Below are 72,089 nucleotides of genomic sequence, written 5' to 3'. Positions count from 1 at the left end.
CTCACTTAATCCTCACAAACTAGAGGGCAGCCGAAGGGAGACGGTTCACAAAGAGATAGCAAAGGATGCTGGAAGAGCCTGGGGACGCTAAAAGACTGAGCAGTGCCCTAGCAGTGAGGGGAAGAGGGGACTTCAGGAAGGAGGAGGTGGTGAATGCCAGGAGGCGGCAGGAAGGCAGCAAAGGAGCCACTGTGGACCTGGAGAAGGTTGTTCACGAGAGCAGAGGAGACAGAAGCGGGAGTACCAAAGCAAAAGGGAGCCAGTATTTTCTCCCATTCTGAGGGTGACAAAGCGAGAGAGAGGCATGGACATATGTACACTACCAGACGTAAAACAGATAGCTAGTGGGAAGCAGCCGCATAGCACAGGGAGATCAGCTCGGTGCTTTGTGACCACCTAGAGGGGTGGGATAGGGAGGGTGGGAGGGAGGGAGACGCAAGAGGGAAGAGATATGGGGACGTATGTATATGTATAACTGATTCACTTTGTTATAAAGCAGAAACTAAAACACCATTGTAAAGCAATTATACTCCAATAAAGATGTAAGAAAAAAAAATATGTTAATTAAAAAAAAAAAGGGAGCCAGTAAACGCAGGTTGTGGATCTTACTCATTTTTCTATGGAGAAGGTAGAACATGAGGCAATATTTCACTTCGTGTGTGTGTGTGTGTGTGTGTGTGTGTGTGTGTGTGTGTGTGTGTGTGTGTGTGTGTGTGTGTGTGTGTGTGTGTGTGTTGCGGGGAGGCTTAGTGAAAGTTCCACTTATGACCTCGAGTTCTAATAACATTTACATTCTGATGTTTTGAGGAGTGAGATGCAAACGCTTCCTCTCTCTCTTTCCACCTCTCTCTGCCTCTTCCATAGCCTCAGAGGGGTTGGGACACCATGCGTTTGACCCACCTGGGCGCCATGTTTTTGTCTTCTCCTTTTGACTTTTTAGACGTTTTCCATACAAAGAGAATCGATCAGCACAACAGAACCTTCTATTAACAAAGGAATTCAAATCTTAATACCATAAACTGGTTTTGATAACAGCTATTTAATTCTTTCAAGGTTTTGGGCTTTTCAGTTTTCTCTGTCAGTGGCTCCCACCACCTGGACACAGATCTTACCCAAGAATCTGCTCTCCAGAGAGTCATTCTAACCAGCGCTACCATCGGCAGTGAAAAATAAGTTTACATCGAAAAGAGGGTATTAAATGGCCTCAAGTTTTCCTTTTTTAAAGGGGGCCCGAGGCCCTGGGGGTCAGGCAGTCTTCACACTGGCAGGATGGGGACCTGAATGGCTCTGGGAGCCTGCAAGTCCTTGTGGATGTAGAGGCCTTGCCCAGCTGCTGAGGACGCCCAGCTTGGCTTCATCTACTCACCAGGTTCCAGGCTGTTCTGCTGGGGCTGAATCACCTCACTTCAAATAGATGGATGTCCTGCTAGAGCGACATTATTTCACTGGAATCTAGGGCACTTTTCTTTTTTGCTTTAGGCAGGCAGGTAAGGTTCCTATTCTTACTGAGTAATTCTTTCCAGACAGACCAATGAATTGGCCCCTGTTCATTGCTTGGGAAATAAAATCGCTGCCATACAGGGGCTCCTTTTACATGACCTCGAGTATAAAATCTTCCCCAAACTGTGTCAGAAGTTTGCCTGCCACACTCCGCTTGCTAAGACATTTTTAAAGCAGCTTCATCCTCATTTTTCACAAAAGACCAAACATGACTGAATCAGTCAGTTATTGACTAACAGAGGCCTCTGGGAAATAAATCCTACACCTGCCCCCTGGTATTATCTGGCATCCATCAGATTTCGTCAGCCTCACCAAGTATGACCCACCGTGTTAGTCTCTAACACACCTTGTCAGCCGTTGTCTTAAAAGGGGGACCCACAGGCTCTTGGACACAGGAGAGGGGGGTGGGGGCCAGTGCTCCTGAATTTTTTTTTTTAATTTTTATTTTATATTGGAGTATAATTTACAATGTGGTGTTAATTTCAGGGGCACAGCAAAGTGATTCAGTTCTACATATACATATATCTATTCTTTTTCCGATTCTTTTCCCATATAGTTCATTACAGAATATTGAGTAGAGTTCCCAGTGCTATACACTAGGTCCTTGTTGATTATCTATTTTATATATAATAGTGTGTATACGTTAATCCCAAACTCCTAATTTATCCCTCCCCCCAACCTTTCCCCTTTGGTAACCATGAGTTTGTGTTCCATGTCTGTGAGGCTGTTTCGTTTATACATATATATAAATTTATTTTATTTATTTATTTATTTTTGGCAGTGTTGGGTCTTCATTACTGCGTGCAGGCTTTCTCTAGTTGGGGCGAGCGGGGGCTACTCTTCGTTGTGGTGCGCGGGCTTCTCATTGTGGTGGCCTCTCTTGCTGCGGAGAACGGGCTCTAGGCGCGCGGGCTTCAATAGTTGCAGCGTGCGGGCTCAGTAGCTGTGGCTCATGGGCTTAGTTGCTCCACAGCATGTGGGATCTTCCCGGACCAGGGCTCAAACCCATGCCCCTATGTTGGCAGGCAGATTCTCAACCACTGTGCCACCAGGGAAACCCTCTATTTCGGTTTTAAAGTCCGTTTGTATCATTTTTTTAGATTCCACACGTAGGTGATATCATGTGATATTCGTCTCTGTCTGACTTACTTACTTCCCTTAGTACGATCATATGTAGGCCCATCCATGTTGCTGCAAATGGCAGTATTCCATTCTTACTATTCATGGCTGAGTAATATTCCGTTGCATATACGTACCACATCTTCTTTGTCCAGTCATGTGTCGATGGGCATCTAGGTTGCTTTCACGTTTTGTCTAATGGAAATAGTGCTGCTGTGATCACTGGGATGCATGTATATTTTCGAATTGTTTTTCTCCAGATGTGTGACCAGGAGTGGGATTGGAGGATCATGTGGTGGCTCTATTTCTAGAGCTCCCTCAGAGATCAACCTCCTATGACTCTCTAGAGCCTATTTTCTGCATCACTGATTTACACCTGCAGGAATCCACTCCAAATGGCACCCTTTTCACTGAAACCTTGCCCCATTGTACAAATGCTACCACTTAGCATTTTCATGGCTTTCTATCATTGCCATTCTCATGTTCTGCTTCCCCAGAATATGTTTCTGCTTATAAACACCGTGAGGATGGAGACCGCCTCCTACGTGTCCAACACAGGGGCTGCCCAGGGCAGTTCTTCCACAAACGTGGTGCCAGGGCCACCTTGGTCAGAACCTGTCCTCGTCTGTTTTCTGCTCTTCCATTTCCTACGCATAGGTGCGTTAGGTCTCTCACCAAATCATAGATTTTTCTGAGGACAGGACCACTGGGTTATACTCACAACCCTTAAGACCACTTGATGTGATCCATTAAAACTTACTCTGGACAGATTGGCTCGTTATTCCAGCCACCTTCATCCTTCCTGCAATTTCAGTTGTCCTAAGGATGTCCTGGTCCACAGCAGATCTGGGTTTGGGTGCACTCCACCCCATCTAGTCTCTTCTTTGGACCAGTGATCTAAGACGAGTAAAACACTCTCCCCACAAAGCCGGTTGGCCAGCTCTGATGCGGAGCCTTGAGGACACAAGAAGAACTGTGAGCTCCCGCACTGGAAACCAGCACCCTGACCGTCACATCACAAACAGCCTCAGTGTGTGCCTTGTGGATGTCAGTTACCATTTTAAGCCGATGAGAAAAGCATAAACATACTACTTCTCACCAGTAATGGGGGGAAAAAAGAAGGTGCAAATATTTGAAGTGAATAATATTAGACTTCAACTACGGATACTGTGAAGTCAATTCCCTAATTACATATATAATAAATCATTTTCCCCTCAGTAAGAAAACTGATTAATGAGCAAAACACAGGCAGACTATCACTGTCCCTTAACAGATGCTTATTTCTGTCAGGAAACCAGCAAAGGTCGTGTTGGGAAGGAAGAAATGCCAGTTCCTACCATCCCCATTTTCCTGCTCTGGGTAACCATTGTTGTAGCAAAAGCCAGAACTCCCCCAAAGGAGGAGAGTCAGTGCCCCGGCAGCTCAGAAGCCCGGGTACCACTGAATAACTCAAGAGCAGTAAGCTCTCAAGTTGTTCTCCTGTGCTTTCCCCACAGAAATTTCTTTGGGGGCAAAAGACCTCTTGGAAAAGTTTCCTTCTTTCCACCAGGGAGCGGACCAGTCCAGGAGGAAATGCCAAACCCAGACCCATGGGGTGAATTTGAAGGCGCATAGCAGACCTCGCAAAACCGGGGCCATATTTTCAAGGATTTGTCTTCTCTTTTATTGACTACCCAGCCTCCAAAAGACATCTTGTTTCCCCTCTTGAATACATTCTTTAATTTGAAGGATAAATACTTCTTGCACCTGCCCAGGCTCTTCAATGTTTCCAAGAGACTTAAGGTGACTAACAGATTCCTTAAAGCCTTCCAGGCCTCCCTGCCTGAGGGTCCTCACTTCCCTGTGACCCACTTTCCCCACCGCCCACTGCAGCTCAGCCCAGCTCATCCAGGGCCCTCAGCGCCTTGCTAGCACTCTTCTCGGCTCGTCCTGTTGAGCTCTGCGGTGTCACTTAGCCAGCTCTGCGTTTTACGCCTTGGCTCCTGGGCTGAACTGAAGATTCCCAGCGGGCAAGCATTATCTGAGAGGATGTCTTGGTCAGTAGGTGTGTCTTCAGACTAGTTTCTAAGAAATTAAGCCCTATTTTTCAATGGCCAGACTCTAGCCTCTCCATCTTAATTCACAGTGAAAGGATTCCGTGCAAGTAACAAGCGTGTGGAGATGCATGTGGGTTATTCTAGAGATGGAGAGGAACTGGGATCCCAGTAATGTAAAGGGAACTTGACCTCCAAGGATAAGAATTGTGAGATTCAAATCCCCAAGAGCTCCCTGCCCAGTGCTGTGTTCCAGTCAACATTCTCAGACCACTGGGTTAATACGAAACAGAAATGGCCCTCAATCTACTTGTTAAAAAAAATCATAAAATAGCTAACATTTACTGCACACCACCACGTGCTCAGCACTGTTCTAAGTGCCTCCCAGGTAGCATCTCATGTAGTTCTCAGTAGCCCTATGAATGGATACTACCATCACCCCTGTATCACAGAGCAGATGTGATACACAGGTACCATGGTACCTAGTTCTCAGTAGCCCTATGAATGGATACTACCATCACCCCTGTATCACAGAGCAGATGCTTGTGCCTTGAACCCTCCCATAAGCTCAAAAATCTTTGAAGAATAAATTATAAAGCTTTCGTTTTGCCTCTAAGCTTTCCTTTTGCCATTTAAAAAATCACCTCTATCATTGCTAAAACTCATGAATTCCAGACACGTGTTTGATAAATCCAGTAAAAACGCACAACATCTGAGTGAGATGTAAAAATATCAATCAGGCATCCAGAGGACCTGTCTCTTCTACGACTAATGACTACGTGTGGAAACCTCCACAGGATCAGGGCCGTGGAGCCGGAACATAAATTCAATCAAACTTGCTTCCTCTCCTTGGCCTATAAACTTCTTCACATCTTTCATTTTCCTGAGGTTTCATTTTCCATACCAGTTACAATCTTACCATGTAGCACTTTAACTTTGAGTTTAACTCCGTATGTCTATTTTCTAGAGCGTCCCTTTCAATATTTGTAAATGAAGAAGATTTGGGGTAGACCATAACCTAGGACTGTCTGGGGTTTTTTTTCTTATCTTCTTGAAATAGTCAAGCTGGTAGTGTTCATCTTTTATAATCATCCCCAGGCATGTGCATATCGGGTTGCTTTGTTCTACAGTCAAAAGAAAATGCGAGATTTCCCATTGACCTACAGTTGAGCGCTCTGCTGACATTTCAAATGGCAGCCCAAATGTAGGAGCCTTCAGGAAGGTAACACACTGCTCTGGGACACCTAGAAATTCAAGGTTTTCTTACTGATTTAGCCAATGGGATGTCATGACACCCACCATTATTGCCAGTATGGAATCTGAGGAGGAGTAAACTGGTGCCAATGAGAACAGTTTTATTATGTGAGTTTTATCATAGCATTAAACTTCTTTTTAAAATACTCATTGGTGTGTGCTGCTTCAAGTCCAAATGCCCCAAAAAGGAAACTTGTTCTCACAACTTTTTCAGCTCAATTTTCACAATCGCTGAAGCCCTTATACAGCATATCCTATGTTACAATGCCATTACAACTCGTTGTCTCCTTGACGCCTGACATTTGAGGCTGCCTTGTACCTATTTCCTCTACTCCTATTTAAAACATGCAAGTGTAGATCCTTTCCTAAGACTATGAAGTTTTCAATCTTTGAAGTAATCAAAATCTAACAGTGAAATAAAACTGAGAGTTTTCCTAGTACATTACTGTCACCAAAACCTATCCGTTCTCACTCCTAGTCATTATTTGAATTTACTTCTACTTCTTTTTGGTTTTGTTGTTTGGAGGTTTTTTTGAAGGGGGGGTTGTTTTGTGCTTCTAATTCTTAACCATAATTGCCACTGTCCTAATTAAGAACTATTTCTCTCTTAGATTCCTTCATCAGTAGCTAATCTACCTGTCCCACAGTCTCACCATCTACAATCCATCCTCCTTACCATCTGTTGGAAAAAACTCTTCAATACCTTTGAAAAGAGTTTTTGAAAAACTCTTTTCAAAGGTTTTGAAGCAACAGTGAGGAAAACTATAGGGTCAAATCTTATGGCTCACAAGGTGAGGAGGGTAAGAGCTGGGGGGAAGCCTAGAGATAGAGGAATCTGAACACCAAGCAGAGATGAACTTAAGTCTCTAAGGAGTGGGGAGTCATTCAAAGATTACCAGGAGGATGAGGGGAACGAAAGTGATGGGATCTCTTGGCTAGCTGGAAGAGTGGCAGGAGGACTAGGGCTTCAGCAGTGACCTTGGCAAGAGAGAGCAAAGCCAGAGCTTGGGACAGTGAAGATGGGCACAGAAATTACAGGGGATGGACTCCGGAGAGAGAAACTCCTCTTCCAAGGTCCAACGAAGTCCTTGCTTCCCAAAGGGCCAATTTGTCAATTTGGATCAATATCATAACCTGACAGGGTCTTTCTTTTCCTAGGATGTAAATGAAGTAATACCACTCGAATTTCTTCCTCTGGTGTAGAGAATCCTCCCAGCCTAGATCTGCACATCTTGCCAACGTTAGGAAACATCACTTGCTTTGCACAAACCCCACACAGTATGACTGAATACAGATATCTTACCTGAAAGTCATCAATTACACAATTCAAGTACAAGACTACAAACCCCATTCTCCAAAGTTCAAACATGGAGTTCGAACATAAACTCCTAGGTTTCTGAAGGCAGAGAGCGGCAGGCAAAAACCCCTCAGAGCTCATATTTCTGATAAATTTAAAAAGCTAATGAGTGTTGAAGCCCTTTCCCTCCGTTTCCTCGGGTCAGCTTTCTATATTCCCGGCATGCAGAAAGTGCTGGGGGACTTCCCAACTTTGTCATAAATGTGCTCATGGCAGGAACGATAATGCAATTTAATTATAATTCAGACCTGCCAGTGTGCAAACTTTATTTAAAGAGCTTTATCAAAAGATCTCACAGAACATTGAGTATCTCTGGATCACTTTCCAATGTTAAGTTTTTACAATTCTTTCTGTGGATCACTCTCATGGTGACTTGGTTGAAAAGGATAGGTAACAACTCTTTTCCCATCTCACAAATAAGAACTAGTCTCATATAACAAGGCAGATCAGCAGCGACTATGCCGAGATATTTGAGTACAGTGGTGACTCTCTTCAACAAACACAAAGTTGATATCTATTTGTTGTTATGGGCTGAATTGTGCCCCCCCGATTCATATGTTGAAGTCCAAACCCCCAGTACCTCAGAATGGGACTGCATTTGGATATAAGATCTTTAAAGGGGTGATTAAGTTAAAATGAGGTCATTACAGTGGACCTGAATCCAATGCGACTGATGCCCTCATAAGAAGAAGAAATTTGGACACAGGAACAGAGGGAAGACCAGTTGAAGACACAGGAAGAAGACGAACATCTACAAGCCAAAGAGAAATGCTTCAGAAGAAACTATCGCAGGCCTGGCACACTTATAGATCATTTTATCATCCGTTTCAATGGGCCATACAGGTATAGCTTGATGAAATTTATTTATTTATTTTTAAAAAGACTAATAATACATGGTTTCATTGTTTTTCTACTCTGGGAAGAGCACTGAATTGGAAGACCTTGATCGGTCCCCAGCCAGCTGTGAGACTCTAGGAAAATTATTTAATCTCTCTAACCTTCCATTTTCTTATAGGCTGACTGAGGAACTCTTAACCTAGGTGAATATTTCTCAAACGGTGTCAAGCAGAACCCTAGGGTTTCAGAAATGTGCCCCAGGAACTGCCTGGAAACACAAGAGCAGCTCCATCTCTCCGTCTCTTTGGAGTCTGACATAAAATCATAAGAATTCATCTTCAATGGGGAAGGTTACAAAAGAAAACCACCACTAGATGATCTTCAAAGTTCCTTCCAGCCCTATGCTCTTGATAATGCTATTAGCCTACAGAAGTGTCTCCACTTGTTAGTTCTGTGTTTCTAGACTATCCAAGTGTTCAAAACAAAAGTGCAAGTTAGTTAACTGGTAAACCTTAGGAATACTTATCATATTGTTGCCCAGGGTTTCTCATCACTATGGAGATTCTAGCCTGGCTGACTCTTGGCTGGGAAGGCTGTCCCGCATCATAGAATACTTAGCAACATCCCTTATAGTCTCCATTCACTATATGCCATTAGCAAACCTCGCCCCCAGTGGTGACAACCAAAAACGTCTCCAGACATTGTCAATGTCCTCTGAGGAGTCAGAACTGCCCCAGATTGAGAACCTCTGTTATAGTAATTCATACCTCCTCACAACCCAACAAGAGGGGCCAGGAGGATACGATCTCAACCCACGATTATCAAATCTATTCATTGTACACTTGGGCGCAATGAGCCTCTTCCACAAATCGAAGAAAAATAGAAAAAGAAACAGTCATAGAAGAATGTTTCTATGCTGTGTTTTTCCTTTGATCGGGAGAGGTTAACAGACTGTGAATGATTGCCATACTGGTCGCTTAAACCCAGGGAGGGTCGTAAGGAAATTGTGTTGCCCCTTTGGGGTGGCTTCACCACTCTCATGGCGCTCTGTCTGTTCAGAAGGGCCCTGAGGTCCGGGCTTAATGCTCTGAGGGCTCCATCTTGAAGTTCTTTACAAGTACATCTTTGGGTTTGTGTTTTGTAAGTGAAGTCCCAAGGGACTTCATGGTCTCCCTCTTGCTGCCTCCCATCCCTGAGACTAGCTCTCGGTAACCCCCGCTACCATCCCACATCAGGGATGTCCCCACGGCATCTTAGGGCTGGGGACCAGGCAGCAGCTGCTCCCACCGCAGGCCGCCAGAGCCAGGGGCACCTTACAGAACTCCCAATCCAGGTGCGAGGGCGTCCCCACACAGAGGATGTCGTCCCTTTTGGTACATCTGTCTGCTGTGGTTGTGGCTGCAGCCATGGGAAGGGGAGACTGACTTCCCTGTCCCCAGGAAGAACTGGGTTTTTTCACTTTGCAGATTCTATAGCCCTCCTTGAAGCTGTCATCAGAAAATTGGAGTTTCTCTGTACCAGCCCGCGGTGACTTGGAACTGCCCTGCAACCTCTCAGGAGGTGAGATTGAGTGCTAATCCGGGTCAGAGCTATGCAGTGGGCGCTGGGGCTGGCTTTACCCTCCACCCCCGTGCACATCAGGCCTGCAGGAAGCACAGAGGGGTTAGCCACCTGGGCGTGGGGACACAGGGTACCTGTCAGGGCCAGCTTGGCCCAGAGGGAACCACCGGAAGTACTGGGCCTGTTGCTGATTGACCGCTCGGAACATGTAATGGAGAGCCTGGTGGTCTGCTCTTTGCCAAACTCTTGGTCTTGTTTTCCTTGACCTCTTGGTGGGTTTGAGCTCCTGCCCTGGAGATTCTGCTGCCTGGTTTCCATACCGCCTCACTCTCCTGACTCTCCCGTCCTCCAGCCCTGCCCTTGGCCTCCTTCGGGGGCTTCTGCTTCTCTGCTTGCCCTTGAAGAGTTGGGTTTAAGGCCCTCTTCTCTCCTTACACTGTGCTCTACCCGTGCAATCTCCTCGGCGTCAAGGTGTCAAATGACACCTCCTCCATGCTGGACGCAGAAACCCTTGTTCCAGCTGCAGGACACGCAGGGCGCAGAGCAAAACGAAGATGTGGGTCCCTGGTCCAAAAAGCGGGATAGCGTGCTGAAAATAGTTCTAGAGGAAAAAGCTTGTCCTATCTTTCACACTCTCCCTCTTGACTTAATATGATGGGTTTCGTCTATTTACTATTTATGTCATGCTAAATGAAGAAAAATTAAAACTTTGAATTATTACACGACTTTTACCATCATCTTTATATTGTGCAAAGTCGGACTTAAATATAAATACAGGAGCACTAACTCATATGCAGTCTCACCCAAACTGCATAATTCATAGTTCATAGCTTATCTATGCAACTATATATGTATGGCCAGAACGGCAGAAACACCAAACAAAACTAATTCCTACTTCACTTTTTGATAGTCGAAGTTGTACCAACATTCTCTACTTTTCTCTTACCAGTGAGTAAGGACTCAAAGGAAAAGGAGCTACGGTTGCCCATCTTCCCTTTCCCTTCTGTGCCTCCTTCACATTGTGAATGTTTGGTTAATTACAGGAATTAACACGAGTAAGGATAGTAAAGGGCTTCTTGGTCATTCCTGTTTCTTAGAATGCCATTGCCTCCTTTCTGTATTCGAAGCAAGTTCTGGTTTGAGTGGACTCAGGACAGTCAGCTCCTGTGCTCGGGGAGTATTCAGAACAGGATATGGAAATGGGGTGAGGAGGAACCGCGGTGGACATGAGGTTGCCGGGATCTCCTGTCCTCACACGCACGCTCCACTGTCCCATCAGACGTCACTTACACCACACAAATACAGATAAATTAGTAAGGATTTCAAGGCAGTGAGAGCAGAGTTCAACCAAATGCAAGGTCCTTCTCTGCAGTGCGTAGCTCCAGCCCAGACCACCTTTATTTAGTTCCTCATACCTCCTGTAAATGTGTATAACTGAGTCCTCACCCCGCTGCCGCCTGTCTCCTAACCTGGTGGAGTCTCTGCCCTTCTCCATCCCCACCTCCCATCCTCATTAACCAGGACGCCTGGACCCTCTCTGGTCTCCTCCTTATATTCACATCTAGTCCGCCACCTCTGTCGCTGTTGTCAGTGCCTGGACCCCTGACCTCATCTGTCCCAATTATCCCTTGCATGTTTCCTCGCCTCCAATCCCATCCATCAATCTTCTCTCCATTTCAGAGACATGCTTTTCCAAAGGCGATTGGATCTCTTTGCCACGTAAAACCCTTCCTTGCTTCTCCATCCCATTTGGAGGAACCACTCCTAGCTCCTTTCATTACCTATAAGCCCTTTTGTGATCTGGCCCTGGCTACATTTCTAACCCCAACTTTCACCACTTTTCGACACACACCTTCCTTTACTAATATCCTTACTACAAAGTTCTGGAAGTTCCCCCAAACGTGTCGTACTTTGTCTTGTCTCTCCGTGCCATGCTCATGCTATTTCCTCTGCCTGGAGGACCTTTCCCCCAGCTAAGACCTACTCATCTGCAACATTGAGTTTAAACATTCTTTTCTCCAAAAAATCTCATACCACCTGAGACTGAGTCAGCTGGCCCACGTTTACAAATCTCTTCCTACTTGCATTGAATGTAGCTCTCATCATAAAGCATTTTCATCACAGGTTGACTTGTCTGTTTATTGTGCAAACTGTGACTGTCCCTAGGGCAAGGGCTGGGTCTTCTGCGTCTCTGTACCCCCAGGAGAGAACACGGTGCCTGGCGCATGCCAGTGGCTCAATCGTGTTTGTCCACTGAGTGATGTAATGAAACTAGCTGCATCACAAGTTATCTGGTTGACACCAGCCAAACTATCCCACTCACAACTGGATTGCTTCGTAATCTTTTTTCCTAGGATATAGCTAGCTAATCAATTTCTCTGTTTTTCTGGGAACCATAGTTAATTAGGCCGATATTTTCAGAGACATTCTTTTCCTTGTTATTATCAACTAAGTATCCCACGGGCCCATGCTTGCTTTTCCTCACCTCTGTGTCTCCTGAAACTGAGCAGAGCATCCAGAATATAACAGGTCCTCAATATTTATTGAATGAATGATTGAATGAATTCCCCCCCTACTGCACTGCCCGATTTTATAAGTAAAACTAAAACAAAGAATTATTCTTCTATTTGGCCCAAGAAAAGCGTCCATGGCAAAGCCAAAAAATAGAGGCATTTATTTAATTCCCACACACTGAAGGGGGGGGGATGCCTATAAAAATAAATCCTGTGAACGCTTTAATTTTCTGGCAAAGTCAGAAGACACACGAGTGAGCTGGAACACCACAGGATGAAGAACGCCCGCATCTCCAAGGTCACAGCAACATCTGCATCGTGTTAGAACTGTGTCTTGGTGGGGTAGTGATGAACTAAACTGAAGTGTTGCAACTGAGATTAATTGACCATTTTCTCAAACAAAGTGCTCTAAGTATTACAAAAGCCCATGCAGGACGACCACATGGTTGGAGTTCCACAAGGAAACTCTTACCACAGAAGGCAGGATTGTAATCAAGTTCTGAACTGGAATAAACTTCATCGTAACGGTCTGCACAATTTCTAAATGGTAAAAGGGTCATTTTAGAGGTTAATAATAATAAGCACTGGATTTCTTGACTCTGGGAACTTTCCAGAGAACTGCGAATGAACCCAAAGCATTTCTCCATTATCACAAAATTGACGTATGTGGGTCATGCAGCAGTAAGTCGATGCTGAATTAATTTTGAAAGCAAACGTCTCACTGGGGAGTTAGGGAGACCAGGCAACCACTGCTCACCTTATGTCCTTTTCTAAAGAAACACGACAAAATGGAGCTTCCTACTGTCCGAGTCCACCAAGAATGAGACCAAGGAGACTGCACATAGGGTCAGGTCAGTTTGTGTGCTGGAATTCCCACAGTCAATGTCTGCTTCTAGAATAGGCTCAGGCTCAAAAGGCACCGTAAATGCCCATCGCTGGCCCTGACACATGGGCTCCTAGCATAGAAAGGAAGGAGAAAACAATGGAATTGGACCAAATTTTCCTACAAATTTATTCCTTTACAGGAAAGAAAAAGTGAATGCAGACTCCCTCTTGCGAGAGCACCAGAATCACAACTAACTGCTGAACAATCATTGACAGGAAGACACTGGAACTCACCAAAAAAGATACCCCACATCCAAAGACAAAGGAGAAGCCACAATGAGATGGTAGGAGGGGCGCAATCACAATACAATCAAATCCCACAACCACTGGGTGGGTGACTTACAGACTGGAGAACACTTATACCACAGAAGTCCACCCTCTGGAGTGAAGGTTCTCAGCCCCATGTCAGGCTTCCCAATCTGGGGGTCCAGCAATGGGAGGAGGAATTCCTAGAGAATCAGACTTTGAAAGCTAGTGGGATTTGATTTCAGGACTTTGACAAGACTGGGAGAAATAGTCTCCACTCTTGGAGGGCACAAATAAAGTAGTAGTGTGTGCATCGGGACCCAGGGGAAGGAGCAGTGACCCCATAGGAGACTGAACCAGACCTACCTGCTAGTGTTGGAGGGTCTCCTGCAGAGGCAGGGGGTGGCTGTGGTTCACCGTGAGGACAGGGACACTAGCAGCAGAAGTTCTGGGAAATACTCCTTGGTGTGAGCCCTCCCAGAGTCCACCATTAGCCCCACCAAAGAGTCAGGTAGCTCCAGTGTTGGGTCACCTCAGGCCAAACAACCAACAGGCAGGGAAGCCAGACCCACCCATCATCAGACAAGTGGATTAAAGTTTTACGGAGCTCTGCCCACCAGAGCAACACCGAGCTCTACCCACCACCAGTCCTTCCCATCAGGAAACCTGCACAAGCCTCACAGATAGCCTCATCCACCAGAGGGCAGACAGCAGAAACAAGAAGAACTACAATCTTGCAGCCTGCGGAAAAAAACCACATTCACAGAAAGACAGACAAGATGAAAAGGCAGAGGACTATGTGCCAGATGAAGGAACAAGATAAAACCCCAGAGAAACAACTAAATGAAGTGGAGCTAGGCAACCTTCCAGAAAAAGAACTCAGAATAATGTTAGTGAAGATGATCCAGGCCCTCGGAAAAAGAACGGAAGCAAAGATCGAGAAGATGCAAGAAATGTTTAACAAAGACCTAGAAGAATTAAAGAACAAACACCTAGAAGAATTAAAGAACAAGCAAACAGAGATGAAGAATACAGTAACTGAAATGAAAAATACACTAGAAGGAATCAAGAGCAGAATAACTGAGGCAGAAGAACGGACAAGTGACCTGGAAGACAGAATGGTGGAATTCACTGCTGTGGAACAGAATAAAGAAAAAAGAATGAAAAGACAGCCTAAGAGACCTCTAGGGCAACATTAATCGCAAAAAACGTTCACATGATAGGGCTCCCAGAAGGAGAAGAGAGAGAGAAAGGACCCAAGAAAATATCTGAAGAGATTATAGTTAAACGTCCTAACATGGGAAAGGAAATAGCCACCCAAGCCCAGGAAGCAGAGAGAACCCCAGGCAGGATAAACCCAAGGAGAAACAGGCCGAGACACATAGTAGTCAAATTGACAAAAATTAAAGACAAAGAAAAATTATTGAAAGCAGCAAGGGAGAAACAACAAATAGCATACAAGGGAACTGCCATAAGGTTAACAGCTGATTTCTCAGTAGAAACTCTACAAGCTGGAAGAAAGTGGCACAATATATCTAAAGTGATGAAAGGGAAGAAGCTACAACCAAGATTACTCTACCTGGCAAGGATCTCATTCAGATTTGATGGAGAAATCAAAAGCTTTACAGACAAGCAAAAGCTAAGAGAATTCAGCACCACCAAACCAGCTCTACAACAAATGCTAAAGGAGCTTCCCTAAGTGGGAAACACAAGAGAAGAAAAGGACCTACAAAAACAAACCCAAAACAATTAAGAAAATGGTCATAGGAACATACATATAGATAATTACCTTAAATGTGACTGGATTAAATGCTCCAACCAAAAGACACAGGCTCGCTGAATGGATACAAAAACAAGACCCATATATATGCTATCTACAAGAGACCCACTTCAGACCTAGGGACACGTACAGACTGAAAGTGAGGGGATGGTAAAAGATATTCCATGCAAATGGAAATCAAAAGAAAGCTGGAGTAACAATACTCATATCAGATAAAATAGACTTTAAAATAAAGAATGTTACAAGACACAAGGAAGGACACTACATAATGATCCAGGGGTCAAACCAAGAAGATATAACAATTATAAATATATATGCACCCAACATAGGAGCACCTCAATACACAAGGCAACTGCTAACAGCTATAAAAGAGGAAATTGACAGTAACACAATAATAGTGGGGGACGTTAACAACACTATGAGATTAGAAACGCTATGAGATTAGAAATGAATTACAGGGATAAAAAGGTAGAACACACAAACACATGGAGGCTAAACAATACGTTACTAAATAACCAAGAGATCACTGAAGAAATCAAAGAGAGAATCAAAAAATACCTAGAGACAAATGACAATGAAAACAAAATGATCCAAAACCTATGGGATGCAGCAAAAGCAGTTCTATGAGGGAAGTTTATAGCAATACAAGCCTACCTCAAGAAACAAGAAAAACCTCAGATAAACAATCTAACCTTACACCTAAAGGAACTAGAGAAAGAAGAACAAACAAAACCCAAAGTTAGCAGAAGGAAAGAAATCATGAAGATCAGAGCAGAAATAAATGAAATAGAAGCAAAGATCAATAAAACTAAAATCTGGTTCTTTGAGAAGATAAACAAAATTGATAAACCATTAGCCAGACTCATCAAGAAAGAAGGGGAGAGGACCCATCAATAAAATTAGAAATGAAAAAGGAGAAGTTACAACAGACACTGCAGAAATACAAAGCATCCTAAGAGACTACTACAAGCAACTCTGTGCCAATAAAATGGACAACCTGGAAGAAATGGAAAAATTCTTAGAAACGTATAACCTTCCAAGACTGAACCAGGAAGAAATAGAAAATATGAACAGACCATTCACAAGTAATGAAATTGAAACTGTGATTAAAAATCTTCCAGCAAACAAACGTCCAGGACCAAATGGCTTCACAGGTGAATTCTTTCAAACATTTAGAGAAGAGCTAACACCCATCCTTCTCAAACTCTTCCAAAAATTGCAGAGGAAGGAACACTCCCAAACTTATTCTGTGAGGCCACCATCGCCCTGATACCAAAACAAGACAAAGATACTACAAAAAAAGAAAATTACAGACCAACACCACCGATGAATATAGATGCAAAAATCCTCAACAAAACACTGGCAAACAGAATCCAACAACACATTAAAAGGATCATACACCATGATCAAGTGGGATTTATCCCAGAGATTCTTCAATATATGTAAATCAGTCAATGTGATACACCATATTAACAAATTGAAGAATAAAAACCATATGATCATCTCACTAGATGCAGAAAAAGCTTTTGACAAAATTCAACACCCATTTATGATAAAAACTCTCCAGAAAGTGTGCATAGAGGGAACCTACCTCAACATAATAAAGGCCATATATGACAAACCCACAGCAAACATCATTCTCAATGGTGAAAAACGGAAAGCATTTCCTCTAAGATCAGGAACAAGACAAGGATGTCCACTCTCACCACTATTACTCAACATAGTTTTGGAAGTCCTAGCTACGGCAATCAGAGAAGAAAAAGAAATAAAAGGAATCTAAATCGGAAAAGAAGAAGTAAAACTGTTAACTGCAGATGACATGATAATACAAACAGAGAATCCTAAAGATGCCACCAGAAAACTACTAGAGCTAATCAATGAATTTGGATAAAGTTGCAGGATACAAAATTAATGCATAGAAGTCTCTTGCATTCCTATACACTAATGACGAAAAATCTGAAAGGGAAATTAAGAAAATACTCCCATTTACCACTGCAACAGAAAGAATAAAATACCTAGGGAGACAAAAGACCTGTATACAGAAAACTATAAGACATGATGAAAGAAATTAAAGATTATGCAAACAGAGGGAGAGATATACCATGTTCTTGGATTGGAAGAATCAATACTGTGAAAATGACTATACTACCCATAGCAATCTACAGAATCAATGCAATCCCTATCAAATTACCAATGGCATTTTTCACAGAACTAGAACAAAAAGTCTTAAAATTTGTATGGAGACAAAAAAGACTCCGAATAGCCAAAGCAGACTTGAGGGAAAAAAACGGAGCTGGAGGAATCAGACTCCCTGACTTCAGACTATACTACAAAGCTACAGTAATCAAGACAATATGGTACTGGCACAAAAACAGAAATATAAATAAATGGAATAGGATAGAAAGCCCAGAGATAAACCCACGTACCTACGGTCAACTAATCTATGACAAAGGAGGCAAGGATATACAATGGAGAAAAGACAGTCTCTTCAATAAGTGGTGCTGGGCAAACTGGACAGCTATATGTAAAAGAATGAAATTAGAACACTCCCTAACACCATACACAAAAATAAACTCAAAATGGATTAGAGACCTAAATGTAAGACTGGACACTATAAAACTCTTAGAGGAAAACATAGGAAGAACACTGACATAAATCACAGCAAGATCTTTTTTGATCCGCCTCCTAGAGTAATGGAGATAAAAGCAAAAATAAACAAATGGGACCTAATGAAACTTAAAAGCTTTTGCAAAGCAAAGGAAACTTCAAACAAGATGAAAAGACAACCCTCAGAATGGGAGAAAATATTTGCAAATGAGTCAACAAGCAAAGGATTAATCTCCAAAATATATAAACAGCTCATGTAGCTCAATATTAAATAAACAAACAACCCAATCAAAAAATAGGCAGAAGACCTAAACAGACATTTCTCCAAAGAAGACATACAGATGGCCAAGAAGTACATGAAAGAATGCTCAACATCATTAATCATTAGAGAAATGCAAATCAAAACCACAATGAGGTATCACCTCACACCATTTAGAACGGGCATCATCAGAAAATCTACAAACAATGAATGCTGAAGAGGGTGTGGAGAAAAGGGAACCCTCTTGCACTGTTGGTGGGAATGTAAATTGATACAGCCACTATGGAGAACAGTATGGAGGTTCCTTAAAAAACTAAAAATAGAACTACCATATGACCCAGCAATCCCACTACTGGGCATATACCCAGGGAAAACCATAATTCAAAAATACACATGCACTCCAATGTTCATTGCAGCATTATTCACAATAGCCAGGTCATGGAAGCAACCTAAATGCCCATCGACAGACAAATGGATAAAGAAGATGTGGTACATATATACAATGGAATATTACTCAGCCATAAAAAGGAATGAAATGGGGTCACTTGTAGAGACGTGGATGGATCTAGAGACTGGCATACAGAGTGAAGTAAGTCAGAAAGAGAAAATCAAATATATATTAATGCATATATGTGGAACCTAGAAAAAATGGTACAGATGAACCGGTTTGCAGGGCAGAAATAGAGACACAGATGTAGAGAACCAACGTATGGACACCAAGGGGTGAAGTGGGGGGGGGTGGTCGCGGGATGAATTGGGAGATTGGGATTGACATGTATACACTAATACGTATAAAACAGATAACTAATAAGAACCTGCTGTAGAAAAAAATAAAATAAATAAATTTCAAAAACAAAATGAATGTCAAATAAGCTATTTCAGTTTAGCAGCTACTTCAGCAGAGAATGAAGTCACACCTTGTGCACAGTGCACTTGTAACGTGTCGTGGGTTTGTCATTAGCAAACACATTATTTTTTACATGCAGATATCAAAATATTCTTGGTAAATGATATTTTGAAAATTGACCAAAGTCCCGGGACTCATTTCACCTCCACTTCTAGAATGTCTGTTCTTATCATTGAGAATAGATGACTCTCAGTCATAAACCAAAGGGATAAATTTGAATACAAAGATCAGAACATACATAACAGCTGCTGACCGGAAATCGTCGATGCCAGAGGGCTGTGGAAAGCATGAATATTCTCAGCAACTTTGCATCCCAGATTGCTCAACTCAAATGTCCTGGAAATTCATTAACAACAAAAAATTCTGCCTTTCCTGTAATTACATCACCATTCGGAGCCCAGTGCCTTGCATGCAGTGACTGCAAACAAAAATTATTTAATCAAATTTTACTTCTGCTCATCACTACAAAAAAGAAGCTCCTTAGGAAGCTTCCTTAAATGGGAAATAATAGAAATCTTACACAAAGTAGCTACAACAATTAAGTTTTTTGCTAATTCTTACATTAAAAAAATAAAGAGGGACTTCCCTGGCAGTCCAGTGGTTAAGAATCTGTGCTTCCATAGCAAGGGGGCACATGTTGGATCCCTGGTCAGGGGAAAAGATGCTGCAGGCCGCGCAGTGCTGGGGAAAAAAACAAAACAAAACAGAAAACCCCAAACAAAAAGAAGTTCAGAAGTAAGGAGTCTGCCAGGTTGATCCAGCAGGCTGTCAATAAGGTCAACTGTCTGCTGCTTTACATTTCTCCATTTTTCCACCTTAGCATGGGCTGTATCCCTAACTGGCAGTAGCGACTGGCATCATCTCCAGGTACGACAGTCTAGAGAAAAGAAGGAAACATAACTCTCTCCTTACCCTTTCTTAAGGGAAAGAAAACCTTTCCTGGAGGTCCCTCAACAGTCTGACTTTCAGGTGTCATTTTCTATATTGGTTCAGAGGCTGCTATGGTCTGAATGTTTGTGTGCCCCCAAAATTCATGTTAAATCCTAACGCCCAACGTGATGGTATTAGGAGCTGAGGCCTTTGGGAGGCCTGCAAGAGTGGGATTAGTGGTTTTCTGCAAGAGGTCCCAGAGAGCGCCCCAGCCCCTGCCAACACGTGCAGAGAAGTCTGCTTCCGGGAAGATGGCCCTCACCCCACCAGGCTGGCACCCTGACCTCGGAGTTCCAGCCTCCAGAACCATGAGAGAGAAATTTCTGTTGTTTGGAAGGCACCCAGACTGTGGTATTTTGTTATAGAAGGTCAGATTAAGACATAGACTTTCCCTAAACTAGAAGAAGAAATCTGATGAGCTCAGAGGTATTTTCTGAGGCTGTACTGGACGATGAAGAGTCCCCCACAAAGACCAATACAGGGAAAACACTGCTTCTCCACCTGGCATGGCAGTGCAGGGAGCCTGAAACCCTAGGTCAGGCCAGACCCACAGATAGAAGGCTCTGAGTTCCTGATGACTCTGCTGGCCAGGAACACTTACGTCGGCCTGTAACCTGAGTGAGAAACTTCTAGTATGCTTTGCTACTGAAACGAGTTATTTGTTGCAGCAGCTAATGCTGGGGTGTGGTTTTTTGATTTTTGTGTGTTTTTTTGTTTTTTGGCCACACCACGTGGCTTGCGGGATCTTAGTTCCCCGACCAGGGATCAAACTTGCGGTCCCTGCAGTGGAAGCTCAGAGTCTTAACCACTGGATCATGAGGGAAGTCCCTAGGATGTTCATGAGGGACTTTTGAGGCAACACAAATTTGTTGAGAATAACTGAACTCATACTCAGGAATCGGGGTACTAGAAGATACACTCTATGTCAATCATAGCCGATGTACCCTAAAGAATCTATAGTGGGTTTGACATCTGTCTCTAGTTCTGTCAGGAAAGAGCCTGTGAGATCTCTCCACAGTGACCAAGGACTGAGGCCATGTCCTACGGTCTCTCTAAAATATCTGCTTCTTGATTCCAGGAGCCTGGTAGATGACCTTGGGCTTTGCATGTGCTCAAGCTCCACGGGTACCTGATGGCTGCATTTCACGTATGGATGTCTACGGAAGCCTCTGGTCTCCTCTGATATCCCTGCGAAATTCTGAGCCTGTGTTGCTGTAGCTGACTATCAGGAGAATGTAATGTTGATGTTTCTATGTCCCATCCATCAAATCAGATTCTATCCTCCGGTAATAATTAGCAGGGGATGGAGCAGGCAGCAGCGCTGGTGGGGACCATGACATGGGGCGGTTAATGTCATTATACAGAGAAGACTTGCTTCTGGCTTCAAGGTGGAAACTAAAACTGGTCCTCTGATTTTGGCAGCAGTGACCCATCGAAGACTCTCAAGCGTCCCTCCTGCAGCAGTCACTTGAGGTGGTTATTATTTATTCACATCCTGTCCAGTATTGCCTAGTTTATGACTGCATGGGGAAAATAAGAATCTTTTTTCCATACCCTAGTTTATATGTAGATGAAAACTGAGTAAGGCAAAAATGGGGAATTCGGGTAATTCATTTTGGAGAACACACATTTTGAAAATTGAATTAAAACATTCAAGGACATTTTCTTCAGCTTTCATGAGACTATATTCCAAGCAGAAGAGGCAGAGAAATGATTTTAAGCCTTTCAGAAGCACTGGGATGAATGAAAATTCTTCAGAGCAAAATGAGTATATTATTCCCTCTTTTATTCTATCCCTGGATCGAAACCGAGGGTCTAAGGGGAGTAGAAGGGGAGAGGGTATCGAAATGCACTGATTCATAGCCAGTTGGTTGAAAAAGGTTTTGTGAAATAAGTGAAGTTTTAGGAGTCTAGGTAATGACACAGAGAAAAAAATTGAGCACACGGAGGTTGAAGGCCGTAACCCAAGAGTAAGTTGTCCTGAGCCAGGCAAAGCTCAGAGACGAAACAGAAAGAACAAATACAAAAGTCCATTTTATTTTCCTTCATCTATTCAATCAGAAGCTTGGATTCAGAGCTAGACACAAACACCTTCTTTTCAGTCTACAAAATCTGTCTTAGGCCAAAATCCTGAGTCTCACCACATTTAGCCACAAACTGTTTATCTCTTTCGCAACAAAATGTAGTAACAAGATACATCAGCAAGTCATAGACTTTCTACTAAACTGTCATTATGCAGCTAGTTTATGCTTCTCTCGTAAGGTTGAAATAGAAAACGATAATCATACCCATTTCTGAAAAACTCAAGGATGAGGGTATTGAGAAGGAAAAAAGTAGAGAATTTAGGTTTGCTTTGGAACTTAGTTTCCAAAAGGAACTTTGACAGAGGAAGAAATTCATTTGTGGCAAAAATACAAGCTCAACGAAAGAACAAAGTTCAAAGCAAAAATATCTACAAATTTTTGGTCTAAAATTTAGACCAAAAGCTCTAAAATAATTCACCACCCTTGCAAGTTCCCCTCATTTGCCATCATCATCCCACTTAATGACTTAAAAAGTAAGTCCGAAGGGCCCGTGGAGCCACAGGAGGTCCACCAACTTTTCTAAGAATTAACTGGGGATTCCAGAGCACCAGGGCAGATCTGTGATTTGGGATCTTCCCTCCACAATGAACTTTTCATTCCTGGAAAGATGTTCCTCAGTCAAAGAAAATGTCCAGCTGTGATCTCCAGAACACTTTTTAACTAGTAGATTTTAACTGAGGGAAAAAATTAATAAGCAAGGTCATAGGAGTTTGACCAAGTTGTTTGAAAGATGCTTACTTTTTTTCTGGGTAAAGTCCCTTAGTCCATATGTTGAGAATTTGATTATTAGAACAGATTCTCAATCTATCTTTGAAAGCAAAGATAGATTCCGTCTATCTTAAGGGGATTCCGTCCCCTTAAGCAAAATAAATGCAAACGTACCCGAAGCTTCATTTTTATCTTATGAACTGAAATATATTCTTGTCTTTCACAAGAATTTGTGAAGTCTGAACCGCTTCCTTCAGAAATCATCAGGGTGTAGTAAATGGGACTAATACACTGATTCCATTGTGTTTCTAATTCCATCAGCAACTTTCTATGTATGAGAACTGTGGTCCGTGGCATAAAACTTTGCCTTTAGTTTTCTACTTCTGCGCAATTGTTAATCGGTAGCCTCAAAACGAGCAAACGTATAACACTGAATGGAGAGGGGGAAAATGTAGTTAGAACTTTTGCAAAGCTCCCGAGGAAGGAAACAAAGAAAAGGTTTATTTTAATAGATTTGCATATTGGAATTTGCTGCATCTTCAGAACAAGTATTTATGGAAACGTAATCAAGACTTTTTCAAACTTCCTGCTTCCTTTTCAACATTCTTTTCCAATGTTGTCATAATAAATGTAGCATTACATTCATTTTTCCAACTTGCCTCTTATTTTAAAACCATCTGAATGTACAGAGAGCAAAATCAGATTGATACTGTTGAATTCTGATACTTGTGAGTTCCGATAAAAGTAATCACTGGTTCAACAAAAACTGCAAAAGACAGGCATTTTATGGAATTTAAATACAGGAAATGCTGTAAAACAAGGCACAGAAACTCTGAGCAAAATCACAGGATCGTTCAGATTGCTTTAGCAGTGAGTCTAAGCACATGAAGAAAAAAATCTATAATAAGAGCACAGGCTGACAAATATAAGATTTACAAAAGATAAATATTAAGAACAGCAAGAATTCATCTTCTCTTTGTAATCCAGAAAGAATTCCCTCCATAGTAGACCAATGATTATATGGAGAGTTCAGGGTTTTATTTGTTTAAAACACTGAAATTTCTTCTTAATTTCTGTCAAAAATATATTACCTTCTCCCCATATTAACTACTCTACTCCTTGTCTTTTCCTCTGAATCCATAAAAGAATATTACTATAAAAAAAAGAGGAAAATAAATTAACGGAGGCTGAGAACAAGAGAGATAGGAAAGGAAAGCAGAAGGGGGGAAACCTTGAATCTTAGTGACTCCGTATAATTAAACTTTAATCCTCAATTTAATTTGTTCAGTTATTATGACAGTAAGTGACCCATCGAATCTGCACAGTTGACCTAAGACGACCATTTTGTGATTGATGCATTAATAGCTGATCTGACTGACCATATCTATTGGCCCTAGAGAAATAGCACCTGAGCTGAAAAGAGACCCGGGCTTAGGTATTATGAGTCCATAAGGAATACTCAGTTTCACTTGGCAATATTAAGTGGAAAAGGATTATTAAGAGGGCCAGCAAGCAAGCAAATGAACATCTAGAATTGTGACTTCTCTCGCCAACCACTTAGCTCTTTCCCTCCCTTCACAAATACAGAAATTGTATACAAAATAAGCAGTCATCTTGGCCCTTCAAGACCTTCTATTGCTCCTTAAAGAATGCTTTGGTACCAACTATAGACAAAATATTTCTTGGCCGTCAGAAGATTAACAACCTTGCCTCAGGATCCTCCTGTTTCTCTAGATTTAATGTTCTTCCTATTTAATTTGTAAATCGACCCAGTTTCTTGAGTTCTCACACCCATGCTTTCTTCCTTCTCCATGGGGATTATTTCTAGCCTTCCTCTTTCATTGTCTCTACCAGTGGTTCTCAACCAGGGTAACTGCGTACCCCAGGAGACATTAGACAATGTCTAGAAACACTTCTGATTGTCACAGCCTGGGGGAGGGAGGCGGGGTGCTGCTACTGGTATCTGTTGGGTAGAGAGAGGCCAAGGATGCTGGCAAGCATCCTACAGTGTACAAGATACCCCCATGACAGAGAAAGAGCTGGTCCCAAATCTCAGTGGTGCCAACGTTAAGAACCCTTGACCTCTACGATGTCGTTCATCCAGCCTTTGTGACCAATCAGTGTGATGGGAAGCCCGCCTTGGCTTTCCCAGGAATTGCTCAAATGCGGACCAAACCTCTCTCCTCCTCTTCATCAGCATATACATGGGATTTAAAGTCATGAGACTGAATGAGTTCTCCTGGGAAGTGAGTGCAGATAGTAATTTTTTCAATTGTTCACACAAGGTAGAAGTCGATTTCTCTTACATGTAACAGTCCAAAGAAAGAAATCAGGACTTGTTAGGAAGCTTCATGGCCCAGGGTCACTGAGGCACCCAAGCCCCATGAGTGTCCAGCCCACCACCTCCTCAGGAACCGGCCCCCTCCTGATGGTCCAGGCTGACCTTCCACTCAGAGGCCAGGAACGAGACAGCCCCACAAAGCAGCCTCATCTTGAAGAAGATGCCTTGACACGTCAAGTCTGATCCCATTCCACTGGCCTGCACTGTCACCTGGCAACGCCCAAGTAGGAGCAAGCCTGGGAAGCTTACTCTCTAGCTGGGGGGCCAGGGGTCCTGCCAAAACCGAGGGTTTCTCTTTCCTAAAGGTAGAAAGGGAGAGTGAATGCAGGTCACAATGATCAGGTTCTGCCCCACTGGGTCTGCACATTTCCCTTCAAAGTGCTCTCTAAAGTGCCAAGCTCTCTCTGGCATTGACTGTTTTAAAGGCATATCTATGAATATCCTCATGGCTTTCTTTCCTAAACACTTACAGGGTTTTTTTTCTTTGTCTTCAGTGTTTAACATTTTCGGGATGACCTATAGGAGTGGGTCTGCATAAATTGTACATTTTTCGTATATTCTTTTCCATTATGATTTATCATAGGATACTGAATCTAGTTCTCTGTGCTATACAGTAGGACCTTATTGTTTATCCATTCTATATATAACAGTTTGCATCTGCTAATCCCAGCCTCCCACTCCATCCCTCCCCCAACCCCCTCCCCCTTGACAACCACCAGTCTGTTCTCTACATCCGTGATTCTGTTTCTGTTTCATAGATAGGTTCATTTCAGTCATATTTTAGATTCCACATATAAGTGATATCAGGTCTGCATTAATTTTACCTTGATCATTTTAAGCATTTTCAGTGATGTGTTCCTTTAGATCAAGAAAACTTTCTTCAGTGTTTTCTTTTTAAATACATTTTTAAATTGAAGTATAGTTAATTTACAATGTTGTGTTAGTTTCAGGTGTACAGCAAAGTGATTCCATTGTATATATATTTCATATTCTTTATATTTCATATTCTTTTCCATTATAGGTTATTACAAGATATTGAATATAACTCCCTGTACTATACAGTAGGTCCTTGTTGTTTCTCTATTTTCTATATAGCACTGTTAATCCCAACCTCCTAATTTATCTGGTGTTTTCTTATTAGCTATATTAAATTTGGTCTCTTAGCATCTTCCATTGACGGCATCTCTGATATATGCCTTCCATAATTATTGTTTTCTCTCCTATATTTTCATTCCTTTATCTTTTTCCTTTGTGTTTTCTAATAATTCTTCAAGTTTGCTTTCTGTGACACTGATTTGATTTTCTTCACTTAGCAATCTATTCACAGAGTTCATGGAATTCCTCGTTTCTTGTAATAATTCTTTTGCAGAAAAATGCAACCACTTCAAAAATTAACCAAAAAAGTATAGCTACATGCTTTCCCCATGTTCCTTTTGTTCTTAGGGACACCTCTGCTTGCCAGTTATTGAGTACCGCCAAACAGAAGTCAAAGTTGGCAGGGACTTCCCTGGCGGTCCAGCGGTGAAGACTCTGTGCTTCCACTGCAGGGGGAGCAGGTTCGATCCGTGTTCGGGGAACGAAGATCCTGCATGCCGTGCGGTGCAGCCAGATAAATAGATACATAAATAAGGTGTGTATGCCGTCTGCCGTATTTAAAGAAAGAAGAAGACGACGAAGAAGCCAAGCTTGGCAGTGTTCCAAATTCACAAAGCAACCTCTGGTTCAAAGTAAAAGAAAAGAAAAAGGAAATTGAGTCAGAATAAACTGGTTTTATTGGGGGTGGAGTTGGGGAGGAGGTTTGGGGTTTTCTCGCTTGCCTTCTGCTGTGGTCTGAAGGTGGATACTCTGCCTTTAATCCTGGCCTCCTTGTAGAGCACAGTGGAGCGTAACCAATGCAGGAAAGCTCGTCTCCTGAAATAGCTGGATCCCCAAAGAAGGCTTCCCCATGCCCAGGTCTCCATTTCATGAGGCAGCCTTGTCAGGACCAAGCGAATGGGCCTAAAAAACTGTTGGGATCCTAAGGCTACTGGTTCATAAAGGCCAGGAGGAGCCTAAGAAGTCCCGTGAACCCTTTCCACTTACCACCTGCTCCCAGTAAGGGTGCTTTCACCTTAAAGCAGCAAGCTTTAGCCTTCAGTGTCAGTGGGCACAATTCTGGCTTACAGCCATGCCATAGTTCTCCCAGGAGTAAGGCCATTATTTTGTCATCTGGGTTTTTTTTTTTCCTTCATTCTAAGTCCATTAGCAGATATTTAGCAGAAATTTCTCTGGGTTTCTGGTATGTGTGTATATCAGATAGATTGAGAGGCAGAGCAGAGAGTTGGAGAGGACGGGAGGGAGAGGAGAGCTGGTTTTAAGGAGTACTGGGACTTCCCTGGCGGTCCATTGGTTAAGACTCTGCACTCCCACTGCAGGGGGCCCAGGTTCGATGCCTGGTCACGGAACTAAGATCCCACATGCCACAAAGCTTGGCCAAAAAAAACAAAAAACACAAAAAGATATGAGTACTTATCAGGTGGGGGTGGGGTTATATCTATGTCTCCACGCTGCCCATTTACCCAAATGTCCTGCCCTCCTACTTAAAATGTCCAAATGTCCCCAAACCACCATTTACAGTTGCATCAGGCACTATGTGTTCAATCGCAACCCCTTCCCGTATCTCCTCCCCCAGGCGCTCCCTCCCCCTCATTTTGTAGTTTCCAGTCCCCGCGCTGACATGTGCCTGGGAGAACCCACTCTGTGAAGCTTCCCCATCACTGCTCCTCAGGCCTGGGGGCCCACGACTCTCACCCCACGGGGACCAGACGTAATGAAATGCCTCGTCTGGCTCTTTGCTGAGCAGAGGTGGTGTGGTTTTCCCCCTAATGTTAAAACCAGGTTCCAAACGGTCCAAAATAAGCAATTTGCTGTCATTAGATATTTCCCTCGTACCACAGAAAGAATTCACACACCATACCTATACCATCAGGAATCCAGAAACATCTCACGTTCAACCCAAACAGCCCGTTGCTCTTCACAAGGGCTGTTCCCATGCCTTCAGGTCACTCATGAATTTCTTTAGTTATTCAGGAATTGAACCGCTTTGAGACCTTTGGGTCCCTGTTATAGTACAGAACCAAGGATTGTGTTACAAGTGCAAAAATTAATCATAGCAATTAGGCAGGAAAGGAGGTGTCAGGCCAGCTCCTAGTTCCTGCAGCAGAGTTAGGTTACCACGCAGGGTTTACACAGAACGTGGCGGTCAGCTTTCCGAAGGCCAGATTGGGAGCTCAGATGCCTACATTTTAATTTAAATACTAAGCTGCTATACTCTCCACACAACAAAAAATACTGTTTTAATCTGCATGGGGGTGACCTAGCTCCTCTTTATGTTGCATTTCTTAATAAAGATAATCTTCCATTGGTCGTCTCTAATCATGAAAAATATACACTGGGTTCAATATGCCAATCCAAAATGGTTTTTAATATCTTTACAAGGTGGACAATGCTTTTACCTAAGCACATTCTCTTCTTTCAATTCTAGAAAGGCTCTAGCTGTGCAACCAGGTGCTAAACTATTCAGGAAGTGCAACCGAAGTTCAGCGGAGAAAGAAGTCCCAGGGGTGCCATCGTGGAAATGCTTTATGAAGAATTCAGGCCTTGAGTGAGACCCGGAAAGATAAGTAGGCTACAGAGAGGCAGTCGGGAAGGCGAAGAGACTGCGGTTGGAGGGATAGCACAGACAGAGGCATGGGAATCAAGTAATTACATAAAACAGATGCAAGATGCTACTCCAGGCTCCGTGGGATAAACAAAGAGAAGAAAATATGTCCTTGAGGAGTATGAAACTGGTTGCTAAAACACAGAGCTAGCAATGCATTTCAGAAGGAGACGTGGCTGTGAAGAGCAGCTCTGCGATGGGTTTGCCAGGAGCAGAGATGTGGACAGAAGGGTGACCCAGGCCAGAGAGATGAGCACATGGGGGTCTGCAGGGAACAGGGTGCACGAAGGGGAGGAGGGCTTGAAGTCAGTCCTGAAGCCACACAAAGGAAGCCCCAGGATGGCACGTACAAGTTGACACAGTTACTTAAGTCCCAGCCTTTCTCCTGGTCAGCCACAGTGTAAGGAAGGCAGGGTGACTATTCAACCAATTCACAAGAAAATTTACTAGGAAATCAAGACTCGGGTTTATCAAGACCACCACTACTAGCTTCCTGGATTTCAACACCAGTGTTCTTTCTCCTCTCGCTTACTTCTGTGGGTTTCAGCTGTTAAGGAGGACTTCCTCTCTGTCTGAGCCGTGATCCTAGGGTTCCAATAGCACACAGGTATTACTCAGAAGTGAGGCAATGAGGGACCAAATTAAACTGATCACAATGAAGAGAAACGAAGAGGAAAGGGATAAATGCAATGAAAGAATCAATAAGACTCAAGGACTGAGTCGTCGCTGAGGGCTATAGGCACCTTTGAGGCCTATAGGCTATAGGCCTCTTCTTCCATGAAATATGTATTATATATAATACATTATACACAATATATACCTTATGTGAATATAATGACTTCATTGTTATAAAGATGAGTATGTAAGTATTATTTATTAGAGAAGATCTTTTACCTAAATTTTTTTCTTCATATTTTAAAACAAAGTAAAACATTTTCATGGGCCCCTAAAACTATCATAGGCCCTAGGCATTGTACTTACTGTGCCGAACAGATAAATCAGTCCTGGCTGGGGCACAGGAAGTAAGATAAGTCTTAAATGACTGCAAAATTTCTACCAAGAGTGAAGCAGTGAAGGAGGGAAATTAATTTGAAGGGGAAGACAAAGAATTTTGCTTTTGTACTTGTGAGACTTGCAGTGGCTAAAGACATCCAGATGAAGATGGCCAGTAAGTCATATGCAGTGTAGCATCTGGGTTCATGCATATTTGAAAGTCAATAGCTTAAAGGTGTTACTGAAAATCATGAAAGCAAATGATCTCCCTGAGGAAGTGAACTGTAGAGGGAGGTGCTGGAAACTAATACAAAAGGCTTCAGGGTGTCCCACAGTTAAGGAGATGATAGAGCAAGAGGAATCAGCAGTACCTGTAGAAATGGTGGATTCTTGTGCTCCTGAGAGAGGCTGCCGGTGCTGTGATTGGGATTGTGGCTGTATTTTGTTTTCAAAATGAGATCCTACTTAGAAGTCACATAATTATGAAACTGAAGATGAAGACAGCAACAGCCACATTTTTTTCATTCTTTCTTCCTGTCTCCTTCACTGTCCCTAAATACCCAACACACATATACACCACACACTCACACACATCACACACACACACTCCTGAACATAAGCTTCCCACATTATGAAACATTTCTAACTATCTCCATCCAAAGGCATCTTCTGAATGAAGATACGTGGACTCAACTGAAGGAAACTGGCAACTCAGCAAACTGAGGCAAGCACAGTAAACTCAGCAAAGCACAAGTTACAACAGCACATTTACAGTCAATGCCTGAGCAGATGGGAAATACAGAGCTTTTTCTTTCATCTCAAGAAAAATCTCCCTTGTTGGGTGAATACCAGCTCCACTGTGTGCAGTTGTCACCCTCATGGTCCCTGGTTCTGTTGAAGGCAGTGCAGATGACGGAAGTTGTACTTACAATTTACTATGAAAGGTTGGTTTTCTGTGTTAACATTTCCTTAAAGAAAATTACCACTGATGAGGCTTGCAACACATTTCCCCTGAGACTACAGATTCTAGGTATTCCAATGCAATTGCAGAAACCTACTCAGAAACAGATGGATCTGTGAATGATTGATGGATGAACAGGGAGGTGGTTGTTTAAGGTCAGTCATCTGAATCATGTCTTGGGAGAGTTCCCATGAAGTTACATAGGATGAAAATCTGGGCCAGTATTCACATGCCTGATTACTGAAGTCAGAACAGCTGCATTTATTTCAACATTCCCAGCCTCACACATACATACATGCCAGTGAAGCTTAAAGGTTAAACTGTAAGAGGAAAATCACAAGTGCGATAATAAGAAAATAGTCTGAAAAAATATCCTGGAAAACTAAATACATGCCTGAGCAAGGCTGGAATATAAAACTGAAGAATTACTAAGAGATGTTACAGAGGAGAAAAAGGGGGAAATGTGAGAGGTTGTGAGATGTAGAGGGAAAAAATGAGAAACTCTAAAGTGCATTAATTGGAGTCTCAGCAAAAGAGAGTAAGGGTGTAGAGAACAGGAAATACATAGGAGATAATAGCTCAAATTTTCCAGAATCAATCAAAATCATGAAATGACACAGAAAGTAAACATAAAGTATACTAAACAAGTCAACAAAACAAGAACATTAATTCTTCAAAACATAGTCAAATTTATGAACAATTTTAAGAATAGAGAGAAAAGAGAAAAGATCTTAGCATCCTAAGAGAAAACCTAGATCATGAACAAAAGGACAGTGAGACAGACAGCAGACTTCCCAGCAGCAACAGTGGGAGATAAACAAGAGTGGAATATCTTCAAAATGGTGATATTTTCTGTCAGTGTAGAACAGTGTATCAATAAAAACTTTCTTGCAAGAACAAAATAATCATCAAAACATTTTCAGATTTCAAAAAATCTGGAAAACATCTAATGGAATAACTTTCAGAAGAAAGGAAACAATTCCAGAAGAAAAATCTATGATATAAGGACCTTCAAGATAGCAAGGAGTAAGACATGGAGATCACCTTCCTCCCCACAAATACATCAAAAATATATCTACATGTGGAATAACTCCTACAGAACACCTACTGAACGCTGGCAGAAGACCTCAGACTTCCCAAAAGCCGTGTGGCTGACAGGGTCTTGGTGCTCCAGCCGGGTGTCAGGCCTGAGTATCTGAGGTGGGAGAGCCGAGATCAGGACATTGGACTACCAGAGACCTCATGACCCCACATAATATCAATCACCGGGAGCTCATCCAGAGATCTCCATCTCAATGCGAAGACCCAGTTCCACTCAACGACCAGCAAGTTCCAGTGCTGGACACCCCATGCCAAACAACTAGCAAGACAGAAACACAACCCCACCCATTAGCAGAGAGGCTGCCTAAAATCATACTAAGTTCACAGACAGCCCAAAACACACAACTGGACATGGTCCTGCCCACCAGAAAGACAAGATCCAGCCTCATCCACCATAACACAGGCACCAGTCCCCTCCACCAGGAAGTCTACACAACCCACTGAAGCAAACTTACCGACTGGGGGCAGACACCAAAAACAACAGGAACTATGAACATTCAGCCTGTGAAAAGGAGACACCAAACACAGTAAGTTAAGCAAAATGAGAAGACAGAGATATATGCTGCAGATGAATGAGCAAAGTAAAAACCCACCAGACCAAACAAATGAAGAGGAAGTATGCAGCCTACCTGAAAAAAGTATTCAGAGTAATTATAGTAAAGATGATCCAAAATCCTGGAAACAGAATGGACAAAATACAAGAAACATTTGACAAGGACCTAGAAGAGGTAAAGAGCAAACAAACAATGATAAACAACACAATAAATGAAATTTAAAATTCTCTAGAAGGAATCAAGAGCAGAATAAAAGAACAGATAAGTGACCTGGGAGATAAAATCGTGGAAATAACTACTGCAGAGCACAAAAAAGAAAAAAGAATGAAAAGAATTGAGGACAGGCTCAGAGACCTCTGGGACAACATTAAACACACCAACATTCGAATTATAGGGGTCCCAGAAGAAAAAGAGAAAAAGAAAGGAAGTGAGAAAGCATTTGAAGGGATTATAATTGAAAAATTCCTTAATATGGGAAAGAAAATAGTCAATCAAGTCCAGGAAACACAGAGAGTCCCATAAAGGATAAATCCAAGGAGAAACATGCCAAGACACATATTAATTAAACTATCAAAAATTAAATACAAAAAAACTACTAAAAGCAGCAAGGAAAAAGCAACAAATAACATACAAGGGAATCCCCATAAGGTTAACAGCTAATCTTTCAGCAGAAACTCTGCAAGCCAGAACGGAGTGGCAGGACATATTGAGAGTGATGAAAGGGAAAAACCTACAACCAAAATTACTTTACTCAGCGGGGATCTCATTCATATTTGATGGAGAAATTAAAACCTTTACAGACAAGCAAAAGCTAAGAGAATTCAGCACCACCAAACCAGCTTTACAACAAATGCTAAAGGAACTTCTCTAGGCAGGACACACAAGAGAAGGAAAAGACCTACAATAACAAACCCAGAACAGTTAAGAAAATGGGAATAGGAACATACGTATCGATAATTAACTTAAATGTAAATGGATTAAATACTCCAACCAAAAGACATAGACTGGCTGAATGGATACAAAAAGAAGACCCATATATATGTTGTCTAAAAGAGACCCACTTCAGACCTAGGGACACATACAGACTGAAAGTGAGGGGATGGAAAAAGATATTCCATGCAAATGGTTATCAAAAGAAAGCTGGAGTAACAATACTCATATCACATAAAATAGACTTTAAAATAAAGAATGTTACAAGACACAAGGAAGGACACTACATAATGATCAAGGGATCAATCCAAGAAGATATAACAATTGTAAATATTTATGCACCCAATATAGGAGCACCTCAATATATAAGGCAAATGCTAAGAGCCATAAAAGGGGAAATTGACAGTAACACAATCATAATAGGGGACTTTAACACCCCACTTTCACCAACGGACAGTCAACCCAAAAGAAAATAAATAAGGAAACACAAGCTTTAAATGATACATTAAACAAGATGGAGTTGATTGATATTTATAGGACATTCCATGCAAAAACAACAGAATACAGTTTCTTCTCAGGTGCTCATGGACCATTCTCCAAGATAGATCGTAACTTGGGTCACACAAATCAAGCCTTAGTAAGTTTAAGAAAATTGAAATCGTATCAAGTATCTTTGGGACCACAATGCTATGAGACTAGATATCAATTACAGGAAAAAAAACTGTAAAAAATACAAACACATGGAGGTTAAACAATACACTACTAAACAACCAAGAGATCACTGAAGAAATCAAAGAGGAAATCAAAAAATACCTAGAGGGCTCCCCTGGTGGCACAGTGGTTGAGAGTCCACCTGCCGATGCAGGGGACACAGGTTCGTACCCCAGTCCAGGAAGATCCCGCATGCCGCGGAGCGGCTGGGCCCGTGAGCCATGGCTGCTGAGCCTGCGTGTCCGGAGCCTGTGCTCCGCAACAGGAGAGGCCACAACAGTGAGAGGCCCACGTACTGCAAAAAAAAAAAAAAAAAAAAACATACCTAGAAACAAATGACAATGAAAACACGATGATCCAAAACCTATGGGATGCAGCAAAAGCAGTTCTAAGAGGGAAGTTTATAGCAATACAAGCCTACCTCAAAAAACAAGAAACATCTCAAATAAACAATCTAACTTTACACCTCAAGAAATTAGAGAAAGAAGAACAAAAAAACCACAACGTTAGCAAGAAGAAAGAAATCATAAAGATCAAATCAGAAATAAATGAAAAAGAAATGAAGGAAACAATAGCAAAAATCAATAAAACTAAAAGCTGATTCTTTGAGAAGATAAGCAAAGTTGATAAGCCATTAGCCAAACTCATCAAGAAAAAAAGGGAGAAGGCTCAAATCAACAGAACTAGAAACGGAAAAGGAGAAGTAACAATGACACTGCAGAAATACAAAAGATCATGAGACATTACTACAAACAACTCTATGCCAATAAAATGGACAACCTGGAAGAAATGGACAAATTCTTAGGAAAGCACAACCTTCCGAGGCTGAACCAGGAAGAAACAGAAAATATAAACAGACGAATCACAAGCACTGAAATTGAGACTGTGATTAAAAATCTTCCAACAAACAAAAGTTCAGGACCAGATGGCTTCCAAGGCAAATTCTATCAAACATTTAGAGAAGAGCTAACACCTGTTCTTCTCAAACTCTTCCAAAATATAGCAGAGGGAGGAACACTCCTAAACTCATTCTACGAGTCCACCATCACCCTGATACCAAAATCAGACAAAGATGTTATAAAAAAGGAAAACTACAGGCCAATATCACTGATGAACATAGATGCAAAAATCCTCTACAAAAACTAGCAAAGAGAATACAGAGGCACATTAAAAGGATCTTACACCTTGATCAACTGAGGTTTATCCCAGGAATGCAAGGATTCTTCAAAATATGCAAATCAATCAATGTGATACACCGTACTAAGAAACTGAAGGATAAAGATCATGTGATAATCTCAAAAGAAACAGAAAAAGCTTTTGACAAAATTTGACACCCATTTATGACAAAAACTCTCCAGAAAGCAGGCATAGAGGAAACTTACCTCAATATAATAAAGGCCATATATGACAAACCCACAGCCAACAGCATTCTCAATGTTGAAAAACTGAAAGCATTTCCACTAAGATCAGAAACAAGACAAAGTTGCCCACTCTCACCACTATTATTCAACATAGCTTTGGAAGTTTTCAGCAAAGCAATCAGAGACAAAAAAGAAATAAAAGGAATCCAAATCGGAAAAGAAGAAGTAAAACTGTCAGTCTTTGCAGATGACATGATACTGTACATAGAGAATCCTAAAGATGCTACCAGAAAACTACTAGAGCTAATCAATGATTTTGGTAAAGTAGCAGGATACAAAATTAATGCACAGAAATCTCTTGCATTCCTATACATTCATGATGAAAAATCTGAAAGAAAAATAAAGGAAACACTCTCATTTACCATTGCAACAAAAAGAATAAAATACCTAGGAATAAACCTACCTAAGGAGACAAAAGACCTGTAGGCAGAAAACTATAAGACACTGTTGAAAGAAATTAATGATGATACAAAGAGATGGAGAGATATACCATGATCTTGGATTGGAAGAATCAACCCTGTGAAAACGACTATACTACCCAAAGCAATCTACAGTTTCAGTGCAATTCTTATCAAACTACCAATGGCATTTTTCACAGAATTAGAACAAAAAATTGCACAATTTGTATGGAAACACAAAAGACCCTGAATAGCCAAAGCAATCTTGAGAAAGAAAACGGAGCTGGAGGAATCAGGCTTCCAGACTTCAGACTATACTACAAAGCTACAGTAATCAAGACAGTATGGTACTGGCACAAAAACAGAAACATAGATCAATGAAACAGGATAGAAAGCCCAGAGATAAACCCACACACATATGGTCACCTTATCTTTGATAAAGGAGGCAAGAATATACAATGGAGAAAAGACAGCCTGTTCAATAAGTGGTGCTGGGAAAACTGGACAGCTACATGTAAAAGAATGAAATTAGAACACTCCATAACACTATACACAAAAATAAACTCAAAATGGATTAAAGACCTAAATGTAAGGCCAGACACTATAAAACTCTTAGAGGAAAACATAGGCAGAACACTCTATGACATAAATCACAGCAAGATCCTTTTTGACCCACCTCCTAGAGAAATGGAAATAAAAACAAAAATAAGCAAATAGGACCTCTGAAACTTAAAAGTTTTGCACAGCAAAGGAAACCATAGACAAGACAAAAAGACAACCCTCAGAATGGGAGAAAATATTTGCAAACAGAGCAACTGACAAAAGGATTAATCTCCAAAATTTACAAGCAGCTCATGCAGCTCAATATCAAAAAAACAAAAAACCCAATCCAAAGATGGGCAAAAGACCTAAATAGACATTTCTCCAAAGTAGATGTACAGATAGCCAACAAACACATGAAAGGATGCTCAACATCAGTAATCATTAGAGAAATGCAGATCAAAACTACAATGAGGTATCACCTCATACCCATCAGAATGGTCATCATCAAAAAAATCTACAAACAATGAAAGCTGGAGAGCGTGTGGAACAAAGGGAACCCTCTTGCACTGCTGGTGGGAATGTAAATTGATACAGCCACTATGGAGAACAGTATGGAGGTTCCTTAAAAAACTAAAAATAGGGCTTCCCTGGTGGTGCAGTGGTTGAGAATCTGCCTGCTAATGCAGGGGACACAGGTTCGAGCCCTGGTCTGGGAGGATCCCACATGGCACGGAGCAACCGGGCCCGTGAGCCACAACTACTGAGCCTGCGCATCTGGAGCCTGTGCTCCGCAACAAGCGAGGCCGCCATAGTGAGAGGCCCGTGCACCACGATGAAGAGTGGCCCCCTCTTGACACAACTAGAGAAAGCCCTCACACAGAAACAAAGACGCAACACAGCAAAAATATATTAATTAATAAACTCCTACCTGCAACATCTTCTTAAAACAAACAAACAAACAAACTGAAAATAGAACTACCATATGACCCAGCAATCCCACTACTGGGCATATACCCTGAGAAAACCATAATTCAAAAAGAGTCATGCACCTCAGTGTTCACTGCAGCACTATTTACAATAGCCAGGACATGGAAGCAACCTAAATGTCCTTCGACAGATGAATGGATAAAGAAGATGTGGCACATATATACAATAGAATATTACTCAGCCATAAAAAGAAACGAAATTGAGTTATTTGTAGTGAGGTGGATGGACCTAGAGTCTGTCATACAGAGTGAAGTAAGTCAGAAAGAGAAAAACAAATACTGTATGCTAACACATATATGTGGAACCAAAAAAAAAAAGAAAAAAAGGTTCTGAAGAACCTAGGGACAGGACAGGAATAAAGATGCTGACGTAGAGAATGGACTTTAGGACACAGGAAGGGGGAAGGGTAAGCTGGGACGAAGTGAGAGAGTGGCAAGGACATATATACACTACCAAACGTAAAATAGATAGCTAGTGGGAAGCAGTCACGTAGCACAGGGAGATCAGCTCGGTGCTCTGTGACCACCTAAAGGGGTGGAATAAGGAGGGTGGGAGGGGGACGCAAAAGGGAGGAGACATGGGGGTATATGTATATGTATAGCTGATTCACTTTGTTCTACAGCTGCAACTAACACAACAATGCAAAGCAGTTATACTCCAATAAAGATGTTAAAGAAAAGAAAAAAAGAAAAGAAAAAAGAAAACTCTATGGTATAAAAAGAAATGGATGGCCAGGGACCTCACTGGTGGCACAGTAGTTAAGAATCTGCCTACCAGTACTGGGGACAGGGGTTCGATCCCTGATCCAGGAAGATCCCACACGTTGCAGAGCAGCTAGGCCAAGCACCACAAATACTGAGCCCACATGCCACAACTACTGAAGCTCGCGCACCTAGAGCCCATGCTCCACAATAAGAGAAGGCACCGCAATGAGAAGCCCGCGCACCACAACGAAGAGTAGCCCCTGCTTGCTGCAACTAGAGAAAGCCCGCGCACAACAACAAAGACCCAGTGCAACCAAAAAACAAATAATTAAATAAACCTTCGCAAAGAAATTGGTAAACGTGTATGCAATGAAACACAAAAAATCTAAATAATAAGAAACAACAGTGGTAATGCCTAATTCGTGAGGTTTAAAAAAATAGCAGATGAATCTCAAAGACTGGGCAGCAATAGCAGAGGGGATGTAAGGGGTTATAAGTCATCGTATTTTTCCAGAGGAGGAAGAAAATTACTGATATACTTTACATATTACATTTTCTTTACGTAACTTCAAAAGAAACCAAGAGAAATAAATAAGAGAAATAAAATTTAACTTCCACACAGTAGGAGATGAAATGAAATGGAGTAGGGGGTGGGGAATATAAGACAGCAAGAAGCAAGGGGGTGGGTGAAGCATAATAAAAGCAAGACAGGGGCTTCCCTGGTGGCACAGTGGTTGAGAATCTGCCTGCTACTGCAGGGGACATGGGTTCGAGCCCTGGTCTGGGAAGATCCCACATGCCGCGGAGCAACTAGGCCTGTGAGCCACAAGTACTGAGCCTGCGCGTCTGGAGCCTGTGCTCCGCAACAAGAGAGGCCACGACAGTGAGAGGCCCGCGCACCGCAATGAAGAGTGGCCCCCGCTTGCCACAACTAGAGAAAGACCTTGCACAGAAACAAAGACCCAATGCAGCCAAAAATTAAAAATAAATTAATTGAAAGAAGGCTCAACATTTAAAAAAAAAAAAAAAAAGCAAGACAAGCAAGTACCAATAAAACGGTAGAAAAAAAAATCCAAAGATGAATAGATACAAATTCACTAGTTAAGAGACACGGGACAATCACAGTCTCTTTGGACAAATGTGATCTAGTCACAGGAAACAAAGAAAGCAAGGTCCAGAGAGCAGATGGCCTATTACTAAAAATTAGAATATGTATCACTAATATAGATGCTAAAAGCACACAGAGAAAATGGGGATGGGGGCAGTGCAGTGCAGTAGCAGCAAACCTAACATGGTTTGACCCCTATCGTCTGCTCAATATCTGTATGATCCTGGGCAAATATTTAACCCTGCGTTTATTTTCTAAAGCAGTAGAGTTGAGATAGGAACAGTACCTACTTCATAGAGTTATTGCAGGAGTATATGAGATAAAATATGAAAACTGCTCACGACAATGCCTGGCACGTAGGATGGACACAGAGGAATTGTTAGCTTGGACTGGAGGGTGCTATGGAAGGTTTTATACTGTGAAAAACCCTTGAATTTGAGGAACGGGTGAATGGAATTAGGGAAGGTGAACAGTAAGAAGGACAGAAAACAGAAAAATTGAACAAAGCCAGAGACCAAACTAGGAAGATGAGATGCACCTGGCCTGGGTGGGACTCAGGCGGCCTAGCTGGGGAATCCAGGCCCCTCAGCATCCCACTTCCTCCTGCCTCTCCAGTCCCTCCAGGATGTCTTGCTGGAAGTCAATGGTTACCAGGAGAAAACATCTGTATCTGAAAGCAGCTCTATGTGCATTCGTCTCATTAAACATTTTTTTTCAGAGTTTGGTTCTTAATGTTGTGTGTCACCAGCAATGTCATGAGAAATCCAGAGAGAAAAATGGATAAATAAATAAATAAAGCTTCTGTTTCAGACAGTGTCGAAACACTGCAAGATCCAGGAAGGCAGAGCCAGCAGACAGAGCAGATGCCTAAACTCACATTGTTTCCGGCTGCACAAGGCACACGCACTCTTACACACACACACACACACGCACACGTGCCTGCATGTGCACAATGCATTCACGCACTGACACAGTGCACGCACGCACACACAAACCACAAGGTCTCACATGTGTGCACACGTGGCATGCATGCACACACACCACACGTTCCACACACACCTACAAACACGTGCACGTACGTGTTTGCACATCATATGACTGCCTGCATGTGTATACATGCCATACATGCACACACATGTATGGTCACACGTGTGCATGTCCGTCATATGCCATACACGAGCACATATATACACGCATGTATGGTCACACATACCATACACAGGTATACATACTACATACACATGTATGCGTGCACATACATACCACACACACACACCACACATGCACGAACATACCTACTAGCAAAATAATTATTTGAACATAGCAATTAACAACAACCAAATGTCCTTATATGTAGCTTTATTTTAATTCTATATTTATACTCCTTGCACTCTTCCCAATTTTTGAATCATGAAAACAAGCCCGACCTATGTTAAATTTATTTTCAGAATAATTAAGTGTATTCTTAAGGGCGTACGTTATTCAAATAGTATTCCACGCTTGAATCTGTCCTGAGTAATGAATTCATTTATGTACCTTGAGAATACAATGATTATAATTTTATAACTATAAAATTCTCTCTCTCTAAACAGACAGTGAAATGTTTTATTACATTATTATATTCTACTTATGGTCAAATTACAGCTATATAATAAGAAACATATTTCTGTGTAAGCCCTTGAATACTATTAAATTGGAATAGGAAATCTTTGGCACAAAGAATCCAACACTTGTAGAACAGACCACAACAGCTTTCTGAATTATCTGCTTGTCTTCATGCCAATATATAGCAATTCCCTGTCTTTTCTAGTATTTTCCCAACTCAGTCATGAGTCTAAAATAGTTGGCCTTTTCACCACTTCCCTTGGTAGCAGAGCAGAAAACAAAGCTGCATATAGATTTTGCTATAATTTAGCCTGGACTGGGGAAAACTTTCTCCAATGTATGCGTGTGTCTGTCTGTCTGCCTGTCTGTGTGTGCCTGTGTGTGTGTGTGTTCCAACAGATCAGCTACCTCAAGGAAGTGTACCATCTTGGCATTTTGTGTTTAGGCTTCTACACTAAATGACATAATTTATAAAGTGTATTTGGGATTGCATCTTTTGTCAAAAGCCTTTCTTTCAGTAAAAAGAGGTTTTATATTATCAAAAGATTTAAAATGTTATTCAAAGAGGAATGACTCATTGACTCACCAAAAACAGAATGAAGTCCAAGAGTTCAGTGTAAATCATCCTATTTTGAGGTTAAAAACATCCTTCAAGAAGGCCAGGCTAACATGACAGGCAGGCCCCGTCCACGACAGTGCTCACCCCCTGATGGCGAGCATGGAGGCTTCTGGAAAGCAGGCAGGGTCCCGGACATGATAAGAGGGGAATGACGGGCAAGTGGGGAAGACCGGTCCAGGGCTCCAATTAGCTGAGGTGGACTGACTTATCAAAGGCGTTTTGTCCAGTTTTTGTCTCCGCATCTCAAGAGGGATGGGAAGACACAGGTGGGATCTAAAGGTGCCTCAAGATTAACCAAAGTGTAGAAGGCAGGTCTGGGGGAACAGGAAGGTATGGTGGGGACGGCATGGGGAGACAGAGGGTTCCTCTCCGCAGACCTCTGTGCACTGTGTTCAAGGCGGTGGATGGATTTGCGCACTAAAGGTAGGAGGGAGGGGGGACACACCCTGACAGGAGCTCTAAGCCAGGTAAGGATCCCCTCGGAAAGATTTAACTGCGGGTGTTAGTTTTCCGGTAATAACAGCCTTAGGGAGGCACTCGCGACAGAAGTCTACGCCACGTGGACCCCCGGCTGAAAGCACGAGGACCCCCGACGTAAGAACACAGGTTCTAGACCCCAGGTCACATCCTAACCCCGCCACTTTGTGACTGAGGAAACTTGGGCCAGTGACTTCTCCCTTCTGTGCCTCGGTTTCCTCATCTGTAACATGAGGATGATGATTGCAGGCACCTCCCTGGGTTGTTGCCAGAACAGACAAGTCCACGCGCAGAAAACACTCTCCCAGAACGTGGCGCATGGCTGTCCTCTGTCAGCAAAGATGGTTTCACTACACAGTCAGGGGGATGGGTGACTAAAAGGAAAATAGACGCAGGGGCTTTCCAGGAACCTCCTGCATGCTCATTTAATAAACTCTTTCAACTACGAATGACAACTCATCAGTAGTGGCGTGAAAGGAGCCCCGCACTGGAGGTTCTGGCCCCATCACACCCCTCAGAGGCCATGGCCACGCAGCCCTCTCTTGGGGTCCAGGTTTCTTCATCTCTGCCCCATTTATCTCAGCCTTGTTGTGAGGATCAAATGAAAATGTACATTCACGGCCGACCTGGTACTATGACTGCTCCACGCCTGGGGTTGCTCTGAAAGGGGCCAGTCAAGGGGGAGGGGGATGGTTAGGGCACAGCTGTAGGGGTCCAGACTGCCAAGTGCCAAGCTGATGCTGGTGGCTGATGGGCATGGTACCATCCTGGAACGCGACTGTAAAGCTAGAGCTAAAGAAAAGACTTTGCAAAGGGATTTAAAGTTCACATTGGTATCAGTATAATGTAAGCAGGCTGAGTGTTTGCTCAGTGAGCTCAAAACTCAGTTGGGAAACCAAGGAGACTCCCTTAGGGCTACACAGACGTGAGATAATGGAAACGCTGAAGGGTCTGGTGAATTTAAGCCTTGGTGCTCTTGCTATAGACTTCTCCAACGTCCAAACTAATATGTTTCCTCTAAATTGGTTTTGGTGCGGCTTCAGCTATTCCTTCCAGTTTTGTCCTCACCCTTCTCGTAACTAGCCAGTCAGGTCACGCTGAACGAGCATCCTCAGACCAAGCCTCGCGCTTGACCTGCGTGAAGACAGAGGCGGCCCAGACGGGTCCCAAACACACATAAGATATAGTTGTTGCCCTTGAGACACCAAAATGCTTCTCCTCAGAAGAGGATTAACACAGCGATGAGAAAGGGACTTTACTGTTTATTGGAAAAGGTATCAATTAAACAGTGAGGCTCACCCGTAAGAGCAGATCATTCCCTGGAGACTTTCAGAAGGAAAGGAAGGGCCACTGTCTAGAATCAGCCTTGTCACTATTATGATATTTATTTCAACCTGGTTCAAAAATTATCTAGGTCATTTACTGCAATTGATAAAATTGCCCATTAATATGACAATATTTGTAGTCAAAAGTCAAGGAGGTTTGACCTATCCCTTTGGGATATTAAGAAACTTCACAAAGGTCTACTCCTGGAAACTGATTTATTGGGACAGTACCTAAATACCCATCAATCTCTAGAAAGCGTCAACAAGGGAAGTCACCACTGCTGGGTTTCACCAGTGTCCACTGGAGACAGTGTATATGGGAGAGGAGTGGAAAGGGGAAAAATCCGAGCGCACCAGCTCAAGAGAAGGCCTCTCTGTTTCCAGTGACGGGCTGCCCTCCCAATTATTAATGAAGAAAGGCTCCTTTTTTCCATTTCCTAATGACATCCACAGTTGAAGTGCAGACTGACTATGGCAGAGTATTTAAGTGGAATATTTCAAGGACATTCATCATAAGTGGATACAGAGAGACCAGACTCCTGTTTCAGTGTCAAGGTTTAAATGTCAAACACCTGGAGACATAATTACTCAACCTTAGAATCATTCTATGAGTTCACTGCTCTGGTTCAGGCAAAGTCAAATTCGTAAGTTAAGTTCAAGACACTGTTTGGGCTGGGGAAGGGAGGGGCCCCTGACTACGTCCGTAACCCAAGAGCACGTTTTCCCCATCACACTAGGAGTTCACTTACTAGAAAACTACATTCATACAGAACTTAAATGGGAAGAATGAGCATTTCCTATGTGCTAGAGGAATCAGGTACAAACAACTGAAGATACTCTCACTGAAAGTAAACTCACCGAAAATTTTGCCATGAAGAACTTTCTAATAGGACGGGCATTCTAATATTACAACAGCAGCTTCTTTGACTCAAATTCAAGTCAGCTGCTATTTCTAACTTCTTAGAACTAAAGGACCACTAACCTGCTTCCATGAATTTCCAGAACAGAACAGATGTGGGTCCTTTATTTCAAATGCATCAAAGAGTAAAGATATCGTCCTCCTGATTTCTTCACCTTCAACACCTAATTTCCCTCTACCACTCATTCACTGTGTTCTTTTAGTCGAAGTCTGAACATAAGTGAAAAAACAAAATAGCATGCAGATTAAGGGTGGTCTGGTTAATCCACATACTTCCAGGAACTCCTGACTGAAAGATGTTTCAGTTCTGAAGGGCAGGACTTACACATCCCTGAATATACTGTTCTCCTCTGACTGAATGGCCATAGTGTCTTGTTACCCGTAACATGGACTTTTCCATTTCTACTGAGAATGTGGAAAGGATTCCTGCTGTCCTTGTGCAAAAATCCAAGCTAGAAAACAGTCCCCGCACTGTCCCAGAAGCTCAGAGCAGCCCGAAACAGTCCCTTACCCAAGACGGCTACTAACACTCCCTGTCTCGTGTCTTGGCACACAACAGGGAAATAACAAGAGAGGATAGTTAAGGAAGAAGGAAAAAAATCCATACCCCAAGCTAGGTCACACAGAAATGGTATCGTAAGTCACACTGGAAGCATTCCTCAACTTAGCATTTTACCTAAGACCCTGAAAAGGCTGAGTGCTGGTACATTATCACATGTATTCAAAATACTTATAATTCTTAGTGCTTATACCAAAACACTCTAAGCAAAAATTTATTTTCTTTTCCTGAACACCCAGTGGGAGCCCAACTGGAGATTATTCCCAAGGGAAAGAATGCTTTCTTGAGTCCCTCATCCTTACTGAACACTGAAAGTCAAATAATTGAAAGTAATGTTTTAGCCTAATAAAATGTGTGTACTGACTTGACGAATTTAGTCAATGCCACATTCTCAGTTCATCAGGATTACAAACAAGATGGTGAGGAGACAGGAAATGCCAAATCCAGCTGTGTTAGGAAACCAGTAGTCACTTCCAGTCTGGAAGGTAAAGACCCCAGCTGGAAGCTGAAACCGGTTTCGTCGACAATATGAAGTAGATCTTGAGTGAATATTTCTTTCCACGTGTTAAATTTCTGGCTTATGCCACTTTCTCCCTTGTGGAGTACTCTTCCTCCTCCTGAGTGACGGCTGAAGAACAGAAAACTCATTGTGATCTATTTTCACCAAAAACGGTGAAATTTCAACTTTTGATTGAAATTTCAACTTTTCAACCAAAAGTTGAAATGTGATCATTGCAACTCGATGAATGGGAATCCTGAGGATAAATGTGACATCCATGTAAGGCGTGGTCAAGATGAGACCTAACTGCAAAATCCCAAGGGTGCTTTCACATAAGAGAAAAGCCTAAAGGCCAGAAGATTAGCTGTAACTTATTCTGTATAAAGTTAGTGGTCAATTTACCAAAGCAGGACATTTCCACAAAATTTTTGCTTCACCTCCCAAACGTAAGAGCTCAAAAAACAGTTCCTATAAGGAGAGTCAAAGGAAACTAATTGTCCTTTTATCTCCACACTCAATCACTTGGGAATGATTGGCCCTAACCCTTTCTGCATGATCATTCATTCAAAACAACAAAAAAACAAAACAAGCCTGGTACACAGGCACTTTGCTGGAAATACAAGGATGACTGGATGTGGCCTCTTCCATCAAGGCTTTTCCTAACTGAGAAGAAAGATAAAAACAGAACTAATTTTAGGACAATGTGATATAAGTTGTAATATAGGTATGAACCATGCATTATATGAGCACCATTATATGAGAATCCCCTAGTCAATATTACTTACTGTAGGAACTCAGTGAATGCTCGAAGAATGAATGGATTTTGCAGGTGAGAAAACAAGGCTCAGAGAGGCAAAGCAGTTTTCTCAGAATCACACAGCCAGTCAGCAGCAGGGAAGGACTAGAACCTATAACCCCTTCCTGTAGTCACTTTTCCACTTTCCAGCGGCGTGACCCGTGAAATCTTCCAGCCAATGAGAGAGCCTCTGTTCATTCCCTAACAAACCACCCCTGCCTTGATGGAAGCAGAGGACACACAACTTTGGATGAGTGTTCTTTCCCCTGCAGGAGTTAAAATCCCTGCTCAAGAGCTCCCAACATCTGGAAAAGCAAAAGACGAAGCAAGACCCAGAGGCCAAGACAGAGCCCAAAAGAAGGGAAAAATTATCTTAAAGGACAATTTTTATGATAAAGTTAGCTTTGAAATCAAAGTAAAACATGATTAGAGATAATCATACTAAGTGAAGTAAGTCAGACAGAGAAAGACAAATGTATCACTTATACGTGGAATCTAAAAAAATGATACAAATGAACGTGTTACAAAACAGACTCACTCACAGACATAGAACACAAATTTGTGGTTACCAAAGGGGAAAGGTGGGGCGGGGAGGGATAAATTAGGAATTTCAGATTAACAGATACACACTACTATATATAAAATAGAAATGTAAACCACAAGGACCTACTGTATAGCACAGGGAACTATATTCAATATCTTCTAATAACATATAATGGAAAATTATATATGTGTGTGTGTATATATATATATATATATGACTGAACCACTATGCTGTACACCTGAAACTAACACAACATTGTATATCAACTATACTTCAATAAAAATAAGTAAATAAAAAATTTAAAAAAATTTTAAACGTGATTCATACAAAACTGAATTATCAACAACTTTAAAATATGACACACTCCTTGGCAAAGTTTGTCAAGTCCTAACTGAGTGATCAGACGAAGGTGGTGAAGAGAATAGATAAGAATTTTACTAGGGCTTCCAGAGGTCAGGGAAGTTTCTTCAAGGAAGGGAAAGTAGGCCGGGCTTTGGGGGATGGATAGATTTGGAAGAAAGAAGAAGGAAGGCAGGGCACAGCTAACCAGGAGGCTTCATGGAGTGAGAAGGTGCAGAACGTGTCTGAAAGCAGCATGTGACTGGAGCACATTTATACCCAGGAACCATTAGGATTAAACTGTGGCGAATTCTGAACATCAGGGAAGGAGTTCGAGTTTTGAACTTTAAGGGGGCCCATGTTTTTGAGCCAGGAAAAGGCATGATACAAAGTAGCTCATTAGGAAGTTAGTGTGAACAAAGGAAGCAACGGGGAATAGAATTCCCGAGATAGAAAAATCACTGAGAAGGCTTGTAGAATTGTCCCAAAGAGGGCATAAGCAGGGCCATGGCAGATAGGATGAAGAAGAACAAAGAGACATTATCCAGAAGAGACTGGGTCTGGCTTAGAAACTGGCTGGAATTGAAGGAAACCAAGATGGTAGATTCGTGAACAGAAACGTTAAGGAGGAGAATCAAGTGTGCTGCAGGCAAATGTGTTGGTGTTGGGAGGAAAGCGATGCATCTGGATCCAAGAGGCCAACAAAGAGTTGGACATGGAGACCAAAATGGAAATCGAGTTATAACACAATGTGTTATAACTTTGTGCCCTAAAGGTGGTAGCCTGGGGCCTGGGAGTGGGGCAGCGCTGGCAGGTGTCTGGCAGGAGGGCAGAAGCCGCAAACGGCTGAAGGCGATGGGAGAGGAGCCCTGGGGAAACAGTCACAGGAATGGGAAGCAGACAGTTTCCAGAAGGAGAAGTCAGATCCAAGTGAGACTCACATGCCCTCCTCCCACCCAAAAGCGAGGTCAGAACTTCCCACATTCCGTTTCCTCTCTGTTCCTGTAATTGCTTTCTGAGCGCCCAGGGGACGCAGTTCTGTTGGAGGGTCCTCTCTAAAGTGTGTCTCAGCTGCTGTGAGCATCCTAAGATTCACTAGAATGTTCATGGTCATTAAAATTATGTTCCCGAACCGCAAGCTTTAGAAGTTTAAAAAAAAACATGTTTCAACGTGCGGGAGGAAGAAGCCTACTGTGTGTATAAATTTTCCATGTTGTTTTAAATGGTTTAAAGGACTGTAAAATGCATCCTGCATCCCGCCTTTCCCAGAGCCCTTCCCCACAGACAGGAGCAGGTTTCCGCCCGCAGACCCCACCCTCCAGATGGTAGAGATCATCTCAGGAAAACTTGAAGCTTTCTCCCCACTCTCATTTCTACTTCAATATTTTTGTATATTCCTTTTCCAGGGAAAGTTGAAAAAAAAAAACAAAAAAAAGTTCCCAGAGTTTAAAATGTCAACATTTGATTGATTAGAGTAGCTTTCCCGGCTTAACCAGTCAGTGGATGCGAACAGTTCATCCGTTAATGCAGTGAAACACATGTCAAAGATTACAAATTGTTTAACAAGTTTTGACAAACAAGTCCCCTGGTGGTCCCGAAATTTCTGAGAAGCTGATGGAAGAGGTACAATTTTATAGATTCCCCTTCCTATCTGCACAAAGCCACAGAGGTCTAAAGTAGGTATTGGTGCAAATAAGGGCCACTGTCAGACAATAAAGCGACACAATTGCCTGTTAGCACAACAATTAATTTTGTTTGCAGGATACCAGTCCGTCTATTTGTTACCAGGAATGTGCTAATTATTCTTGCTAATTACATGCAAAACATTCATTATCACCTATAAGTGGAGCCGGACCCCTCAGGTTTCAGTGACAAATTAATTACTGTGTTTTCCTTCTGAATGTATTTCTAGCCGGTTCCTGGTATTATTTGAAAAATAAATGGTTTAGCAGCCTGCTCGGCTCTCAGAGCCACTCATTAAAATGAAAAGTAGGCCTGCAGAGCTAGATCGGTTTTCCTTCCTCGTTCTTTTCGGGTGGTGGTTCCTGAAAGGCTCCAACTCCAATCACGGATTTATAAACCCCGACGCCTGGTATGATGCATGCATCTGGGTTTGATTAGGTACCAGAGTGTATTCGTTGCAGTAACCACTCGCTGAACCTCGGGGAGAGGACAAACTCCAGTTCCCGAGGAGAAGGAAAGGGCCCTACACCCCGTGCACACCACGCCGCACCCCTTGGCCTTGCCTTTCCAAAGGTCGGGGCGACTTTTGTAATCTGGTCCAATTTTGGAATCCACCCCCTTTTAAGAATCCAATTGACCACCAAGCTGATCTTGAACTGCCAGCTTACTTTTGTGGTCCTTCCACTTTGGGAACAAACAATATAGCTGCGTACATTTTTTTTTTTTTTTTTTTTTTTTGCTGTACGCGGGCCTCTCACTATTGTGGCCTCTCCCGTTACAGAGCACAGGCTCTGGACGCGCAGGGTCAGCGGCCATGGCTCACGGGCCCCGTCGCTCCGCGGCATGTGGGATCTTCCCGAACCGGGGCACAAACCCGTGTCCCCTGCATCGGCAGGCGGACTCTCAACCACTGCGCCACCAGGGAAGCCCGCTGCATACATTTTTATTCTAAATAGGGGGACATTGGAAAGACCAAGATCCACACATATGTAATTCTGCCTTGGCCCTGTGTTGCCTCGAGTGACTGTCCAACGGTCTTGCCTGTTTCCAACAGGCAGGGAGCCATCCTTCCGCTTCCCGGCTCTCCTGACCTTACACTTGCCCCCTACGGCGGCAGCCGACTGAGGCTTGTGAAATGAAGATAAATTTCTAGGGTTTGGGGCTGTTCTGATGAACATCCTGAATCAGTGATTCAGCGTTAACCATACTCACTCCACCTCCCACCACTGAAGCTCAATTTCTGGAAAGTCTTTAAATAGCATTTCCGGTGAAAAGTTTGCACCTGAGAGGGGAATGGGAGGAGGCTGTGGACCACCACCTCCACACACACTCGCCCCACCCCCCACCGAAGCCCACCTAAGACTCTAGCCCTCTAGCTGGGCGAACAGCTCCCGGGACAGTGGGGTCTCCTTTAGCCCCTGATGGGTCCAGATTGGACCAGAGACTGCATCATGCCCAGGAGAACCTTGCTGCATTTACCAATCTCAGTCATGTTCATTAACTACTACGTGCTCAGCCCTGTAGGGGCACGTTTTGCAAAGATCCAGGTTCACAAGTCTGTATCTCTTGTTCTTCCTAAAGCTTCCTCTTATCGGTTTCTTCATATTTGCTCTGGGTCTCTTCCGGGGCATGCGCCTGAAGTCCGCCAATGTTTGGTCTATTGCTCCAGTCGCTCCGTGACACAGATGCAAACAGTACCTCTTGATCATAAATAAAAGAGGAAGGAAGTGTTCATTATCACATAATTTATTCTTTCCACTGTTTTTCAATTTAAAAACAGTATTTGGAAACGGGAAGTACAGGAAGCTAAATAATCCTCTGCGTGAGGTGCCCATAAATTTCACACTGTCTGAATAAGCCATTGTAGTTGATTTCACCAGAACTGGGGTTTGTAGGCTTATGGCTTCCATATTTCACAATGGAAGAAGTTCAGAATTTTTATTCTTTGCTTTTAGTATCTCATCTATTTCTTTCTTTAGTTTCCTTAAGCTTGTGATCATTGTGTCCGAAATGTGTAAGTTTAAACAAGGAAAGTAAAACTGTGTTCCAAGATCATGGAAGAATGCCTGTAAGAATCAGCTCATGAGCATATTTCTGCCTGATTTCTGATCTGATAACAGAGAGAGGGCACCAGTTGAATTTGGCCCCTGTGACTGATTGAATCTGTCCCACTCTCCCCTTTTCCCTCCCCACCCCTTTCTAACATCCTGTTCCCAGCAGGGTCACCACCCCATCTACACCTTGCTTCTGCTTCCCCAGCTTACCAAATTTCCATCCCTTGTTTTCACTCATTTAACAGTGTTTGGCTGTTTTTTCCTAGATACTAGACACTGTTACATACTTTTAAATTAAATACATTATCATGTACCTGTCTTTTTCCTATTATTTCAAAGTTTTGCTAATACCATCAAATCATTCAGGCTAAAGCTTGAAAGTGTCATTTCAGGCAGTCTGCTACCACCTGTAGATTATCAAGGGAGTTCTGGAGACAATTTTTAACCCAAAGAGATGAATGTCTAGTGGTGGGAATGGCTAATCATGTGGCAGCATGGGGATGGAATTATTCTGGAAGTGGCAGGAGGTCCCTGGCAACCCAACAAATCATACACAGAATGTGACCACCTGTCAACCAAAGCAGTAAGTCCCACCCTATGTGCTTTCTATTCTTAGAGGATTCAGGGAAAAGACCTCCTTCCAGAATAGGCATAAGAAATTCTCTACACGTGCTCTGCAATCATTCAACCAAGTATTTAACAAAATTTCAATTTCTTAAAATTATAGTTCTTCTAAACTAGGAAGGGACTGTGCTATCCTGAGGGTGACCATCCAGTATGGAATCCTGGAAGGTCAACCTGGAGAATCTTTGAGTTCATGGACCAGACTTCTTTGCAGGGAAGGGTAAGCACACACTGTACCCTGGAGTCAAGGAGACCTTGAGCTTGGACCCAGCTCTTACTAATTCCGCAACAAGTCCTGGTTTCTACACAAGTAAACTGCAAGAATATCACAAGGCGTTGTGAGAGTTAAAGGCCAAAAAAGATAAATAAATAGAAATATGACATTTAATTGCCCTACTGGCCTAGTAAATCCTGGTATAATTAAATAACATTTTCACCCTTTTGCAGGTTACATGGGCAATGCATTATAGTTCGCCCAACTCTTCGGAGTTAAAGAAATAAGCAAACCAATTCGACTAATCAAAAAACTGAAGATCTTTTTCTCCTTTAGCTTTCAAAAATAAAAAACTCCTTGCAGAAGAACCAGAAAAAAACGTTTTATGAATTTCTGGTATCAATCAGTACCATTGTGGTTTGGGTGGGGGACCCACAAAGGATTTTAAAACAAGCAGGAAGAGTGGAGGAGAGGCATGGCGGGGAAGGAGAGGGGAGGGCTGCACTCCAGGTCGACTGTGAGGATGGTGGGGACCAACTGTAGCAAACTCCTCCTAACACCAAAGTGTCAGAGCCAGCCCTTGCCCTCCCCACACGGTACACAGATACATAACCCTCCACCACCGACATTCCAACCTGAGATGCACACGTGCTACTGGCCGCTCGAGAGAGGAAATGTCAGGGGAAAGCTGAGGTATATTGGCCCGAGGACCAAATTTCACCTGGCAGGACCGTGTTTCCAAAACCCCTCAGTTCCCCACTTTTCCTGGAGCTAAATTCACCCTGAAATTCTATTCCTCGTGGCCCTTTCCAGAGCTCCAGATTTCACGTTTGCTTCCCACACAAATTAAAACCACACAGTGTATCCTTCAGCAGGACTCCCCTTTTTTATTAAATCTTGCAGATAATATTGGGCTCCACCCCAATGTGAGGGGGCATCTGGCATACCACTGCTATGAACCACCAGCCCTGAAGGAGGCTCTAATCTGAAACTCTGTCCCTCTACAGACGCCTCTGGTGTAACTTAACCCACCCTCCTTGGCGATCTGGCAACGTCCTGACTATTACATTGGTCACAACGGTATCTTCTCTGAGACACATAATCCATTTCCACTTGGTGACTTTCAAATCAGTTCACTGAGAACATTATAGAAAGAGTAAACCTAATAAACAACCTTTCTGAGAAATAGTGTCAGAGGTGGATTTCTGCCTCCTCTCCCCAACCAAAATCTCACAGCAGAAAGATCTTAATATAATCAGCCTTCCTTTCAGTTTTATTACCAGAAATAGGTAGTCATTAATGATATCTCATGCACTATTTTCTCTAGGACTTGCAAAATGGAAGATTTTGATCCTTGCACCTATATCCAAATAACAGACTGCTGAAAGGCAAAATGCTACTGAAATTCATTTTAAAAGAGTGTTAAGGCAGCAAGATCCTTTTTGACCCACCTCCTAGAGAAATGGAAATAAAAACAAAAGTAAACAAATGGGACCTAATGAAACTTAAAAGCTTTTGCACAGCAAAGGAAACCATAAACAAGACAAAAAGACAGCCCTCAGAATGGGAGAAAATATTTGCAAATGAAGCAACTGACAAAAGGATTAATCTCCAAAATTTACAAGCAGCTCATGCAGCTCAATATCACAAAAACAAACAACCCAATCCAAAAATGGGCAGAAGACCTAAATAGACATTTCTCCAAAGAAGACATACAGATTGCCAACAAACCCACGAAAGGATGCTCAACATGACTAATCATTAGAGAAATGCAAATCAAAACTACAATGAGGTGTCACCTAACACCAGTCAGAATGGCCATCATCAAAAATTCTACAAACAATAGATGCTGGAGAGGGTGTGGAGAAAAGGGAACCCTCTTGCACTGTTGGTGGGAATGTAAATTGATACAGCCACTATGGAGAACAGTATGGAGGTTCCTTAAAAAACTAAAAAAAGAACTATCATATGACCCAGCAATCCCACTACTGGGCATATACCCTGAGAAAACCATAATTCAAAAAGAGTCATGTACCACAATGCTCAATGCAGCTCTATTTACAATAGCCAGGACATGGAAGCAACCTAAGTGTCCATGGACAGATGAATGGATAAAGAAGATGTGGCACATATATACAGTAGAATATTACTCAGCCACAGAAAGAAATGAAATTGAGTTATTTGTAGTGAGGTGGATGGACCTAGAGTCTGTCATACAGAGTGAAGTAAGTCAGAAAGAGAAAAACAAATACCGTATGCTAACACATATATATGGAATCTAAAAAAAAAAAAAAAAAGGTTCTGAAAAACCTAGGGGCAGGACAGGAATAAAGACGCAGATGTAGAGAATAGATGTGAGGACATGGGGAGGGGGAAGGGTAAGCTGGGACGAAGTGAGAGAGTAGTATTGACATACACACTACCAAATGTAAAATAGAGAGCTAGTGGGAAGCAGCTGCATAGCACAGGGAGATCAGCTCGGTGCTGTGTGACCACCTAGAGGGGTGGGATAGGGAGGGTGGGAGGGAGATGCAAGAGGGAGGGGATATAGAGATATATGTATACATATAATTGATTCACTTTGTTATACAGCAGAAACTAATGTAAGAACGTAAAGCAATTATACCCCAATAAAGATGTTTAAAAAAAAAGATAATAACTACTATGTACAGAACAGAGAAGCAACAAGGGTATGTTGTATAGCACAGGGAAATATAACCATTGTTTTATAATAACTTTAAATGGAGTACAATCTATAAAAATGTTGAATCACTATGTTGTACACCTGAAACTAATATAATATTGTAAATCAACTATACTTCCAATAAAAAAGAGTTGTTAAAATAAATAAATATAAATTAAAAAAATAGAAGAGTGTTAAGGGAAAATTTCACAGACACTTAATTTTCAGACCTAGTTGACTTTTATTTAGAGATTCCATTTATCAGGAAGCATCTGGTCTCCCTAGAGAAAGGAGCTCCCTAGCCCAGGGTAAGCAGGAACAAGGAAGTTAAACTAGGCAAACAAGGATTGGTTCATACAGGGTTTCCTTCTTTATTCGGAATAACAAAGAACGTTTAGGCTGCATAACCAGAGCTGAGCAAGCACAATCTGAGTGGCTGGCTTGGGTTTGGTTTTGCTTGCATAGGTGCTAAGGTATTAGAACCACCTCAGTCTGATGATGGCCTCTTTAATTAATTAAACAAGAGACACTGTCTTAGTTCAGGCTACTATAACAAAGTACCAGAGACTGGGTGGCTTATAAACAAAAGAAATTTGTTTCTTAAGTTCTGGAGGCTGGAAGTCGCAGATCAGGGCGCCAGCACCGTCAGGTCTGGTGCGGGCCCTCTTCCAGGTGCAGACTGCTGACTTCTCCTTGTATCTTCGTAGTGGAAAGAGAGCAGGAGAGAGCTCTCTGGGGTGCCTTTATAAGGGCACTAATCCCATTCATGAGGGCTCCACCCTTATGACCTAATTACCTTCCGAAGGCCTCACTCCTAACACCATCACACTGGGGGCTAGGATTTCAACATATGGTTTTGGGGAGGCCACATTTAATCACTGCAGACACCTCTGAAGTTGAATAACTCTCACTCACATTTGGATAGTGCTCAGCATGTAACAGGCTTTTAATAAGTTCTGGGAGAATTGAGTTGCTAGACACCAGTTGGGAGGTCTCTCTAAAATCCAAGCAGTTGTCATCTGCCCTGGTATTTACCATGAAGTCAAATATCCACCATAGGATATTCACAGTAAAGTTGAAGCCCCACTGAAATATATGAGAAAGCACATTCCCTCCAGAGTGGAGTATTCAAACTTCTTCACAAGAATTCAGTCAAATGGGTTTAGTTAATCAATGAAACAGATATAAATGTATCTTGAGCATCTGAATCTCGAAGGACAGGAGATAACTAAATAAGTCAGCTTCCCCATCTACTCCTTAATGGAAGGAGACAGTCCCAGTCCCTGTGAACGTCTGGTGCCAAGGGGACCAGCTGGCAGCCCGGGGACTGATCTGGACATAGATGTAATTGATTTGGCCAAGACAGTGTGTAGACTTTTATGAACTAGTATTTAAATATTGGGAGAGTTCACATAAAATCTGCATTTTCAACTTCTTTTTATTTATATATTTCTGTTCGCTTTTTGGTTTTGTTTTGTTTTTTAATCTTTTACTTTATATTGGAGTATAGCGATTAACAATGTTGTAATAGTTTCAGGTGGACAGCAAAGTAACTCAGCCATACATATACATGTATCCATTCTCCCCCAAACTCATGTCCCATCCAGGCTGCCACATCTTCTTTTTAAATATAAGAACCTCTGACAATACCAGGCCTCTTCCCCGTATATGGTAACAATTGGTTGGAATGAGTGCAGGCCGCCCTCGTTAGCAGAGACTGGATTCTTGAGGGCTCCATTGCCTCCACCACCTTTGGAATTTTCTGTCTGACTCACTGGACTCTTACCTGATTTGCCCGGCCCATGTTGGCATAAGAGTTTCTGTACTTGAGCTATAAATAAGTAATAAATATAGTTATCATTGACTGATTTTTCTCATGTTCTTTAAAGATCCTAAAGAAGATCTTGGCAGAAAAAAAAAGGGGGGGGAAAGATTGTTTTGCCCAGTACCATCTAATGAGAAGAAAGGATCCCTAAGAATGTGAAAGTTTGTTAAAGACTTGGAGGAGGGGAGTGATCCCGGTAAGACCTGGAAACAAAGACAGAGTTGACCACAGGGCTGAGCACGACCAGGAATTGCAGCCAAGAGGGGGTGGGCCGCCCTGTATGTGAACAACTCTGTTCCTGAAAGGAGTAAGGGGTTGACGTGATACCAAACCCTCCCGGATGAGAAGCAACACATTGACAGTTGTGCGATGTGTCCCACAAGCAGATTGCTTTACAAAGTGGTGTGCAGCCAACAACGCTGACCAGTCTAGTGAGGGTCTTGGGTCCACTTGTCGCTGGTTTATGATGCACTGGATTCAAAACCAGCCCAGTAGAGACCACACACAGATGCAGGCAGGCAGACAACAGGTTGTGGAAAAGGCCAAGGTAATTCAAACAATCTCCAGGAGATGAAGGAATCTTATTCATTAGGAAACAAGGTAGATGGTTGGCAATTAGGCAAATCAGGACAGTGAGGAAAAAGTGAGCAGAGAGAAAAGCCCTTTCTTAACCATTGCCAACCTTGAAGGATGCCATAGCCCACTCCAGCAGCAGCAAACCCAAAGCCTGCTTTCCAGGGCTTGTAGGTCCTGTTTAAATACTAAGACACAACAGGGAACTATATTCAATATCCTGTAATAGCCTATAATGGAAAGGAATCTGAAAAAGAATATGTATGTATATATATATATATATATACATGTATGTATGTATACTTGTATGTATAACTGAATCACTTTACTGTACACCTGAAAGTAACACAGTATTGTAAATCAACTATACTTCAATTTAAAAATAAATAAGTAGGTGACTTCCCTGGCGGTCCAGTGGTTAAGACTTCGCCTTCCAACACAGGGGGTGCAGGTTTGATCCCTGGTCGGGGAGCTAAGATCCCGCATGCTTCTCAACCAAAAAAACCAAAACATAAAACAGAAGCAATATTGTAACAAATTCAATAAAGACTTTAAAAATGGTCCACATCAAGAAAAAAAATTCTTTAAATAAATAAGTAAAGGGGAAATAATTTCCAAGGCATGAGGAACACTTGAAATAGTTTCACTGTCCAAAAAAGTCCACAAGAGCACAGTTAAAAGAACCTTGGACATCACCTAGATTAAAAATCCTCATTTTACAGATGAGGAAACTGAGGCTCAGAGGGTGGCTCTCCAGGCTGTACACAAGGAGTTAATTCAGATCTGAGACTAACACCACCTTCCCTGCCTCCTGTCCTCCCAAGCTTCCAGTTTCTGAAACAATACATAGCATGTCACTCAAGGAAAGAGGGAACTTTGCGATGTTTTGAATAAAAATACTATATCTTCAGAGAAGAAAATCTAAATAAGAGAAAAAGGAGGTAGAATAGGTTTACTCCTTATTAATTAATAAGAAGGATTCTTCTGAAAAATGCATGTCGTTGGTAACTCTCATCCTCCACAATGCTCTTCTTTACCTCAGAGTAAAGAGGTTTTCAAATATTTAACAAATGAAGCTAATTATTCAAAAACAGCTGAATCTCCAACATAATGCCTAAGAGAATCATATTTTGAACATTTCTTTGTTTCCACTGTGAATCCCTAGAAGATAAAACAGCAGACATGTTTGGAGAAAGAAAAAAACCCCTCCCTTTCTTTTCAGGCCTGCACTTGACTCAGGAAAGAAGTTAATTATTAAGCGAGTTTCATTTTTAAAAAGCAAATGTAATCATTCCTTCTTTATTCCAAATGTATGCTTTACTGGGGCTTAAGGATGTCATTCTATTTGAAGAACTGTTTGCTGGAGCTCAGAACTACCCCAGGGTCATGGGTTATTGATAAATCCATTTTCTTAATAATCATCACTTCACATTTATAGCAGTTCACAGGATTCCATCGGTAATTTTCACAGAGCTAGGGGACCATGTCCTCTGTGTTGTCCAGAAAAAGCAACCTTATTCTGATGGGTTAACTCTGGCATTTGAAGCCCCTAAGTAATTTGACGAGACTTTCTCACAGAAAACACACAACTGAGGTTACTTGTATTGCTTTAATAGCTATAAGGCCTGCAACATGTTAAGACTCATGCTCATCTGCATACATTTACATGTACTTAAGACACCTCCATTCAGAGCATAAAGGTCCACTTCATAGAGTTGAATATGGAGGCTATGACTGGGTGACAACACAAGGGCTTGTTTAAACGGTATTGGTCTCTGCATTCCTTTACTTTCTGATGACAGAAGGATCAGCTAAGGACCTTTATCTCTGATACGCTTCACTAAAGCAGTACTGTGCTTTTTTTTTTCCCTTCCTTTTTTATTATTGAGGGTTGGTTGGTTGGTTTGTTTTTGGCTTGTTTTTGCTTTTTTGTTTTGTGTGTATTGGGGGTTTATTTGCATAGTGGGAGAAAAAAAAAAAGCCTCTGCCAGCTAACAGGAGGTGAGAAAAATGCACGGTGTAGTATGACAGGATACTCAGGAATCTCTCAAGTGTTTGAATAAACACATACCACACCAATTTAAAAAAATAGAGCTGGTTTAGCAAAAAGACAAACATCGTCTTCTGAGCCTGTCCAATGGGCAGGCATGTTCACATCCATTCCTGGAGCCTGGGAGAGCACTAATACTGCCTTTCACCCTAATGGGCCCTGAGCCCCATCCTTTGTCTGCTGATTAACTGCTCTGTTCATTGACCAGCCCACTAATTGCTTGTTCCTTATACTTAACCCTTCATTACTGTAAGAATTAATGAGACACAATTACAGCTTCCAGAAATCTCAGGCCTAGCCAACTGCACAGCACTCCAAGTGAATTAGAACTCTCCAGGGGAAAAGAGGAAAACCAGTCAATTGTTCACAGGAAGCAGAATGCTTTTTGTTTAAAAAATTTTTGTATTTATTTGAAGTTGTTTCATAATTAGGCCCGGGGGTGAAGGTGAGAGGAAGGAAAGGATGGATGAAGGACTTGAGAACTCAGCTTTCACTGAGAAATCAGGGTGGATGCAAAAAAAAGTCTATAATTCAGATGTAAGAAAAACTCAGGAAGCAGAATGAACACAAAATGAATGCTATGAACAGCACATAAAACCAACAGAAAATATCAGCTGTTTAAATAGAGCGTGTATTACAGGGAAACACTGTAAGAACATCCTTGTCATCTCCCCATGTAAATGGTCATTTGCCCAATTTAAGCAAAATCCTAAGCTGTATTAATCTTCAACTCATGGAATTTGATGTGCATTAGAATCCATGGCTTATTTGCCAAGACTTGTGGCAAATGGCCAAAGAAGGGATAGCTCTTTAACTACAGAGCAGGGAGAAAGCAGTAATTTTCCCTCTACCAAATCTTTCCAAAGCAAAAAAAAAATTTTATTTTGAGTGTGGAAATAATTCCAAGACGCTTTAAACTGCAATTATTCCAAAACTCTTTGCAGATTGTGCTGATCTCGGTTTTCTCTGTATATAGTGGTTTGTTCTCACATATTTCTACAAGGTTACTTTATCACCAGTCTGATAAAAAGCACCATTTTTATCCAATTTTCCCTAAAAATGAAGATATAGTTTTTATATACTTACATACGTATATGCATGGATAGAGGATCAATGGATAGATGGGATAAGGATAGAGGCAGAGAAAGATGGAAGAGAGAAAGAGAGATGACAGCCAACTAGACAGATAGAAATGAGGGTCAAGTTCTCAGGATCAGACAGACTGAACTTCTTCAAACCTCAGCTAACTCTAAGAACTGTACTTTGTATATCAATCTGGTATGGAGGGAGAAATGAAAATAAATAACCTCATCTTTTCGGGTATAAGTCTGAAGACATCGCATAAGTATCAATGAAACATCTCCAAGTATGTGAGAGAGTAACTCAAGCTGGGACCATGAAAGACCTACAGGGTCCTTTTCAAGGGAGACAAGCCCCCCTGGGAGGTGATAGAACATTTGTGGAGACTTAACTTTGCAGAGCAATAGAACTTTGCAGAGCAATAGAAAATCGCAGGTATATAAACATGTTAAATTTCTTAACATTTATCAAGAGGCAGAAGGAAATATTGCTGTCTCTGTGTTTCTATTAAAAATCGTGCTGTAGAAAGTAAAAGAAGGGCTAGAGTGACTGACGCCCAGGTGCTCCTCAAACAAATGACCGTCAGGCTGGGGGGATGGGGTGCTGTATCTCTGCACACCCTGTCCATTCCATCAGGGCTGCAGCTCCTTCCTCCCAGTGGTTCTCTTACCCTCCCCGCCTCTCAAATCTTATCCACACTTCAAGGCCACCTCCTTTACACACCTGCCTCCCAACCCCATCCTCCCATCAAAGGAAACTATTCTCTCTTCTGACGTCCCAAGGCATATACTGCTTGTACCAACTTGTACCAAACAGTTGTCACTTAATCATATGCAGTCTCAACTTTTCTGCAAATAAATGCCTGGGTCTCTGTCTAGACTGCAAATTCCTTGAAGAAAGGTGAGATAACTTCTCCCCCTCCCTCTACTACTGGCACTTAACAAGGCTTTGTGTACCTTGCTGGAGCTTAACAGATCTCTTAGGAATAAACGAATCCATGAACAAATGAGTCGATACAGAAAAAGGCAACTGTAGTGAAAAAATAGATAGTAAGAAACAGGGATGATTTAACATGCTAAGTGGTTTGTGAACAGATATAGAGAGCCTTGGTTCAGGGTTAGAGTGTTGATTTAGGGCAGGACCCAAGGTCTTCCTTGGATGCCCTTTATGAATATGCTTCAATGGGGGGGGGCTTTTGAATGAAGTTGAAGGAGGAGAAATGGCCACCTCTGAAGCTCTAGAAGCACAAGGACGCGTTACACGGAGGAAGTGACCAAGGGAATGGGTTAGCTGGGCAATCAGCATGAAGTAAGATGAGATGTTAAGAACTGAAGGAGAGATTGAGAGTCAAGAGTTTGGATATTGATATGGAAACGGAGGGAGTGGCCAGTGCAAACATCCAAGGAGAATGCTTATCTTAGTATCTAAGTTAGGAACGAATGAGGTGGAGGCAGGGAAGGTGAGCCCACTTGCTCCTTAGATATCCAATCCAGGGCCCGGAGGAAGTTGATACCGTGAATACAAAGAAGGGAGTACAGAGTTGCAAGTGACCTTGCATATGAACGCAGGAGAGGTAGAACTAGCTGCCCCAGCTCGTTGGGGGCAAGGGGGAACAGACCCCTATGTACACTGGGACTTTTACCAGTTTCAATAAACTTTCAAACAATTACAGCTAATGGTTATCAGCACTGGGACCATATTAAGAAACTAAGTACAGGCTAAAGGATGATGAGCGTGTATCTCAGTTTTCTCTCGAAAGACTGATATGTCAATAGTTACTCAATCCGGACAGGAAAAATCATCTTAAACCTGAAACTTAAAGAAATTTCAATAAGGAGGAGGAAAAACAAAATATAAATATTATTTCCTGTCAAACACATTGAACATTGCAGTAATTAGGGACAAGTAGATGCAGAAAGAGAATAAAGAATTTTGAAGAAAGAAGTGACACGACCACATACAACCAAAATCCAGGGTTTTTTTTTTGCTAGTATATAGATTGTCAAACTGAATTTTCACTTTACATCCAGATGTTTAGCAAATTGTCAACACCATCAGAATGAAGATTTCATAACTTTGGGGATGTTATGTTGGTATCGCATAAATTATCAGATAAATTAAGCTTTATCCAGCTATGGTTCTCAACTAGACTCACCAGCTATAGGTATCTACAAAATAGTGGCAACCAAAACCAGAATAAGACCAATTCCATCACTTTGTCTGTTTAATTTAAGAATCAACTAAATTTACTTCTTTAAAGTTTTGTTTCAGAAAAAAAGTTAACTATAAAATTGTATTTAAATTAACAAGTCAGTAAAGTAATCAACTAACTAGAAATTGCATTCATTACAATATTATTTTAATTACAAACAAGTATATCAAAAAATACTCCACCTCACTGATAGTAATTTTATATATTATTTATATATATATACTTCAACAACAATAAGAAATTTTTTCCCATCAAACTGATTTTAGAAGACAGACAATAACCGGGATTGACTAACAAAACTGGTAAACAGAACTTTGAATTGGTACAAGCCTTTTAGAGGGTACTTTCTTAAAATTGAAAAGATGCCCATCCTTTAACTCAGCAATTCTACTAACAGAATTTTTCCTAAGAAAGTGCTCTCAGGAGTGCACAAAGATATTCTTTTCAGCATTGTTTCTAAGAGTGAAAAAATTAGAAGCAGCACAATTACTCAATAATGGGCAATTGCTAAAATAAGCAAGATAATATACAGTATATTTTTAATGAGTTTATTTATAATGTATACAGACCAACCGAAAATGTACAAAATGTCATTGGTGAAAGAATCGGTGCCAGAATGTATTTATGATATATCGATGTGTATCAATAATAATTATAGCTGTAGTATCTACTGCAACGTACATGAGAAAGTTTGGCAGGATATACATAGCCAGCTGGCAGAGAAAAGATCACCAGAGCCTGTTAATCTCCGTGCTACACATTTCTGTGCTCTTTTGAATTTTTTCATAACAAGCATATATTATTTGTGTATTCAGGAAGAAAGCTAAAATATAAAGAGTAAGTGCTTGAACTCTTTTGAAGTTGCTTCACAGTCAAGGTCAGCAAGTCTACTACTAGGAAATGTGAATTTTTCCTTCCTGAACAGCATACTAAACAGCCCTACAAGCAATGCACCCAAACTACACAGGCACCTTCTCCAACTCTCCAGGTTTTAATCAGCTCATTTCCACATCTACCATTAATCAATTCCATCATACTTTACATTCAAAAAAAGCTCCAGGAGAGATTTGTAGCTCTACTGAAAGAAAATGGAAGTGATTTTAGAACTTTTAAATTAACATTACTCTTGAAGTAACTTGGACTCTTTTTAAGTAACATACCCACTGGATGTTAAAGTATTTCTGTGACACACGTCTGTTTATATTTTTGAAAATCTGTAGTAAGCCCATTTCATTTGTGAAATTAATTTAAGTATACATGTAAATATCAATGCACAAACACAATGTAAGTAGCCAAAGCTCTTTCAACCCCTAAATATGTCATATAAACTGAGAATGCTTTGTGTCATGTATAAGTAAATCTACACCAAGCTGAACTCTCCATGATGGAATCAAGCGTCAGCTTTAATACATGCTGTTACATATTCCCAAAGCAGTCACTTGGCCTCCTCCCCACCACAGAGCAATGTGAAGTTTCATGCAGGTATAAATTTTGTACATTTGTTCTTCTATACAGATATGTTGACAATGTAAGTCAGCTGCTTTTTAAAACAAACCCTCCAAGAATGAAATCATAGAAGTGACTTCCAGTTACTGGCCCAGCACATAAAGAGCTTAGAAGTTGCCGCTCCATCCCAACAACAAGTTAAAAACTCAACAAACTGAAAAATGAACAACTCTTCTTAGAGTTGCCTGAGAGGCAAGGTCACAGGACAAACTGCTGTCCCCCAGATTGGAAGACAAACAAGTGGATACAGAGAAATCACCATTTACTAGAGCAGAAAACGCCCCAGAACCAGCGTCAGTGTAGGAAGATCTGAACTGTAATTCACAGATTTCTGGAGACTCAGCGTCAACAAGTGTGAGAGTTACAAATTCCAGAGGAGCACAGTCTTTGAGAACCCCCATGCTTTTGTGCTTTTTACATCCGTGAGCACTACCAGGTCCTCACAGTGAATATTGGAGAAAAGTCCCCTTGGACTTCCAGCAGGGAGAGGAAGCATATTTTGAAATATGCCAGAGCATATTCTCAACAAGGCCTGTTATCAGGAAAAACTAGCTAACCAGAGCCTAATCTGCTGCAATTTTTATCGGAGCCTCACCTACCAGGGGGAAGAGACGTACCCAACTCCAACCCACCTGAGCCATCCTGTTCCACTTAAAGGGGGTAAAAAAACTAGAAGCAGGAGTGAAGTTCACAGTCTAGGGTCATGGGCCCACTGAAAGACTGAGATCTAATTATTGGACTGTAAATTGTTTCCCCTCCTCTCACACCTCACCACTCTATTACTAAAGGACTACCAAACACAGTTCCTTGACCCAGTACATCGTGTCTGCCTTTCAACAAAAAAGTACAAGGCACACTAAAAGGCAAAAAACACAGTATGAAAAGAGAGAACAAGCATCAGAACCAGAGCCAGATACGGAAGAAATGTTGGAATTATCAAACTAGTAATTTTTAAAACTGCTATGCCAAGGGCTTTCATGGAAAAAGTAGACAACATATAAGGACAGATAATATAAGCAGAGAGATGGAAATTCTAGTAAAGAAGTAAAAAATAAATGCTAGAAACCATAAACACTGTAATATAAATGAAGAATGCCCCTGATGGGCTCACTAATAGTCTAGACACAGATGAGGAAAGAATCTCTGAGCGTGAGCATATGACAGTAGAAACTTCCAAAACTGAAAAGCAAAGAAAAAAAAAAAAAACTGGAAAAAAACAGAACAGAATATCCCTGGAAGAGTGGGACAACTACAAAAGGTGTAACACATGCAAAATGGGGATACCAAAAGGAAAAGAGAAAGAAATGGGATAAATATCTGAAGTAATAATGACAGAGAATTTTCCTAAATTAATGCCAGATTCCAAACCACAGACCCAGGAAACTCAGGAATAAGAACACCAAGCAGGATAAGTACTCGGAAAACTACACCAAGGCATATATCATATTCAAATTTCAGAAGGTCAAAGATAAAGAAAAAAAATCTTGAAAGAAGTCATAGGAAAAAATACTTATAGAGGAGCAAAGATAAGAATTACATCTGACTTCTCCTCAGAAACCGTCTGAGAAGAAGAGGAATGAAATATTTAAGTGTTGGGGGAAAAGCCATCAACCTAGAATTCTGTAACATAAGAAATTATCCTTCAAAAGTGAAGGAGAAATAAAGACTTTCTCAGAAAAACAAATATTGAGGGAATTTATTGCAAGTAGATTTACCTTGCAAGAAATTTGAAGATCTTAAGAGAGAAGGAAAATGGCATAGGTCAGCAGTTTGAATCTACATAAAGAAGGGAAGAATATGGAAGAACAAATGAGTGAATGTAAAATTAAAACATTCATTTTTCTTATTTTTGATTGATCTAACAGATAACTTTTTTCAAAATAATAATAGCAACAATGTATTTAATATGCTTATGTATACATGAAAAGAAAATCCCAACCAAAATCCCAGCAAGGTAATTTGTGAATATCGATAGACTGATTCTAAATTTATATGGAGAGGCAAAAGATGCAGAATAGCCAACTCAATATTGAAAGAGAAGAACAAAGTTGGAGTGCTGACATTACTTGACTTCAAGACGTACTATAAACTATTCTAATCAAGGCAGGGTGGTATTGGCCAAAGAATAGACAAATAGGTCAGTGGAACAGGACAGAGAGCCCAGAAGTAGACTCACATAAATACAGTCAACTGATCTTTGGCAAAGGAGCAAAGGTAATACAATGGAGCAAAGATAGTCATTTCAACAAATGGCGCAGGATAAACTGGACATGCACCTGCCAAAAAATGAGTCTGGACACAGACTTAACACCTTCATAAAAATTAACCTAAATGGATTATAGACCTAAATGTAAAACTTAAAACCGCTAGAAGAAAACATAGGAGAAAATATAAGTGACCTAGTATATGGGTTTAAATATACTACCTTTGGTACTTTCCATTCCAATCAAATGAATGGAAAACTTAGGTCCACTAAAAACCTGTACATAAACCACAACCTACTATATAGATGTTTATAGTAGCTTTACGCATAATTACCAAAACTTGGAAGCAACCAAGATGTCCTTCAGCAGATGAACGGATACATAAACTGTGGTACATCCAGACAGTGGAATATTAATCAGCACTAAAAATAAATGAACTATCAGTCCATGAGAAGACATGGAGGAATCGTTAATGTATATTACTAAATGAAAGAAGTCAATCTAAAAAGGTTACATACTATGTTATTTCAACTATATGACATTTGGAAAAGGCAAAACTGTGGAGACAGCAAAAAGCTTAGTGGTTGCCAGATATCGGGCAGGGGAGGGATGAACTGGTGGAGCACAGAGGATTTTTAGGGCAGTGAAAATACTCTGTGATGCTATAATGATGGATACACTTGTCCAAACCCATAGAATGTACACCACCAAGAGTGAACCCTACTGCAAACTATGGATCCTGGGTGATCATGATGTGTCAATATAGGTTCATCAGTTCTAAAAGATGTACCATCTGATGGGGAGTGTTGATAATGGTGGAGGCTGTGCATATGTGGAGTATATGGGAAACCTCTGTACCTTCCATTCAATTTTGCTGTGAACCTAAAACTAATGTAAAACATAAAATATTAAACAACAAAGTTCATTAATTTTTTAAAAATGAAATCATAAGTATTCTACAATCTGGAAAATGCCAAAGTTCACTGTGTCACGCTCAAAGCAAGTCCTCAATCCAAGTAATCGTTGTAATATGATTGGAATTTGTCTACATGCATGGTATTGTTGTCAATTCAAATTATTTTGAGTTTAAGATACTAAAAATACTGACTCCTATTCATGTGTCATGAGTAAGAATGTGAAGCCAGCCAGCCTTGTTCACAAGACCTTAAGTTTGTGAGTCTGGGAACCCCCAAGATGCAGGAAATCCAATCCCCCAACAACGATGTGTTTAGACAGCACGCTGTCACCTATTTCAAAGCTAAAATAGAACCACTTGTTTACAAATGAGGATACCTGTCAGCTTTATTGTTCACACCAGGGATCTGCTTTTAAAAGCACAGCTGTTGTTGCTGCCACTGCTGCTGGTGAAGAGATAGAACTTTAAAATCACCACGTAATCTACAAGCATACCTTGGTTTGTTGCAGGGCTGGGTCCCACTGATGCCATGTGGACACGCGTAAGTGCCACTCACAGCTTCCATCCCTCTCACTCTGTCTACACGTGAAAGGGAAGGGAAGAGCTTCTAACTTAATAACAAAGTTGAAACCCACCTTCTTTTTTTAATGTGTTATTTCAGGCAATTGTGGTTTGGGTGCAACTTACTGTACTAATTGCCTAATTCTTCACCTCATAAACTGATGCTTGTGCAAAGACTTAGCAAATAGAGTCCAGCAAATAGCGTTATTTTTCCAGTGGCAGTATCTACAAAGTTCCAAGTAAAGCATTTATTTCACACTGTAGATCAAGGCTGAAGCAAAAACATTTAAATCTCGTCCATAATATAGAGCTGTGATCTTCAAGCAGTGGCTTATGCCAAAAACTTCTATCTATTCATGAGAGAAAAATTTAATCCCAGAAAAAATTCATCTATTCTATTTTCAGCCAGTGTGGAAAATGACCATCATTATTTAACTTTATTGGTGAAATACATCAATTCCGTTTAGGGAAAAGTGATACTCCATGCTGCTTAGACTAAGGACAATTTATGTACATTTTCTTTCTAAGCTAATGGTAATGTGTATATAATTCTAATGCTTAAAAGTTTAGGTCTACTTTAAACATCAATATTTTAAACACTTGTATCAGGATTAAGGGGGGAAACTGCATTCCGTTTATATTACATGTATTTGTTCAGCACCCACAACATGCCAGGTGCTATGCTAAGCAGTGGGAAGAATAAAAGCCACTATCTAAATAGGGTCCCTGATTTGAATGTCTTACTTCCTAAACCTGAGATCTTTGGAAAATGGTGATCGACACAAAAATTTTTTCATTCATTTTTTTTTTCAACAAAACTCTCTTACCTAAGAGAAGTCACATGAATTAAAGGAGGTAAAGCATACTGCATTTCCCAGTAGGTGATTCTGATAAAAATTTAAGCATCACTGAATTCTACAATACTTAGGAAACTCCTCCAACACATGAGATGACTTTGTTGACACACTTACTAATAACACTTTGCCTTTGAGCTTCTTTCATGTTAGCAATGAGGTCCTACACTTGCTCTAGCAGTTCCCCTTTGAATAAAGCTTCTACTTACAAAATGGCTTTAGGAAAGTCTGGGGCAGCAATTTTCTCCCCACAAGGTTATTTATCAAAGAGGGGTTAGGACCATGACCTAGGAATCATTACCCCTGTACGTGAAGCCAAGTAAGACTGTTAAAGACAATGATTCTCTCATTTCCCGGTAACTGGTTTCTTCCTCAGAGTCCAAGGAGGAGATGAAAACATGAGTTTGAAATGAATCTTTGCTCTTTCTACTTCTTCCGGGGGAGTTTTCAGCTCTCTCCATGGGACTTGTACTCTGGTAAAGTCTGTTTATGTTTCTGCCCATTGAAAAAGAAAGCACATAGAGTAAAGGGACTGTAATGGTAAATTTTTTGAGGTTTAGCTAATGTACAAATTATGTAAGTTTCAGGTGTACAGTACAGTGATTCACAATTTTTAAGGCGTATGTTCCATTTACAGCTATTATAAAATATTGGCCATATTCCCTGTGTTGTATAATACATCCTTGTAGCTTATTTATTTTATACATAGTAGTTTGTACCTCTCAATCCCCTGCCTCTATCTTGCCCCTCCCCTCTTCCCTCTCCTCACTGGTAACCACTAGTTTGTTCTCTATACCTGAGAACACTATCTCTTTGTGTATACAAAGCCAAGATGAAATTTAAGAGAACTGAATAATGCCAGGAAAAAAAAATTGTTTTTGTATTGTTACTATATGCCAGGCATACATCTATAATCATTATATTATTTAATGCCCTTTATAAATCTATATGATTTGTAGTTCCATTTTACAATTTTTTTAATGGAGGTAGAAAGAAGATACTGAATAAGCTTTAAGCCACACAACTAGGAAATACTGGAGGCGAGATTCAAACCCATGTCTTTTGAGTCAAAACCTATTCATCAGTCTATTCCATCAATTATCCATCTATTTCTAATTAAAATATAAAATCTTTCTACCTGAGATACCTAGATTTTTGCTTTACATCTCAACTTACATTTTAAAAGCGATGGGAAACCTTCAATTACTAATAGAGTGACCAACTATAGAAATCTTTCCATGAAAGAATAAGACACCATTTTAAAATAAAGCACACTGTGAAGTAAGACTAGTGCCTTTGTACACCTAGCCCGAGCACAATACTCAGTAAATGCTGTTGATAGCCTTTAAATGGAAAGGAAAACAGAAAATAATTTAGTTCTCTATTGGATATTTTCTCCAAGCAAATCTTGGCCTCACCATCTCCACCCTCCATACCTCTGAGCCTCTAGGGAGAGATGCCTGCAGGCAGCAAACAAGAATAGTCAGGGTCTTAATGACCTGTGACGAGAGAATGCTCTTCAACAGTCACTAGCAGAGGGTCTCCATGCTGGAGAAAAACAAGCCTGCCATCTGCCAGCCTCAAAACACCTCTAACAATGCTGGAAACTGACTCTGCACTTCATGAGCCATGACTCCGGGCACACCCCTTGTCTCCAGCCTTGCCCACTTACCAAAATGCAAGCAATTCGTCAACCATATTCTCACATATTATCATCCCCAAACTGTGTTTCTTCCCACCTACCCCTACCCTCCAACTTCTGCTGATTCTCCTTCCATTGTTTGCACAGTGTTCTCTGGACCTTTTATTTAATTGTAAATAAACTATCTTTTACCCTCACTGTTGTGTCTTATTCCCTTTCTCCTCTGAGTTGATGGATTCTGGCTACATCACACCATTCCTTTTCTTTACAGTCATCTACTGATTCATCAAAAGCAGCACAGTCTCCCCTCACACACACCCCCATACACTCAGACATTTATTAAGGACTTTGGCATTGGTTCAATTTCTTGTTCCATCCCAACATCTACTGTCATGGTTGCATGGCATCAGCGTCCAAACAGAGGAGTTCCACTTTCAGTTAAGATGTAGAAATGTCATGAAACACCTTCATTCCTGTTATAAAAAAAAGACATTCGATAAACTAGAAGCATGTCATTAATGATCAGTGACTCCAAAGCAAACTAAATGAACTAAATTTCAGAGAGAAGCAAGCTCTTCATAGATAAGCAAAGCTCAGCAGGGGCCCCATACTTGGGATTGGGTCTTGCCTTGTCCGGTATGAGTAGACAAGGATGAGGACCTGCCAAAAGTAGAAAGGGAAGCAAACCAAACTTTTAAGAACGACTGGAGCTGGCATGACAGAATGAATTCCAGAAGAGACCAAATATAAAATAAGTCTATTGGCCTAATTATTCTACTACCCAGCAGGAATATTGCTGAATAAGTGGTCATAGGAGTAGAACTGGAAAGTAGAAAAAGAGTTTATAGTCATGTTCATCGCTTAAGTTCCAGGTCCCTGACTTGTATTGAATTTAGAGGTAAACTGAACCTAACGAAAGCTGGAACCCAACTCCCTGCCAGCCCAAATCCTGATGATATCAGCAAGGTAAGTCAGTCTCCCTATGGTGGCAGGGGAAGTTGTACGTTAATCTGAAGAGCAAAGAGAAATCTCTATAATCTCATTTGAAGCCACAGATAACTAAAACTGAGTAAAGCTGTACCTAATCCCCAGCTCATCAGCTCCAGGGTGGGATCTGAATGGTCATAACTTGTCCTAACTGTCTCACAGAGGAAATGAAGAAGTACCCTGTCTGGGAAAAAATAAAGCAAAACAAAAAATATCTAGTTCAGCCTCCACTGTCCTTTGATTTTTAAAAAATTTCCAGCATTTAAAAATTAAAGTCATGGGAAGAGTCAGGAAACTGACCAATAATCAAGAGGAAAATGTCAATAGAGGCAGACCCACAACTGACCCTCCTGGTGGAATTAGCCACCAATGATTTGAGAAAATAATTATGATAAATGTTCAAGAATTTAGAGAAAAATACAGATAAAATGAGTGAACAGATAGGAAATTTTATTGCAGAATTAGAAGTTTTAAAACAATCAAATAAAAATTCTGTACTGAAGATGTAATATCTGAGATGAAGAATTCAGTGGATGAGCTTACAGCAGACTGACATGGCATAAGAAAGGATCTGTGAACTCAAAGACAGATCCATTGAACATACTCAAAACAGATTAAAAAGTGAAAAAGCTGAACAGAGCGTAAGAGACCTCTGGGGTAATTCTGTAACACATGTCATTGGAGTCCCAGAAAAAGTGAGAAAATGGCACAGAATAAATATTTTCCAAATTTTTTTCAAAATTCATGATCCAAGATTAGCAAACCTCAAGCAGTATTTAAACAAAAGAAGAAGAAAACAAAAAGCACATAGGCACTTCATAATCAAATTGCTAAAACTCAGAGAAAAACAATATATAAGACGATGAAATGACGTATTTAATATACTTAAAGAAAATATTGTCAACGTATAATTACACATCCAGTGAAAATGTCCTTCGATATCCATGTGGAAAACCCGGCCAACACCCTTCAAATTTCCTAAATCTCTATCAGCAACCTCCTCCTATGCTCACACTCTGATCTCAGTCTCCCATAACTGAATCATTTCTAAAACCTTAAATTCCAACAAATCACTCTCTACCCACAGCAGTCTTTTTCTTTAAACATGCTTATTTCCTTATTCTTACTATGCTTGTCTCTCTACTGATTCCTTCAATTGTAAATATTCTGAAGATATTTCCATCTTAAAAATAAATAAATTTTAAAAAGCACAGCTGATTCAGCATCTCCTTCTTGCTATAACCCTTTCTTACCATTTCTTAGAGCCAAGTTCTTCAAAGGGATAGCTGCATGTATGCATTGATCTCCTGCAACTTATCTGTCCGACCCACAGCAACGTGATATTTCTCACACACCGTTAACCTACTCTGGCTATGATCACTGATGGCATGCTGTCAAACTGAATTGATATTTTCCAGAATCATCCTAACCTTTCAACAGCATTTAACCCTGTTGACCACTCTTTTCTAGGCATTTTCTCCTCCTTTGGCTGTCTCTTCTGGCTCTCTTCCTGTATCTCTGATCAATCTTTTTCAGTTTCCTTTTTAATATTTACTTTCCCTTATATCTTCTTTTTCCCACCCTAAGCATTGTGGGTCTGGAAGTGTGATGCCTGCTCTAAGATTCTAAGATTTTAACAGGGTTGATAATAAAAGATCTGCATCATTTAGTTACACGTGAGTGTCTGAAAATAGTAATGACTTTACTG

This window comes from Lagenorhynchus albirostris, chromosome 1 (genome assembly GCF_949774975.1).
Source record: "Lagenorhynchus albirostris chromosome 1, mLagAlb1.1, whole genome shotgun sequence".
Classification (NCBI taxonomy): domain Eukaryota; kingdom Metazoa; phylum Chordata; class Mammalia; order Artiodactyla; family Delphinidae; genus Lagenorhynchus; species Lagenorhynchus albirostris.
Note: the sequence above shows the minus strand (reverse complement) of the source record.